This window comes from Malus domestica, chromosome 05 (assembly GCF_042453785.1).
Source record: "Malus domestica chromosome 05, GDT2T_hap1".
In the NCBI taxonomy this organism is placed as follows: domain Eukaryota; kingdom Viridiplantae; phylum Streptophyta; class Magnoliopsida; order Rosales; family Rosaceae; genus Malus; species Malus domestica.
The window spans coordinates 3325057-3396557 of record NC_091665.1 but is presented as its reverse complement, the minus strand read 5'-3'; the positions used below and the strand labels follow the sequence as shown (position 1 = coordinate 3396557).

The 71501-nt window shown below is 39.3% G+C and overlaps 3 protein-coding genes, 1 long non-coding RNA gene and 1 other non-coding gene across 7 annotated transcripts; 3 read left to right on the top strand and 2 right to left on the bottom strand.

Annotated features, from left to right (window-relative positions):
• Positions 1–30714: 30714 nt before the first annotated feature.
• Positions 30715–30814, bottom strand: LOC114825307 (small nucleolar RNA Z221/R21b). The gene has a single exon (XR_003773949.1). It is a non-coding gene; the product is annotated as a small nucleolar RNA Z221/R21b (small nucleolar RNA).
• A 482-nt stretch (positions 30815–31296) lies between these two features.
• Positions 31297–44200, bottom strand: LOC103425320 (protein LAZ1 homolog 1). The gene is made up of 9 exons (XM_029101849.2): positions 43909–44200; positions 42599–42923; positions 42432–42488; positions 35070–35178; positions 34641–34825; positions 34293–34381; positions 33748–34003; positions 32096–32347; positions 31297–32000 (listed from the first exon to the last, which is right to left on the bottom strand). Exons 2-9 carry the CDS (start codon positions 42812–42814, stop codon positions 31704–31706), a joined length of 1461 nt encoding a protein of 486 aa, XP_028957682.1. The 5' UTR covers positions 42815–42923; positions 43909–44200; the 3' UTR covers positions 31297–31703.
• On the top strand, positions 38035–38521 carry LOC139196334 (uncharacterized). Its single transcript, XR_011581155.1, has 2 exons — positions 38035–38163; positions 38339–38521. It is a non-coding gene; the product is annotated as an uncharacterized lncRNA (long non-coding RNA).
• A 7036-nt stretch (positions 44201–51236) lies between the features above and the next one.
• On the top strand, positions 51237–57047 carry LOC114824738 (GDP-mannose transporter GONST1-like). 2 transcript variants are annotated; one of them, XM_029101847.2, is made up of 9 exons: positions 51237–51879; positions 52123–52496; positions 52610–52749; positions 53262–53391; positions 54123–54221; positions 54838–54992; positions 55804–55920; positions 56456–56553; positions 56661–57047. In XM_029101847.2, the coding sequence occupies exons 2-9, from the start codon at positions 52278–52280 to the stop codon at positions 56711–56713; spliced, it is 1011 nt and encodes a 336-aa protein (XP_028957680.1). In that variant the 5' UTR covers positions 51237–51879; positions 52123–52277; the 3' UTR covers positions 56714–57047. The 2 variants fall into 2 exon arrangements, with proteins under 2 accessions (XP_028957680.1, XP_028957681.1); XM_029101848.2 differs by having other exon boundaries at positions 51619–51879; positions 52610–52693.
• Positions 57048–59083: 2036 nt separating this feature from the next.
• On the top strand, positions 59084–60598 carry LOC103437232 (uncharacterized). 2 transcript variants are annotated; one of them, XM_008375706.4, is made up of 3 exons: positions 59084–59358; positions 59550–59742; positions 59957–60598. In XM_008375706.4, exons 1-3 carry the CDS (start codon positions 59218–59220, stop codon positions 60283–60285), a joined length of 663 nt encoding a protein of 220 aa, XP_008373928.1. In that variant the 5' UTR covers positions 59084–59217; the 3' UTR covers positions 60286–60598. The 2 variants fall into 2 exon arrangements, with proteins under 2 accessions (XP_008373928.1, XP_008373927.1); XM_008375705.4 differs by having other exon boundaries at positions 59088–59358; positions 59942–60598.
• The last annotated feature ends 10903 nt before the right edge of the window (positions 60599–71501 follow it).

The following is a 71501-nucleotide window of genomic DNA, read 5'->3' as shown; positions in this document are numbered from 1 at the left end:
GGGGAAGTAAAACACTAATAAATAAAGGTCGTGGGTCATCGGCCACCCCAACATTAATTTCTTCCAAGGGGTCCTTAACTTGGGGCCGATTGTCTTCGAGCTCGGCCGGGGCAGCTTGAATTTTGTCAAGAGATAAGACAGGACCATTATCTCCTTCGGCGAGGAACTCAACGAGGTTAATGCCTGAATTTGGTTGCTTAGATATAGTATACCAATGAGCCAGCAGTCGTTCCATAGTATATGAAACCGCGGCCCGACGTTGTTCCCGATGGGTGTCAAACATCGGGGTCGGGGATGAAGTTAGCTAAACCGAGTCTCGCCGAATCCTGGTAGACAATTTCGGCGCCAACCTCGATAGCTTTTTCAGACAGAAATCCGAGTCGACCGTCCTTCATCATTGAAACCCTGTAGGGTGATGTAGCCGACGTGGTCATCATAATACCGTGCTTGGATCATGTTAGCTTCGAAAGACTGACTATCGGCCGGGTGAACAATGATCGATTTACCGTCCCAAAAAATGAGCACTTGATACAATGATGAAGGAATACAGCTGGTTTGATGAATCCAGTCGCGATCGAGCAGTGCATTATACTCGGTCTTGGAGTCGACGATAAAAAATACGATCATGTGATTATGGCCGGCAATGTTTACCGCTAAAGGAAGCACCCCTTTGGTTTGGGATTTGTCTCCGACAAAACTGCTCATTGTGATCCCGGAGGGAATAAGTTCGTCATTGGAGCGACGTAATGCCTTCATGACGTTTACAGGCATGATATTGACAATGGCTCCACAGTCGACAAAAACTTTAGAGATTGGATACCCTTCGATATGGGCCGTTACGTACAATGGCTTCAAATGATGAAGTTTGGCCGATGAGGAGCGAGGAAACAATTCAGCCAAAGCTGCCTTGAGATTGTCATCTTTTGTTGTCGACTCGACTTCAGCAATGGTTACAAAATCAATGTGATCGACTTCCTCGGCAACTACGTCGCCATCGAGGAAATTCGGTTGAGCTGTGCTCGACTGAAAATCAACGGGCAAAACATGGACCATACTGATTTCCATGTTATCCAGGACTGACGAGCCCATCGGGTTACGATCATCTTCTTCAGCCTCTTCTCTTTCCTGGTCACCGACTATGGCATCCGCTTCCGTTAAAGTTGTACCAAGAGACTCCTCTACTCCTTCTTTAATAGTTTGTTCCCTTGGTGTCTCTTCGGCAGCCTGTTGGTTCTGCGTAGGTGCCTCAGGTGGGTCTGAGATCAGAAGTATACCTGGGATTGGTGCCAAGATACGAGCTTGCTCTTGGTACATTATACGGGCATCCCTGGTGTCAAGATAGGCATCTAACCGTGTGACTCGTGTTATTTCATCGGTCGTAAGGCCGAAAAGGGAAACAGCCGAAAAGACTTCGAAATGGTATCGTAAATACTGAAGGTCCTCCATTGAGAAAGGAAGGTCGGCTGCATCGATATCAGTGTATGGGTCGACTTCAAAACCAAGGACTCGAGCTTCTCGTATGTGCTGGAACCTAGCTTTCAATCCTGGATCTGAGGTCTTCTGAATAATTCGCTCGGTATCCGGGCAAGTTAGGACGAGATCGATTGTATCTTGACATGCTTTCGGCAAACCATATAGATCGTTGGCCGAATGTTTTTTATGAAACTCTCGCATATATTCCAAGGCCTCCCTGAGGAATGGTGGATGTAAATTCCGTCGAATTTTAATCAAATGTGCTTGTATGGTTGGCGGGGGCAGTTTACTTTCAGCTTCTTGCCTGAAATGCTCGAAGCGTGCCTTCATCTCCCCGGGCCGCAGAAGAAGTTTGATCCGTTTATCAACCTCTTCAAACGTGGTTTCGACATCTCGATTGACCAGCCGTTTCCCTGGAACCAACTCTGTCATAATCGTTGGAGATGGTCGTTCATCGTTATTGGCAACTGTTTCCTTCGGCCACCATTTAGGGACCGAAGTTTCTTGGGCTGCCCGTCGGTGAGCCATGCAATCTATTCTTTGGTGCCAACATTTCTGGGATTTGGACAGTGCAGTGTAGACACCTTTCGAATAGTGATATGTATACCAACGCTGGTCTCGAGGTTCGAGAGGTTTGAAAGTTTTTTGGCTTTACGATGATTCCGAGTTGCTAGAATTACGTATGTAATAATCTTCATCATAAAATGGAGCATCAAAATCGAGGCGTCGTCTGACTGAAGGTGTCTCTTCCACCCATACTTTAGGACCGAGCCTATCAAAAACCCCTTAATGTTGGCCTGCGTTGAGCACATTTTGCTGTGTTGCGGCTGTAGGTTGTTCCATTATAGGCGGAGAGGACTTTTCCTTTGGCTCGGTGTTGACATTTGCTTTACATTTGCTGCATAAAACTGTCGACCCACTGTCTTCATCAGTGCTGTAATCTATCATGGGCTTGACAATAGCAGGTCCCGTTAGAGCTGTAAGTGGTTTGTTTGAACGAAAATCAGTATTGAAACGTGGCCAAGAATTCTGATTCAGAGAACGTTGCGGTGTAACGACCTCTGCTTTCCCTTTTCCTTTGTCCCTAGGTAGGCGAGCATCTACCATATTTACTGTTGCCGTGGGGAATGGGTCCGTATCAACACTCATCTTTTTCTCTGAAAATCTGAGTTTGCCGTTATCAATCCAACTTTGGATGTTGTCTCGAAACACGACGTAATTATTTGTCGTATGTTTGCTTGAATTATAGTATTTGCAATATATCTTTCCTTTAAGCTCGTCAGCCTTGGGAATGGTATGCCCAGGCTGAAGTTTGATGATCTTCGCTGATAGCAATTGATCAAAAATTGCATCGGCCTTTGTAATATCAAAAGTATAGACTTTTGACGTTTTCATTGTTTTTTCAGGGGCCGAGCGGGTTTTGACTTCCTTAGAGTCAATTTGAGTCAGTGCCTTGCAAACATATGGCTTATCTATGACTATCTCGGTTGCGTCCACACTAACACATTCACCTTCGGCCGATGCATAACTGACAGTGGGATTTTTGTAAATCGTCCCTCTGGACAGAGCTTTCGAGATCTTCTCTTCACGGAGAAAATAATCATATTGCTCGACATGCTAGGCTAGTTCATACATATCCCAAAAGTTTGCCCCCAAGAATTTCTTTTTGTATTCTACGTCAAGACCATTCAGAGCAAGTCTGACGAATTCGACTTCAGGGAGAGGTACTCGGCACCAATTCCTAGCTGATTTAAATCTGGTAAGATAATCCATTGGTGACTCGTCAGATACTTGAGCCATCCTTGTTAACGAGGATACTGACACTTCCATCCCTGGCCGATAAAACTGCTCATGAAATTTCTCGACCAACTCCTCGCAGCTCTGGACAGAATTCGGTGGGAGGTTGATATACCAAGCAAATGTTGAACCGGTCAGCGAAAAGTTGAACAGTCGCAGCTTGTGAAAGTCATTATTGATATCTCCACATTGCGCGGTGAAACGAGCCACATGTTCCAACGAGGATAAGGATGATTCTCCGGCGAAAAGGCTAAAATTCGAGATTTTGAAACCTCTAGGGTATTCGAACTGTTCCACATAAGCTGGATACGGATGTATAAATTTAGGGAACTTCGGCCCTTTCTTTATGGCCGAATCGATCATCCGTTGGACCTCGGTCATATCGACGGGTGTTGCTTTCACTCTCTGATCGGATCCGTCTGACCTACTATTTGATCCTCCTCATTTTTCCAAGTTAATTGGTTTGAGCCGAACAGGGGTTGACTCAGCCGGTGCAATTGGTAATAGATTATTTTTTTGTGGCAAGTGTTGGGCAAGATCGAAAGACCTACCGTCGCTAACCTTACTAACCAGTATTTCGAGTAATCTGGTTTGTGCCTCACTGGTATTGTGTATCACGTCATGAAGTTTATCGATTCCTCTACTAAACGTCTGTTCAACCGTCCGAGATTGCTCGTCAAGTCATTTTCGAAGAAACGATCTTGTTGGTGGATCAGTTCCCTCGCCACCATCCTCGTCACAATCCTCCATTATCCCTTCATTGAGAACGCATGTGTTCCTGTTAGGGACTTCAAGACTGCGAAACTGACCACCGAGATTAACTTCCCTTTCTCGACGAGTCGCGCTTGTGGACTCAGGTGTCACGGCACTAAAGGATTCTGCGCCTGCGGCACACTTTGTCCTATGTTCTGAATTGGCAAATCGGCTATTGACTTTCCCATAACTGTTTTCTTTTTTACCGATCGCATTTCAATTGGCATGAACTTCGTAGTTTAGCACTGGGTCCCACTGGGCGTGCCAAAATGTTGACCCTAAAAACTACCAAGCCTACGTGGCGCGCAGGTCGAGTAATTAGTAAGTTAACTACGTTCTTCGGTTGTATGCGGGGCGTGCCAACTCGTCGGCCGAGCTCGGCTGAGGAGTAAAATTTGTTGATATTGCGTTGGGTGCGCTGCTGACTTCTGAATCTCACGACTGCGGCCGAGGAATGAACTTGTCTCGGCCTTCGGGTTTTAGAGCCTGAAGACAAGGCTGCTAACTTAGCGAAGTTCAATATCAAATTCAGTTTTCAATGTGCCGAATATAGTAACTTGTAACACCTCGCTTTGCCGAAAAGGCTAATGAGATGACCTCGACCAATAAGGATTCAGAAATCCTTTTCGACCGAGACTTGGATAGGTAACCAACCGACCTCGTCGCAGTGCTGTTGATGCCAACGGAAGATGCTACGAGATCGGTTGATTCTACAGTGACAGAGTTATCTATGCCGACTGAAGATATCACCGGTTGCTTTCACAATGCTGTTGATGCCAACGGAAGATGTGTCAGCGAAAAGAGAAAATAAAAAATCTCAAAGTTGTTGAGAGAGTTTGCGCAGGGCAGTTGTGTGTTGAATTAGAGGTCCTTTTCTGTTGTAGAATGCCTTGTATTTATAGAAAACTTGTGGTCTTGTCGTACTATCGTAAAATCTGACTTGTGGACTCAGAATACTGACCTTCTTCCACACGCTGCTATTCTGCATGTATTTGAAATTATCCTTGAGATAATTCTCCAAAATGTCAGTAAGCTTTCACGTGGAGACCATAAAAAGCTCACTTTTTCATGCTTTTCTTATCCATTTGCAAATCAATTGCAAACCCTTCTTTGCTATTATCACAAACTGACCCTGATTCTGATCACCATCAAATCACCTTTATCCAATCCATGATCATGATCCTTCTTTGCTATTTGCAAATCGTTGGTCTCTGCTGCACCATTTCACTTTTATCCAACACATACATTAATTTCAAATGAAATGTAATCCAATTGTAGTTGTATTGCCGCATGAGTCGTACCAACCATTCCAAACTTGTTTGAACTGTACTTCTTTGCTTTGCCATTTATCTTTAAGCAACCCGTTGGATATAGCCAATATTAGGCTTAGATAATCTATTATATATTAAGAGATAATATTTTGCTTAAAATCACAATATTATTCCTTAATAATAATTGAAAATTATCTCAGCCACTTTATCATCCAACGGTCTAGAACTTTACTCATCTAACGGCCTTGATTGCACAGGCTGATAGTGTAAATTTAGGTCCAAAAAGAAAGATACAAGGAAACATGTGGAGACAAACGTAACAGAACATGTGCCGATACATCCACTACTTTGTCCATAGCAAAAGTATCACATATCATCAGGGTCGAACGTACTCTAGATTTGATGGACTTGTTTTGACCATCAAATTCTTGAGTCAGCCTTATACTCTGGAGGAAACCGGAAAACCCTCCAGCCCAGTTCAAGAATAAGCCTGTGGAAAGTTACTTCTTCAAAAGCAAAAATATCTCATATCATCTCTTCTCCTTTTTCTTCTCTTTATCCTTCATGCTGCCTGCAAGATAGGGAGAATGAGAACAATCAGCCGGAACTCAAAATCAAACTTCTGATCTGGGACTGATTGCTTAGAGGACTGATTGCTTAGAGCTCTGATTGCTTACCTTGTCCGTCACCTCTTTCGGCAGATCTCCTAGCTCGGCGACATAGGGGACTTCTACTACTTGGTTTGTATCGCGCTTAACCAAGCCTGAAACTACAAGTAAGCTTTAAGTGAAATTGATATTACCTTGTGCATCTCCACCGGTTAAAGATACTACCCCTAGATGGAAGAAGAGTACTTCCAGAGAAGATGCCACGTCTACCTATGCGACAGATAAGGCAAGTGAAGACGATACCACACTTCGGTACTTAGAAGTTTCGTGATTACTCAGCAGCTTGGATCTTGCAAGTCCCCAACCGAGGAGCTTCCCTCACTCGGGAACTTAGGGGAGCACTGTTTGTACCATATTTGGCCAATCCCGAAACTATTGAACACCGGTCAACGTTATACTGTCAAGGACCCAGAAGAGTTTCCCTCCAACCAGGAGGCCAATCACAATACGACACGTGTCGACATCAGAAGCCAATCACAGCGCAACATGTGTCAATGTCAGAACAAAGCTAAAAACTCTTCTATAAAAGGAGATTATTCTCCCACAATATTTACTAATGTCATTTGTACTAAATCATTTACTAGTACTCACTAAAGGAGAGCTTGAACCTATGTACTTGTGTTAACCCTTCATAATTAATGAGAACTCCTCTACTCCATAGACGTAGCCAATCTGGGTGAACCATGTACATCTTGTGTTTGCTTCCCTGTCCCTATCCATTTACATACTTATCCACACTAGTGACTGGAGCAACCTAGCGAAGGTCACAAACTTAACACTTTCTGTTGTACCAAAATCCTCACTGATTTTGTGCATCAACAAAATGTGTTTCTATTAGGGGTGGGCACAGTTTGGTTTGGTGCGGTTTTGAGTGAAACCGAAACCGAAACCGAAAATTTTTGCGGTTTGGTTCAGTGCGGTTTTGAAGCCAAAATCGAAATAAAACCAAACCGTTTGGTTCGGTGAGGTGAGGTTTCAAACGGTTTTTGTTTGGTTTTTAAGAAAAAAGTTTACAATTTGCAATTTAGTATATTAATAAGCATTTCCCAGTAGCAATAGGAAAAAGACATTTGTTATGCAAACAATTAGCATGTTGAATGCAGTTGTGATGTTAAAACATGTTTATGCAACAAAAGGGTATCCCATACAAGGTGTAACATAAAACAAGTTGAATAACTTTGAATTCATTTAACGTGAGTGAAACTTTCATACTAGAATATATGATATCATGCTTCAAATGAGTGGACTTCATTAGATCATTGTTCGACTCTTGATAACAAGATTAGTCCACCCTTGTACATATATGTGTGTGTGTGTGATGGTATAAAATAACAGAGGTTCTTCAAGTTAATGAACGAAAAAAAGTGATGAATGATGATATTCTTGTGTGGTTGAGTCCGTACTGAGTGTATGGATTCTAACAAACAACAATTAAAATATGAAATCTAATATGAACATTTAATTAAATGTTTATTAATATTTGCGGTGCGGTTCGATTTCGATGCGGTTTTCAAAAGCCAAAACTGAAACCAAACCGTTTTCTATGTTGCGGTTCGGTTTCAAAACTGAAACCATTTCAAAATCGCAAAACCAAACAGTTCGGTGCGGTTCGATTTGGTTTGTGTTTCGGTTTCGATTTTCGGTTTTCGGTTCTAAGTGCCCACCCCTAGTTTCTATATTTTAATTCAAATGATGAATTTCGTACAATATATATAAATTCAGCCAAGCTGTAATGGATACAATATACGTTAATCACATAGTTGACCTATTCTAAATCTTGAGCAACCTGGAATCCGAGCATGATTAAGGATCAGTATTGATGGGGATTTGTGGTAGACTTGTCACCTTCCCTAACAATTAACGTGAATATATATATGTCGCTGTTATTGGTTAATATGAATAGCAAGTAGGTTTGACACTTTTGGCAGGATAAACATAAAATTAAGCAATATTACATCCATTGTTCTAAAAATCCTCGTGTAGCGCCGTCTAGGCCCCACTTAGGCTCTAGGCGGGTAGTGACTAATTAATGTCTAGGCGTTTGACAATTAAGAAAAGGCACCTAGATCTGTTGATGCGTCCACCTAGCCCGCCCAGACCCGTCTAGGTTGCAACTCACTTAGATAGAAAAATAGATAACTTTCATTTTGCATTTTATTTTTTTAATAAATTGTAAGAGACTTGTTGAATATTTAAATGAATACACGTTATATGCATGTTCCCTATATTTTCATTATGTTCCAATACTTCCTAATATATATATATATATATATATATATATATATATATATATATATATGTTGACCCTAAAAACTACCAAGCCTACGTGGCGCGCAGGCCGAGTAATCTATAAGCTAACTACGTCCTTCGGTGAATGTGGGCGTGCCAACTCGTCGGCCGAGCTCGGCCGAGGAGTTAATTTTGTTGATGTTGCGTTGGGTGCGCGGCTGACTTCTACGTCTTGCGATTGCGGCCGAGAAAGGAACACGTCTCGGCCTCTTGGGCTCTCGAACCTGAAGACAAGGTTACTATTCTTACGAAGTTCAATATCAAATTCGGCTTTCAATGTGCCGAATGTAATAACTGTAACACCTCACTTTGCCGAGAAGGCTGATGAGATGACCTCGACCAATAAGGATTCAGAAATCCTTCTCGACCGAGTCTTGGATAGGTAATCAACCGTCCTCGCCGCAGTGCTGTTGATGCCAACAGAAGATGCTGCGAGACCGGCTGATTCTACGGTGACAGAGCTATCTATGCCGACTTAAGATATCACCGGTTGCTTTCACAGTGCTGTTGATGCCAACGAAAGATGTGTCAGCGAAAAGAGAAAATAAAAATCTCAGTTGTTGAGAGAGTTTGCGCAGGGCAGTTGTGTGTTGAATTGGAGATCCCCTCAACGTTGCACATCCTCATGTATTTATAGCGTTGGATATCTGCTTGACACGGCCTGATGGTGCTTGCAGAGTCCAACTATAACTCAAACTGATCTGCGGCATTGGCTTCACGCCTATCTTCAAAAGGTTGACTTTTCAAATCTTTAAAAAACCAAAGCCATCACCCATCCAAAAAAGCCTATCCGTCTGACAACTCATCAAACAACCTAACCTACTTAGGTTTTTTTATTCTTTATTCACCAATATCCAAAAACTCTTATTTTTCTTTTAGGTGATTATCAAATCCCACGTTGATGCAATTAGATTCTTGGCAGGATTCATGCATGCAAAACAACCCTCTGCCATTCCTTATCTCATCCATAAGATGACGCCCATCATCACCATTTACCAGCCATGCCACGCGATAAGTCCCAACTCGTACCGTGATGTTCTACTCCAAGATAAATATAAAAATATAATTATGATAAAAATCATAATGCTATCTTTTAACCAAATTATCTTCACTCTTCCATCTGACGGTTAGAAGTTATGCTCACTCAACGGCCTTGATTGCACAGACTGATGGTGTAAATTTGGGCCCAAACAATATGTCATTCTATTTTGTAGTTTATAATGAAATTATATATATATATATATATATATATTAAGTACAAACAGACACTTATTTACACGAAATATAATATATTTACTTAAATCCGCCTAGTCCGCTTAGGCGCCCGCTTAGGCCTTGCCTAGCCGCCTAGACATTAAGCCACAGCTCGTCATCCAACTAACGCCTAGCATCTTTTAGAATCTTGATTACATTCGTGTTTATTTTTTGCATTTAAATCAAATAAAGCAAGGAGAAAGAAAAAAATGTATATACAGTATGCATGTTTCAATATTTGCACCATATAAAAATCCCAGAGTGAATTTGTCGCTCGTCTAGATTTTATATTTTACCTTCAGGATAATGTTTGGCTTATATTTGCTGTGGTCAGCACCCATCAATCACGCACACCTAGTCAAAGACGTAAAACCACAAGCATTCATATTAAATGTTTGTATGTTAATTATATTTTAAGTGCGTCATTGCTCATGCTTTTATCTTTAGAGAATGACATATATAAATATAAATATATATATATTTTAGAACTGGGAGATACGAACATATCATTTCAACATATATATATATATCATAAAAATTTAGCTTTAGGTCATAGTTTTATACCTCATCTTTAAAAAAAATTCAATGTCATACCTCATTTACGAATTTTTTACAATTTCATACATTCCGTTAAATTTTTATCAATTCTTCCGTTAAATAGTGACGTGACATGAGACGGGACTCATTATCTATTAAAAAATTAATTAGATATTAAAAAAATAAAATCATTTTTATTTTTATTTTTTGGCATGGGGACCCACCCATTCCCTCTCCCTTTCTGCCCCCGCCCTCCTTATCCCACCAAAACCCAAATCCCACCATCCCGTCTTCTCCTAACAGCAAAACCCACCTATCCCATCTTTCCTAAACCCAGATCCCACCTATCGCTTGACTCCCTCCCTTCATCCACACCACAATCGACTGACTCCCTCTCTGATTCCGACTTTGCCTTCACCAAATCGGGTCAACCGACCCTCTCTCTACTCCAGTACCACTTCTGCCATTTTCCCATGCCCCTCCAAACCCTCAAATCTCTTAAGACTTCTCTCCCAAAAGGTGAGAGTTTTTTTCTCTCTACGTGAGAGGTCTTCTCACTGGGTTGTGAGTGGTAAACTTTCCGATGACTCTTTTGGTCGTCGGCCCTCGCAGTGGTCAGGGTCGGCGGTAACCCCCTTTTTTTTTTCTTCTTCTTTTCTCTTTTTATTTGTGTTTCCCCTGTTTTCTGTTAGTTTTCACTACGATCTCATACACTTACGCATTCGATCAGTAAGCCCCAAATTCCACCATTCCCATCCATCTTTTTCCTGCTGTTTGTTCTCCTGCATGGTTCTAATCAATCCATCTTCTCTCTATCCCATTTGGCTCTATCTTCCTTCACTCCTACAAATTTCCAGATCTGTAATTGCTTCCCTTTTCCGCTTTTTACGAGTTAATCGGATGGTGCGTAGAGCTTCGGTTCGGGTGTTTACACCACCACCATCCACTTGTCTGCCGGTCTTGGCGTTGTTGCTTGTGGGATTTTCCACTGGCTTCCTTTCCTTGGTGGTTGCGATTTGGATATCTGTGGTTCTTGTTGCAAGTAGATGGAGTCCTCTTCTTTTAGTTTATGGGGCTTTGCCTTGTTGGATCTTCGACATTTGCAAGGGAAGCTGGTTTGTTGTTGATGGTTGGTGCTCCGGCGGTGACAAAGGAAACCGGCTGCTTGGTTTTTCTGTTTTGGGCCTCACAGTTTGTGTTGGGCTCTTTTTTGGGCTACTATGGAGGCTTATCTATATGTTTTGTGCTTTTATTGTAAGTGGGCCACCATCTGTGTATATGTGTGTGCTTGGTAATAATAATTACCTTTGTCCAAAAAAAAAAACCCTCAAATCTCTCTGCTCCAGTACAACGCGGAGGACTCCACGGCGGTGATTGCGCAGGTGGCTGTTGGAAATATGCCCTGAAAGTTAATCTTTGGAAGAAACCTTTCAGGACAAATGAATCGATGTATGGATGATTCTTATACATCAAATGGCAAAGACACGAATTAGGACTATCTCAATTAACGATATATGTCCTAAATAGTGTATCCATGGACAATGGATCGATTGAAGAAGTAATCTAATGATGTTAGACTACAGAGACCTTCTTCACATAACCATTGTGTCCAAAAGGTTCCTGGTCGTTGGATTGTCGGAGGGATATTGACAATGCGTAGACCGGTACATACTATGTCTGCTTCAATTGGAAGGATGGAAAGTCTCATCCCATTCGTGTTGTGACACTAAGACAAGTATGTAGGTGCTCATTAGGGGAATGAGTTCACTGAACACAATCGAACGAGAGTACTTGCATGGAGGTCTACTCACATGTCAAGCAAGTAACTCTAATGGTTGGAAAGATGTAAGTAATCCTTAGACCTGAGGCATCGTCATTGTCTTGTGGTTAAGTACTTAATCTTTGATTATGTCAAAGTCTCCCCATTCGAGCGTGTCCACGGCATAATTGGGGTTAAGCCACTTAGTCATGAAGGCAAGTGTATGCGCAACAAGGAATCTCTAATCCTCGATAAGAGAGGAAGAATACTCTAAGATATGATTCGGGAATCTTCGGCCGAAGTATCGAGCATATTGAATGGAAAGCGTTCCCATACGACTCAAATGAATCATATATGAAGGAATAATCACATTAGGGGTTTGACATGATATATCCATACCCTAATGATGTGATTGAGAGTATTGTATTAGAGAAGGATTGAATTACATTGTAATTCCAACTGACTAGGTTCTTCGAATAAACTTCTACATTAGCTTGGGTAGCTATGACATATGGTTAGATGTCACTCATAGCTTGTGAGTTCTTCTAGATGATTAAATGTAGTCGTCAAAGAAGAAAGGTGAATTAAAATGAAGTTTTAATTCACTAAGTGATTGAATTAAATATAAGCAATTGGATTGATGCCAATCACCTCACTGCCTTGCTAATTAGAACCTAAAAGATTGTTCACCAAAACACTATTGTGGTGAGTAACTAATGGATGATGGAAACAATTACAACAACAACAACAACAACAAAGCCTTTTCCCACTAAGTGGGGTCGGCTATATGAATCCTAGAACGCCATTGCGCTCGGTTTTGTGTCATGTCCTCCGTTAGATCCAAGTACTCTAAGCCTTTTCTTAGAGTCTCTTCCAAAGTTTTCCTAGGTCTTCCTCTACCCCTTCGGCCCTGAACCTCTGTCCCGTAGTCACATCTTCGAACCGGAGCGTCAGTCGGCCTTCTTTGCACATGTCCAAATCACCGGAACCGATTTTCTCTCATCTTTCCTTCAATTTCGGCTACTCCTACTTTCCCTCGGATATCCTCATTCTCAATCTTATCCTTTCTCGTGTGCCCACACATCCCACGAAGCATCCTCATCTCTGCTACACCCATTTTGTGTACGTGTTGATGTTTCACCGCCCAACATTCTGTGCCATACAACATCGCTGGCCTTATTGCCGTCTTATAAAATTTTCCCTTGAGCTTCAGTGGCCTACGACGGTCACACAACATGCTGGATGCACTCTTACACTTCATCCATCCAGCTCGTATTCTATGGTTGAGATCTCCATCTAATTCTCCGTTCTCTTGTAAGATAGATCCTAGGTAGCGAAAACGGTCGCTTTTTGTGATCTTCGCTAAATTGCTCCGGTCATTAGTGTGGATAAGTATATAAATGGATAGAGATAGGAAAGCAAACACAAGATGTACGTGGTTCACCCAGATTGGCTACGTCCACGGAATAGAAGAGTTCTCATTAATTGTGAAGGGTTTACACAAGTACATAGGTTCAAGCTCTCCTTTAGTGAGTACAAGTGAATGATTTAGTACAAATGACATTAGAGTACAAATGACATTAGGAAATATTGTGGGAGAATGATCTCGTAATCACGAAACTTCTAAGTATCGGAGTGTGGTATCATCTTGACTTGCCTTATCTGTCTCATAGGTAGATGTGGCAGCTTCTCTGGAAGTACTCTTCCTCCATCCAGGGGTGGTATCTTTAACTGGTGGAGATGCACAAGGTAATGTATCAATTTCACTTGAAGCTTACTTGTAGTTTCAGGCTTGGTCAAGCGCGATACAAACCATGTAGTAGGAGTCCCCCAAGTCGCCGAGCTAGGGGATTTGCTGAAAGAGGTGACAGACAAGGTAAGCAATCAGAGCTCCGGCTGATTGTTCACCTTCTCCTTATCTTGCAGCAGCATGAAGGATAAAGAGAAGAAAAATGAGAAGAGATGATATGGGATACTTTTGCTTTTGAAGAAGTAACTTTCCACAGGCTTATTCTTGAACTGAGCTGGAGGGTTTTCTGGTTTCCTCCAGAGTATAAGGCCGACTGAAGAATTTGAGGGTCAAAACAAGTCCATCAAATTTAGAGTACGTTCGACCCTGCTGATATGGGATACTTTTGCTTTTGACAGAGTAATGGATGGATCGGCACGTGTGCTGTTACGCTTGTCTCCACATGCTTCCTTGTATCCTTCGCACTTGCCCTATCTGTTCCTCAAGCAGATGCGGTATCTTCCCTGGCAATATAAGATGTTGAAGATGAGTACTCGAGAGCAATGCCAGGTAAGTAATCAGGTAAGGGGTTCCAGGCTGTCAGTTCCTGGCTGGGAGCTTGATTTCAAGTGCTGACTGATTGCTCTCTTTCTCCTTGTCTTGCAGGTAAAAACAAGGCCAAAGGAAAAGACAGGGAAAAAGCATGATATGGGATACTCTTGCTTTTAACCCTGATGATATGAGATATTCTTGCTCTAGTATAGCTTGTTTGCAGAGGTATTATCGGGGGGAAAGAAAGCTGAATATTTCGAAAGGCTTCGTTGGGAGTGCCCTCTCAGATGTGAGGAAGGGTTGAGCATTTTTGCAGGTCTACCTGTCCGTTGGGGATGGAGGTCGACATATATAGGAGTCTCCCTAACAACAAGTAGTAATGCTATTCCTTTACCCTGCTTGGTCATAGCACGGTAGTGGGAGCTGCCAGCTTCACATGTTTTAACTCTGTCAGAGCACTTTGAAAAAGTGGTATGTGGTATCTGGCTCTCGAGATTCGGAGAACAATGCTTCTTCGATTTTTGAGAAAGCAATCATGGTGGGGGTCTGGCTCTCGAGATTCGGGGAGCAGTGTCTCTTCGATTTTTGAGAAAGTAATCATGTTGGGAGTCTGGCTCTCGAGATTCGGAAGGCGGTGCCTCTTCGATTTTGGAGTAAGCAATCTTGTTGGGAGTGTTTTCTCGGATGTGAGTAAAGGTTGGGCATGTTTGCTAGTCTACCTTGCCACGAAGCACGGAGGTTGACACACAGGGACTTTCCAATTATCCAGCAGTGGTACTGTTCCTTTACCCTTGTGGGTAATAATATGGTAGCTAGACCTTCAAAATTTATGTGTCTAAACTTTGTTAGTGCTTTCTTTGCTATTCTTTTACCTTTCTTGGTCAGAGCGATGTAGTGGGAGCTGCAAGCTTCACGTGCTCAACTTTGGCAGAGACTTTGACAAAGTTATCTGTGGTACCCATGAGCTATTGTTGCGTGTGGGAAGTGGGTGATTGAACAGTAAGATTCATGTGCTTTCTACTTCACCAGAAGTCTTCGACAGAATGCCCATAATTTCCGCAAAGCTGAGTGTGCGTGTGACAGGTGCTGACAAGGCTAGAAAAGAAGGTGCCTCTTCGATTTCTGAGATCGGCCCTCGTGGTCTCTGAGCAGCCCAGCTTTTGAGAAAGCGAGCGCCTCTTCGATTGATTCGGAGAACGATGCCTCTTCGATTTTTGAGAAAGCAATCATGCTGGGGGTCTGGCTCTCGAGATTCGGGGAGCAGTGTCTCTTCGATTTTTGAGAAAGTAATCATGTTGGGAGTCTGGCTCTCGAGATTCGGAGGGCGGTGCCTCTTCGATTTTGGAGCAAGCAATCTTGTTGGGAGTGTTTTCTCGAATGTGAGTAAAGGTTGGGCATGTTTGCTAGTCTACCTTGCCACGAAGCACAGAGGTTGACACACAGGGACTTTCCAATTATCCAGCAATGGTACTGTTCCTTTACCCTCTTTTCGATTTTTGAGAAAGTAGTCATGTTGGGAGTCTGGCTCTCGAGATTCGGAGGACGGTGCCTCTTCGATTTTGGAGCAAGCAATCTTATTGGGAGTGTTTTCTCGAATGTGAGTAAAGGTTGGGCATGTTTGCTAGTCTACCTTGCCACGAGGCACAGAGGTTGGCACACAGGGACTTTCCAATTATCCAACAGTGGTACTGTTCCTTTACCCTTGTGGGTAATAATATGGTAGCTAGACCTTCAAAATTTATGGGTCTAAACTTTGTTAGTGCAGTTTCTTTGCTATTCTTTTACCCTTCTTGGTCAGAGCGATGTAGTGGGAGCTGCAAGCTTCACGTGCTCAACTTTGGCAGAGAACTTTGGCAAAGTTATCTGTGGTACCCATGAGCTATTGCTGCGTGTGGGAAGTGGGTGATTGGACAGTAAGATTCATGTGTTTTCTACTTCCCCAGAAGTCTTCGACAGAATACCCATAATTTCCGCAAAGCTGAGTGTGCGTGTGACAGGTGCTGACAAGGCTGGAAAAGTAGGTGCCTCTTCGATTTCTGAGATCGGCCCTCGTGGTCTCTGAGGAGCCCAGCTTTTGAGGAAGCGAGCGCCTCTTCGATTTCTGAGATCGGCTTTCGTGGTCTTTGAGCAGCCCAACTTTTGAGAAAGCAAACACCTCTTCGATTTATGAGATCAACCCTCGTGGTCTCTAAGCAGCCCAGCTTTTGAGAAAGCAAACGCCTCTTCGATTTCTGAGCAGGCGCCTCTTCGATGTCTGAAGCTCCGTCGAGTGCAGCTTTTTATAGGGGCTGGCATTAAGTTCCAAAGCACACTTGAATCTCCACCAGTAGAAGCTCCATTCTTGCACTTCTAAGATCTTGATTTGTCCGACCTCTTCTCTCTTCAATACCTTTGAAAATGTCTGGCCCCTCCGACCGTCGTTTTGACTTGAACCTTGTTGAAGAGGCAGCCCCGCCTTCTCCAGACAACATATGGCGCCCATCCTTCGTCTCCCCTACTGGTCCTCTTACCGTTGGGGATTCCGTGATGAAGAATGATATGACCGCTGCGGTGGTGGCCAGGAACCTTCTCACTCCCAAAGATAACAGACTACTTTCCAAACGGTCTGATGAGTTAGCTGTTAAGGATTCACTGGCTCTCAGTGTTCAGTGTGCAGGTTCTGTGTCTAATATGGCCCAACGCCTATTTGCTCGAACCCGCCAAGTTGAATCATTGGCGGCCGAAGTGATGAGTCTCAAACAGGAGATTAGAGGGCTCAAGCATGAGAATAAACAGTTGCACCGGCTCGCACATGACTATGCTACAAACATGAAGAGGAAGCTTGACCAGATGAAGGAAACTGATGGTCAGGTTTTACTTGATCATCAGAGATTTGTGGGTTTGTTCCAAAGGCATTTATTGCCTTCGTCTTCTGGGGCTGTACCGCGTAATGAAGCTCCAAATGATCAACCTCTGATGCCTCCTCCTTCTAGGGTTCTGTCCAGTACTGAGGCTCCGAATGATCCCCCTCCGATGCCTTCTCTTTCTGGGGCTCTACCGACTGCTGAGACTTCTCCTAAGCAACCTTTGTGAAGGCTCCATCTTGTTTGTTTATTTTGACTCATGTATATGTACATATTTGTAGCTTATCGGGGATATCAATAAATAAGTTTTCCTTCATTTCAACGTATTGTGTTAAATACACCAAAGCCTTCTTCGCTAAGTTCTTTGAATTTTCTTTTGTTGAAGCTTGTATGTTGAAGCTTTCTGAGTGGAGCATGTAGGTTGGGGTAGTGTTCCCTTAATTTTTCGAGTGAGGAAAACTTCTCGGTTGGAGACTTGGAAAATCCAAGTCACTGAGTGGGATCGGCTATATGAATCTTAGAACGCCATTGTGCTCGGTCCTGTGTCATGTCCTTCGTTAGATCCAAGTACTCTAAGTCTTTTCTTAGAGTCTCTTCCAAAGTTTTCCTAGGTCTTCCTCTACCCCTTCGGCCCTGAACCTCTGTCCCATAGTCGCATCTTCTAATCGGAGCGTCAGTAGGCCTTCTTTGCACATGTCCAAACCACCGTAACCGATTTTCTCTCATCTTTCCTTCAATTTCGGCTACTCCTACTTTACCCCGGATATCCTCATTCCTAATCTTATCCTTTCTCGTGTGCCCACACATCCAACGAAGCATCCTCATCTCCGCTACACCCATTTTGTGTACGTGTTGATGCTTCACCGCCCAACATTCTGTGCCATACAGCATCGCCGGCCTTATTGCCGTCCTATAAAATTTTCCCTTGAGCTTCAGTGGCATACGGCGGTCACACAACACGCCAGATGCACTCTTCCACTTCATCCATCCAGCTTGTATTCTATGGTTGAGATCTCCATCTAATTCTCCGTTCTTTTGCAAGATAGATCCTAGGTAACGAAAACGGTCGCTCTTTGGTATTTCTTGATCTCCGATCCTCACCCCTAACTCGTTTTGGCCTCCATCTGCACTGAACTTGCACTCCATATATTCTGTCTTTGATCGGCTTAGGCGAAGACCTTTAGATTCCAACACTTCTCTCCAAAGGTTAAGCTTTGCATTTACCCCTTCCTGAGTTTCATCTATCAACACTATATCGTCTGCGAAAAGCATACACCAAGGAATATCATCTTGAATATGTCCTGTTAACTCATCCATTACCAACGCAAAAAGGTAAGGACTTAAGGATGAGCCTTGATGTAATCCTACAGTTATGGGAAAGCTTTCGGTTTGTCCTTCATGAGTTCTTACGGCAGTCTTTGCTCCTTCATACATATCCTTTATAGCTTGGATATATGCTACTCGTACTCCTTTCTTCTCTAAGATCCTCCAAAGAATGTCTCTTGGGACCCTATCATACGCTTTTTCCAAATCTATAAAGACCATGTGTAAATCCTTTTTCCCATCTCTATATCTTTCCATCAATCTTCGTAAGAGATAGATTGCCTCCATGGTTGAGCGCCCTGGCATGAACCCGAATTGGTTGTCCGAAACCCGTGTCTCTTGCCTCAATCTATGCTCAATGACTCTCTCCCAGAGCTTCATTGTATGACTCATTAACTTACTACCCCTATAGTTCATGCAATTTTGTACGTCGCCCTTATTCTTGTAGATAGGCACCAAAGTGCTCGTTCGCCACTCATTTGGCATCTTCTTCGTTTTCAAAATCCTATTGAAAAGGTCAGTGAGCCATGTTATACCTGTCTCTCCCAAAACTTTCCACACTTCGATTGGTATATCATCTGGGCCTATTGCTTTTCTATGCTTCATCTTCTTCAAAGCTACAACCACTTCTTCCTTCCGGATTCGACGATAAAAAGAGTAGTTTCTACACTCTTCTGAGTTACTCAACTCCCCTAAAGAAGCACTCCTTTCATGTCCTTCATTGAAAAGATTATGAAAATAACCTCTCCATCTGTCTTTAACCGCGTTCTCTGTAGCAAGAACCTTTCCATCCTCATCCTTGATGCACCTCACTTGGTTTAGGTCCCTTGTCTTCTTTTCCCTTGCTCTAGCTAGTTTATAGATATCCAACTCTCCTTCTTTGGTATCTAGTCGTTTATACATATCGTCGTAAGCCGCTAACTTAGCTTCTCTGACCGCTTTCTTCGCCTCTTGCTTCGCTTTTCTATACCTTTCACCATTTTCATCGGTCCTCTCCTTGTATAAGGCTTTACAACATTCCTTCTTAGCCTTCACCTTTGTTTGTACCTCCTCATTCCACCACCAAGATTCCTTTTGGTGTGGGGCAAAGCCCTTGGACTCTCCTAATACCTCTTTTGCTACTTTTCGGATACAACTAGCCATGGAATCCCACATTTGGCTAGCTTCCCCCTCTCTATCCCACACACATTGGGTGATTACCTTCTCTTTGAAAATGGCTTGTTTTTCTTCTTTTAGATTCCACCATCTAGTCCTTGGGCACTTCCAAGTCTTGTTCTTTTGTCTCCCTCTTTTGATATGTACATCCATCACCAACAAGCGATGTTGATTAGCCACGCTCTCTCCTGGTATAACTTTGCAATCCTTACAAGTTATACGATCCCCTTTCCTCATTAGAAGAAAATCTATTTGTGTTTTTGACGACCCACTCTTGTAGGTGATCACATGTTCTTCTCTCTTCTTAAAGAAGGTGTTGGCTAAGAAGAGATCATATGCCATTGCAAAATCCAAGATAGCTTCCCCATCCTCGTTTCTCTCCCCAAAACCATGGCCACCATGAAAACCTCCATAGTTGCCTGTCTCCCTGCCCACGTGTCCATTTAGATCTCCTCCTATAAATAACTTCTCCGTCTGAGCAATTCCTTGCACCAAGTCTCCAAGGTCTTCCCAAAATTTCTCCTTCGAACTCGTATCCAACCCTACTTGAGGTGCGTACGCACTAATCACATTGATAAGTTCTTGTCCTATTACAATCTTGATTGCCATGATTCTATCTCCTACCCTCTTGACATCTACAACATCTTGTGTCAAGGTCTTGTCCACGATGATGCCAACACCGTTTCTCGTTCTATTTGTGCCCGAATACCAAAGTTTAAACCCTGAGTTTTCTAGATCCTTTGCCTTACTACCAACCCACTTAGTTTCTTGTAGGCACATAATATTTATCCTTCTCCTCACCATAACTTCCACTACTTCCATAGATTTTCCCGTTAAGGTTCCTATATTCCACGTTCCTAAACGCATTTTGCTCTCTTGAACTCTACCCTTCTGTCCTAGCTTCTTCACCCTCCCCCGTCTAATAGGATCAAAGTACTTCTTTTGTGTGTCCCGTGTAAAGTTGATAGGAGCATATGCTCCCAAACAACTTTGAGTGGAGTCGTTCGAAAAGAAGTTTCTACGGCCCCCTTGCTCATTTAACACTGCATCCGGGTGCCGATGGAGATACAGCGACCCTTGCTCACTTATCACTGTGCTCGGACCACACAGCGCGCCACTTACGGGTGACGCCCTAGCTTTAGCGCGATTTTGTTCTGGATTCATTTTCATAAGGATTCGACGTGATCATGGAGTGCCGGCTGTCGACTACCTGACGCCCTCCCCCTCCTCCTTTATCCGGGCTTGGGACCGGCAATGTAAAATTACATAGGCGGAGTTGGATGATGGAAACAATTAATTAGATTAATTATGTGTTGTGATTAATTTAGAAAAGTCTAAAGAAATCATAAAAGCGATAAAGATCGTTTTAGGCTTAAAGAAACGTTCGGGTTTAATTGGGCCCATTGGGCCTAAACCCATTGGGCTTTTATTCAAGCATTGGATGACTTGAAATAAATGAAAGCCCAAAGCCCAACCAACACAAAGAGGGCCGGCCATATTATGTGGGGAAGGAGAGATATTTAGTCAAGTGTTGACTAGGTTTTCTTTTGTCTATATAAGGAACTTTATAGTGATAAAGTTCATTAGGGTTTTTTGAAGTGTTTAAACAACAAAGAGGCAAAAGAAAAAAGCTCTCTAACACATCAAAGGGCCGGCCACCATTGGGGTGTTTTAGCTAACAATTTTTCACCCTTTTGGTTATTCCTTCATCCTTCTCACTACACTAGTGGGTGAGGATCTTTAGAGGTTTCCTACTTTGGAAACTTGAAGACAACCTAGGAGCACTCATTCTTTCAAAGTGGAGGAGGCAAGGAGGGAAGCTAGGCTCAAGGATTTCAAGGAGCAAAGGGCTTGGATGTGGTCCATCCTTGGTCTCAAGTCTAGATCAAGAGGTATAAGACTAACCTTCACTTTGTTCTTGATTCAATAATTTGTTTTGATGCATTATATATAAACCTATGAACCTTGAAGGGGATTTGCATGACTATAGCTTTAATAATATGTTATAAATGCTTCCGCTGCTTTCGTATATCATAATTGTTTTGGATATGCATGATAGTCATTTAGAAATCTCATACATGAATCTCATAGATTTCCCTTCAGTGGCCAGGTACGAGGAGAGTGAGGAAGCGTTTCAGAGGGTTTCCGAGGTAAGGGTTTTGACGGATTTGTTGTATGTGGCGGAGAGTGGCAGCGGGGAAGAAGGGGTGGGGTGGTATCTTGTTGGTTTTGGATTTGGGTGGGATAAGGGGGTTGGGGAACAAAGGGTGAGGGAAGGGGTGGGTCCCCATGCCAAAAAATAATAATAAAAATGATTTTTTTTAATATTTTTTTTAATAGATAATAGGTCCTGTCTCATGTCACCTCACTATTTAACGAAAGAATTGACAGAAATTTAACGGAAGGTATGGAATTGTAAAAAATTCGTAAATGAGGTATGATATTAAAAAATTTTAAAGACAAGTATGAAACTATGACTGATCCAGTAATTGAGGTAGTTTTATGTAATTTACTCTTATAAAAATTAAAATTACCTACTCGTCATTGCCACTCAGGTTTGCTACTTTTGCAGTCTTGATACGAGTCCATGACACATGGGTGTTGCGGATTGCTGCTTTTGCAGTCTTAATACAAAATTAAAATTGATTTATAAAAAGCAAAATTAAGGTGAAAAAAAATGAGAAAATTGAACTACAAGAATTGAGCAAAGTTAGGGTGAACCCAGAACTGGGTCTGGGCTGCCTGGCCCGCCCGGGACTTTAGGTGCTTGGTGGACGACTAGACGAACGTGAGAGTCTGTGAGACGAAGACGAAGCAGAGAACTGAGAGAAGGTTTCGGGCTTGGACCTTGGAACTGGGTCCTTGGAAGACGTTTAAAGACCAATTAGAAAGTCATTGGTTGAGAATAATTTACCAAGTGTCAAAGATGAATAGAAGGCTTGGAACTTGGAAGACATATTAAACACCGACCAAAGGTGAAGAGTTGAATACGCGGGGCAGTGTGAGTAAATTTGTTTTTTATAACCATACATGTGCAAAAACAAATTTGTGCCCCTTTTAATTTTGAGTCGTGGATAGAGTCCTTAATTGTATTGGGTTAAAACCGGCCCTGGTTCATATATGCCAACTATGTTACAATAGTTTTGAATCTATTAAGCACTTTTTATTTTTGGTGAATTTGTATAACGTGCTTAGTTTTGGTTTGCTACTCAATTTGGCACTATTCTTTTGTTTACGGGTTTCTTCTCGAATTTATGGCTTGCCTTTGAGTCAAAGCAGTTTCTCCACAACTTTGCATTGTTTGGCTACCATCAAGGTTTTTCTTATTATTGGCTATTTGAAAGATGCGTAATAAAGTGAAGTTTGAAAGTAAGTCTCATTCTTTTTTATGCCTTTGTCCTTCTACTTTAGACTGGGCAGGTTGGATTTTTCACTCCTGGTCATGTACATGGTATTTTGGATAAGCAACTTTTACTCTCTCTTGGAATCTCACCTCCTTCTATAGTTCATGTTCTTTGGCATCCCCCTCTTTTTCCTTGGGTCAAAGTGCTAAAGGTAACCTAGGACCTGCGGCTTGTGGTGAGGTTTTTCCGTGATTCTACGAGTTATTTTCTTGGTGGTTTATCCTTGAGATTAGGCCATCATACTTCTTTCTATGCGAAGCTTCATGTTGTCATCCTTGCAATGGCGTTGGCTCTTGAAAGTGATTGTTCTAGTGTGATATCTTGTTTTGCTTCTGGTTCTTTTTGTCCTCCTTAGTTGTTCCAAATTCATAGGAGAAACTGTATTTCCCTGTTACTGGTTAATATGAATAGCAAGTAGGTTTGACACTTTGACAGGATAAACATAAAATTAAGCAATATTACATCCATTGTTCTAAAAATCCTCGTTTAGCGCCGCCTAAGCGCTAGACGGTTGATCACCGCCCCAATTAATGCCTAGGCGTTTGAAAATTAAGAAAAGTGCCTAGACCTGTTGAGGCGTCCGCCTAACCCGCCCAGACCTGCCTAGGTTGCGACTCACTTAGATAGAAAATAGATAACTTTCATTTTACATTTTATTTTTTTCAATAAATTGTAAGAGACTTGTTGAATACTTAAATGAATACATATTATATGCATGTTCCCTATGTTTTCATTATGTTCCAATACTTCCTAATATATATATGTCATTTTATTTTGTAGTTCATAATGAAATTATATATATTTTAAGTATAAATAGACACTTATTTACACGAAATATAATAGATTTACTTAAATCCGCCTAGTCCGCTTAGGCGCCTGCCTAACCGCTAGATGCTAAACCTCAGCTCGTCGTCCGACTAACGCCTAACGTCTTTTAAAATCTTGATTACATTCGTGTTTATTTTTTGCATTTAAATCAAATAAAGCAAGGAGAAAAAAATGTATATACAGTATGCATGTTTCAATATTTCCACCATATAAAAATCCCAAAGTGAATTTGTCGCTCGTCTAGATATTATATTTTACATTCAGGATAATGTATGACTTGTATTTGCTGTGTTCAGCACGCATCAACCACGTACACCTAGTCAAAGATGTAAAACCACAAGCATTCATATTAAATGTTTGTATGTTAATTATATTTTAAGTGCGTCTTTGCTCACACTTTATCTTTATAGAATGACATATATTATATATTATCAAAAATACGAACATTTCATTTTAACATATATATATATATGGGTAAACTGCCATTTTAGTCCATGAATTATCACCTTAGTGAAAATTAGGTCCCTAAACTATTTTTTCAGAAAAATTAGTCCCTGAATTATAAAAATCTGCCAATTACATCCCTAATGTTATATTCGAAGCTACTATATTCAATTTTTCATCAATTTAAGTCACGTTACTTGCATATGATACACATTGGAAGGTAGATTGGTAGTTTTTCATAAAGAAATAGTGTATGGAGTTAACTTTGGAGGAGAAGTTGGTAGTTTTTCATAAAGAAATAGTGTAAGTTAACTTTTGAGGGTAAATTAGACATTAAATTTGCAACCTATATGAAATGTTAGGCACTTACAGACGAGAAAATGATGATATTACACTCTAAAGTGTGTCAAGTGACTTAATTTGACAAAAAATTGGATAAAATAGCTTTAAATATAATAGTATGGATGAAATTAGCAATTTCTAATGAATTTAGGGACTTATTTTACTGAAAAAATAATTCAGGGACCTAATTTTCACTAAGGTGATAATTCAAGGACTAAATCGGCACTTCACCCTATATATATATATATATCATAAAAATTTGGAAGTTTTAACGAAAAGCTCACGATACTGTTCATTTTAACGAAAAACCATACTTTTACACTAAAAAGTCAAATCTGGTACTATTCACTTTACCCTTTATTTTATCCTTATCGTTAAAACTCAAAGTTTTCAAGCACTTTTCATTAGTTTTCCTTAAAAATTTAGCAATATGCAACATATCAATCAAAAGTTCAACATATAATATCTCTACTAATTAATAAAACACTCATTGTTAATCAAAATTCTATGAAATTACTAGTTTAATCCTCTAATTAAAACAAAATATGAATAAGAAATATGAGGAATAAATGTAATTTCACACAACCAAATTTTGCTGTTTTTTTTTTCAAAATCTCACATACATGTAATCCTAACACATTTTTAATTAAAAAAATTAAAATAAAATACAATAAAACTTCTCATTCTCACATTCTCTATCACTCTCTTCCTCTCTCCTTCTATTTCAAAAACAAAAATAAAAATAAATTTCTCACAGACTTTGTGTGTGCCCATATGCTAGTGAAAATTAAAATTACCTACTCGTCATCGCCACTCAGGTTTGCTACTTTTGCAGTCTTGATACGAGTCCATGACACATGGGTGTTGCAGATTGCTACTTTTGCAATCTCGATACAAAATTAAAATTGATTTATAAAAAAGCAAAATTAAGGTGAAAAAAAAAGAGAAAATTGAACGACAAGAATTGAGCAAAGTTAGGGTGAACTCAGAACTGGGTCTGGCTGCCTAGCCCGCCTTGGACTTTAGGCCATCTCCAACCAATGGTTGGCCAGAGGGCTCGTTTTAGCCCTCTGACCCTCCAAGATCCTCCAAAATATTAATATTTTAATGAACAGTACATGACTATATTTGTCTCTGTCTCTAACCGAGGGCCAAAGGGCCAGAGGACTTGTTTTAGCCCTGTCATAAAAAACCATCTCCAACCGAGGGCCAAAGGGCCATAGGGCCAAACATAATTTATTATTTCAAAACTACAACTTAAATGTTGTTTAACTTTCATGTTGTTAAATGTTTTTTTTATGTTGTATAATTTTTATATTGGTTAATGTTATTTAATGTTGTTTCATATTGTTTAATGTTGTTTCATGTTATTTAATTTAATTTAATGTTGTATAATGGCTTAGGAAGTTATAGGAAAAAAAATAGAATTAAAAAAAAATACGAAACAAATTTTGTGTAATAGAAGCTATAGGAAAACAATAGAATTTAAAATAAAATGAAACAAATTTTGTCACAGCCCGTCCCGAGATTTTTTTTTATTATTAAGGATGTGAAAGGACGAGAGTGCCCTCGACGTTTGCTAAGGTACGTATGTGTGACATATATTTTTGGGACTAAATATACATTTTCCATAAGCTTTTGGAAAATTATATAAGTTGATTTAAAATTGGGTTGTATGTTTTGTGTGGTTAGGGATTAAAAGACTTTGGTTTATGGATGGTGATGGTTTGAGTTGGACCACACAACACACATACAGTCAACCCTCTCTCTCTCTCCTTCCCCCATGCTCTCTCTCTCTCTCTCCTTCCCCCGTGCTCTCTCTCTCTCCTCCCTCACGACTTTCTCAGTCTCTCTCTCACCCTCGAACGTACGGACGAAGCCCAAAACCCTCGAACTTTCACGGATCGACGCCAAAAAGGTATGAATCTTCATCCTTTCAACCTCCTGAGTCGATTGGTGTTGGTTTTAGAAAGTGAAACCTTCGAAATCACGTGAAACCCGAACCTCCATTTTATGTCACTATTCATGCAATCGTAATATGTCGATTTTCAGGGAATTCTAAGCTTGTAGTGAGCTTAGTAAGGTCCCAAGGAAGCTCGGAGTGCTTCGTTTGAAGGTTTTGGACGTCGGGATCACTGGGTTCGACTTTGGCCAGTTTTCTTGGGATTTCTCCGCTGAGATTTCGTAATTTTTAGAGCCTTAAAGTAGTATAGCGTGAAACTACATGTTTAGGGCTTCAAATTGATATAAAATTCAAAGAAAATGGTTGAGAAACGAGGGAGAACAAGGCAATTGAAAATTGCCCAGTTTTCCGGCCACCGGAAAGTTCAGTCCTACGAGCTCGCGAGGAAGAAGACGCGCGTGGGCGCGCATGTGTCCGTGTCACCCACGGCACGTGGGGGCGCGTGCCACATCAGAAATTTTTTCTAAAAATTCCTCGACGTCCATGACGTCGAGTAGGTCACTGTGGTATATTCATATACCCAAATTGAGCACCGTATGAGAAGTTATTACGAATTGTTGGTTATATGCTTTAAAATAATGTTTTTATAGTTATTTCGCATATAGGTGATACCTATCCCGAGGACGAGCGCATCCAGGGACGTCACGGGGGCTACGACCCTTCGACTTACCAGTGAGTGGGCAGTATTTTCTGTTATTACCTATATACTATTGATATGTTTCCTAGAAATTTAGTTTGAATGAAAATACGTTTTCAAATGCCATGCATGCATAATATGAATGATATGAATTATATGAATTGATAATTGATGCATATATATATGTGAATTGGTGTTGTGGACGCACAGGTAAGTATCAGGTGAGTTTCATGTTATTCATGTGCATTGTTGATGTGTATATTATGTTGATAGCTCATAACCTACAATCATGATGTTAGTGCTTATATTATTCACCTCGCACCGCACGCTCACCTTGGATCCAAGTAGGTGCATGTCGTACAGACCATGAGAGGGTTCCGACTGATAGGTGACCTTAGATTGTGTACACAGATGATTGATGAGAGAAGCACTAGAGCGTATTATTACACCATTCATGTCGTACAGACTACTTCAGGTAGTTCCGACCTATCTGCAGTGTAGTGCCGTACAGGTCACCGAGGTGACTCCGGTTGGATTGGATGTTGAGCTATAGAATTAACCGTACAGGACCAACTGCAGGGTCTCCAGTTAATTCATCATTTCACATGTTACATTGATGCATCATTCATTCTGTTTTTGAAAGTTTTAACATGGCATAATTTCTGGTTTTAAGAAAGATTGATGATTTGAGATTTATGAAAAGTATTATGCTATTATGCTATTTTCTGGGAAAGTATACAGGTTTTACAGCGAGGGGTTAGAAATGTTTTAAATGAAAGGTTTTCGAAAAGCTTTGTTTTACTGACCCACTCAATTTTGTTTTGCGCCCCTCCAGGTTCTAGTTAGCAGTTGGTGGCTCACGAGGTTTCGCTTCGGCGTTCTGACTGACTTTCTACATGTAGGACTCACCTGCGGGTGTTGTAACTTAATTATAGTCATACTTGACTGCAACTATTGCTTAAGCTCTGTTTATGTGTGCACTCACACTTTCACTCACTCTAGCATGCTATTTGGTTATTCTTGCTAGTAGTTGGTTTGTATTCTTTCGTAATTCTCTTATCTTTGCTTCCGCACCGCACTTATGGTTACATCACGCTCACGTGACGGCCAGCATGCCTTGATTCTAGGATCGAGATGTGTCAAATTTTGTGAAATAAAAGTTATAGGAAAAAATGGAATTTAAAAAATTTATGAAAGAAATTTTGTAAAATAAAAGTTATAGGAAAAAAATAGAATTTAAAAAAATATGAAAAATAGAAGTTATAAGAAAAATTTTGTAAATAAAAAATAATAATAAAACTGTAAAAAAAAAATTCAAAGCATTTCTGTCGATTGTAACCGACAGGAATACATTCATATTATTTAGTATAAATGTATTACTGTCGGTTATAACCGACAGGAAATCCAACACATTTAATAAACATCTGGCCAGCCCAGGGCTGTCTGACTGGCTGGAAGTGGCCAACCCTCTCCGATTTTGTGGGGCCCTCTCAGATTCCACAGCCGTCTGGCTTGGCCCTCAATTTGAGACAATTTTCGAGCTATTTTCGACCCTCTGGCCCTCTAGACCTTTCGGTTGAAGATGGCCTTGGTGCTTGGTGGACGACTAGACGAACATGAGAGTCTATGAGACGAAGACGAAGCAGAGAACTAAGAAAAGGTTTCGGGCTTGGACCTTGGAACTTGGTCCTTGGAAGACGTTTAAAGACCAATTAGAAGGTCTTTGGTTGAGAATAATTTACCAAGTGTCAAAGATGAACAGAAGGCTTGGAACTTGGAAGACACATTAAATACCTGCCAAAGGTGAAGAGTTGAATACGCGGGGCAATGTGAGTAAATTTGTTTTATATAACCATACATGTGCAAAAAAAAATTTGTGCCCTTTTTAATTTTGAGTCGTGGATAGAGTCCCAATTAGTATTGGGTTAAAACCGGCCCTAGTTCCAATATGCCAACTATGTTACAATAGTTTTGAATTTATTAAGCATATATTTTTTTTTTTTGTGAATTTGTATAACGTGCTTAGTTTTGGTTTGCTACTCAATTTGGCATTATTCTTCCGTTTACGGGTTTCTTCTCGAATTTATGGCTTGCCTTTGAGTCAAAGCAGTTTCTCCACAACTTTGCATTGTTTGGCTATCATCAAGGTTTTTCTTATTATTGGCTATTTGAAAGATGCGTAATAAAGTGAAGTTTGAAAGTAAGTTGGATTTTTCACTCCTGATCATGTACATGGTATTTTGGATAAGCAACTTTTACTCTCTCTTGGAATCTCGCCTCCTTCTATAGTTCATGTTCTTTGGCATCCCCCTTTTTTTCCTTGGGTCAAAGTGAATATGGATGACCTTGCTAAAGGTAACCTGGGACCTGCGGCTTGTGGTGAGGTTTTTCTGTTATTCTACAAGTTATTTTCTTGGTGGTTTATCCCTGAGCTTAGGCCATCATACTTATTTCTATGCGAAGCTTCATGCTATCATCCTTGCAATGGCATTGGTTCTTGAATGAATATTCTAGTGTGATATCTTGTTTTGCTTCTGGTTCTTTTGTCCTCCTTAGTTGTTCCAAATTCATTGGAGAAACTGTATTTCCCTGTTGCAACACATGATTTTTCGTTGCTCTCATACATTTCGAGAAAATAATGCGGTTGCTAAAAATTAGCCAATTTAAGGCTACTTTCGTCTTCACTTATTTGGCATGCCCCTCCTATTAAGTTTTTTCTTTTTATGCATTTAGATTTCTTGGGCATGGCGACCTACATGTTTATATCCTCTTCATGCTGTGTATTTTCTTTTTTACCTAATCCTTTTTCAGTTTTGTTTTGGCAGGTTTTGGTCGTATGCCTCAATTTTTTCTTGTATTTTTTTATTTCAAGAAGGGTAAAGGATTATGTTTCCTTGACTAGACTAGGTTAGGTGTAACTTTTTTTTTTCATATCAATAAAATTCCTTTGTATCGCCGCCGTTATTTTGACACCCTCGTTTGATTCAAGTTCTTCACCTAAAGTTGTACAACAATCTTCAGCTCTGCACATTTCATCAGCTTGTCACTACCGCAGACTCAAGCTAGGCAACTTGGAGTGCCTATATACACCAAGTTCAAAAACAAATTGCTGAACAACTTAACAACATATTGTTAACCAATAGCTACTAGAAAGAGGACACATGAGACAATCAGAATTTGTCGTTTAACAAATGACATGGATAGACAACCCATCATCCTAGCATTGCCCTCACTAGTTAACCACCTTCTGGTCTCGTTTAGGTCTTGTTTGGTATAAAGGTTTAAATGGGAATGGATAAAGAAATATTTTCCGGGTATTGTCGAAAGAAATGCAAATTTGTGGCCAATTTTGAGTGAATTGATTAAGTTTTGGTATGAAATTAAAGAGTTGAAATTAAAAAATCAGCAGGAATCAAGTACAAAATGCACAACAAAACAGAAAATATATTAGCAGGAAAAAGATATGGATTAAAGAAAGGAACCATCAGACACCAAAATTGTATCCCCAAAAGCAAAAGAGCTGTACGGTCCGCATCATGGTTGGATCAAAAGATCCCATCACTTGGTCCCTCTCTTCAAATTCATATCATTTTTTTCAAAACAATGCCCTTGAATTTCAAATCTGGATGCAGAGAATGCACAAAGCACGCAAATTTGAAAAATAAAAACAAAATAATAAAGTAAAAAGGGAAGGGGCTCAGCAGAATTGGGTATGAGAAATTTATCAGCACAGATTGATTGAAATCAAATCATCAGAGTGGTGCATGACTTCCTCAGGTGATCATCACTGCCCCCCGCACACACAAATATACTAAACAAACACAAAAGACTCACTCGCAATCGCGCAGAGAAAGAGAGACCGACGGACGAAGGCGATGGGTTTTGAGGGGTTTTTGCAATGTTATTTATAGAGGTGTGCTCAAAACCCTAGCTCCCTGATTCTGTATGGTGCAAAGACAAATCTACCCTACCATTTCTTTCCTATTTCTTTCCCAAGCAAGGCCCATAGGGTTTTCTTTTCCCCTCTCAGAAAAGACAAGGCCCATTATTTTTCTTTTTTCAGCTTTTTTAATTTTTTTTTCCGACAATGCTCCAAGAAACTCGATTTTAGTCTCATTTTATCTCTGGAACTCTCTATTGCCATCGACTTTGAATACGTTGCATCATTATTGGCAGTAAGGGATCTATTTCATCACTGAGTTCACAATGTGGGATGTAAATCGAGTTTCAAAACTGCTCAACTAAGAGTACGACCAAAAATATGTAAGATAGTGCTACTGGCCTAATCAAATTTCATTTTCAAAACACAGTTTGTCTGAAAAGGTCCCATACCACAACGGCTTCTGCCAAAATTAAAATTATATTTTCGTAGGTTGTATTCAAATTGTTTCGAGACTTAGAGATATGTTCAATACAGTGAATGTGCCATTAGCTCTGTCAGTACGTCGATCGAGTGCTCCACCATTCTCTACTTTCCACGGCTCATCAACGGATTGATCAACACGATCCTTCTTGATGCCCAAATTCATGAATGTTTTTCGTCCTCTTCGACGAGTTAGCTCCATAAACCACCAACTCTTCTGGCCAGCCCAACTATATCGACGTCTTCTAAAAATCACGCCGAAATCACGACAGCATTTACAATTTTACTCTAGCGTTTGTCTTACATACAGCTGTTAGCATCATCTCCACGCTCTAGTCCGAGATGTTGAAGCTTTAGACTGGGACTGCTGCCTCCTACCACTGGTTATGCCACTGTCACTGGCACTGCCTCCAACAAGATTGTCGTGAGCATCGGAAAACTCTCTATTCCATGAATTCAAGGGGATCAGATAACTATCGTCCTTGATGCTCTTCCTCTGCTCCTCGTGGCGTTTCACATTCTCGGATATCTGATGCAAGGTTTTGTTTATCTTTGCAATCCCTCTTTCAACTGGTTCTACCACATGAGAAACTGTATACTTCATGTCATCCACCATCTGAAACAACAAACAGCAGAGTGACCATTGATTCGAAGAAATGAGTTTTAAATGAAACAGAGAAAAGGCATAAGATATTAGGATTAACTACTCACAATTTCTCCACTTCCGAAAATCACATCACGAACACTCTGGGGGAAATTCAGGCGCTTTTCTCTCTCATCGTGCCGTGCCACTGCCAAATGCACTCTGGTTGTTCTTTCACAATCACGTACCTCTTCTGGATCGGGAGGTGCTCCCAGAGATGCATAGTCAGTCATTACAGCAACATTACGAACACATCTTTCTCCACGTTTGTAAGGTACAGCTGGAAACACATAAAGGTGGACTACAGCAGCAACACCCATCTGTTTAACAAGTTCGAAATCAAACCCCACTGAACTTCAGGATCTTATTTGGAAAAAAGCTTCTATGCATTGAACATCAATCAGAACTTACATCATACATGTACACAAAGGAGACCTACTCAGAATGCTCAGCTCATGTATCATAAACTATCATACGCATAGAATTCTGACCAGTTGTAGAGTAATTTTTCGAAATAACCTTGATAATTTACTGAATTCCTAAAGTATCTTCGAATTTAACAAGAGGTTCCTGAAATAGATACTTCCGTACATAATATAGTTTTTTACCCAATGAAATTGAAATTTTGCTCTTCCCCTTTTAAGGTTGACCCCCGCACCTTTGATCAAATAACATAAAGAAAAAAAGTATAAAGAGAAAAACCTAAGAAAAGAGCAACACTGATAAGAGAAATATAACAACCACTAACATAAAATCAATCACTTAATATGTCTATTGCTCTACTGAGTTACTAATGTCCCTAACTATATAGACCATTAACAGAAACAACGAATCAATCTCAAGATGTATTCAAATTCTACAGTCATCCTTTCACAATACCATTTTCCATGTATCCGCAAATAAATTAAGTAAGATGTGCTCTCCAAGCTAAACACCATGATTTGTCATACTTCAAGCTAAATTTGGCCACAAATGGGATAGGCCTAGTATGCTCAAGTCACCATAGTATTTTATTTCAACTGAGTAAAACTGTTTAAAACTGACTCAAAATTCTTATAAGAAAATGATGATCCAGACAATGAAAATTTGTACCCAAAAAAAATTGCTAAATTAATGTACACAATTATCCGGTCTTGTGAAACACACTCAGCTTGTAGCTGCTTCTTTAATAGCATAATGTTTTTTTTGTGTTCTTACTTGGTTATCATGGACTGGTGAGATTAAATTTATAATGAAGGATAGAAACTAATGAATTAGGGTTTAAGGTGTTCTATCCACAGATATATGGGGTTTAAATATAACTACAATAGACTCTTTTATACCTTACTATGAAAGATAACCTTTATTTCTCTAGTTCTTTTAAGAACTTTTGTGGCTTACGCTACTGTTAACAAGAAGAGGATTTTCCTTTGTTTTGCTTTAAAAAACATGGTATGATTACAATTTAAGTCGAGTCTGATTTATAATAGAACAACTTAGAACAAGCCAACTAGAATAAACTTGATCTCCAATGAGATCCTGGGTTTCTTCTAATCATCCACAACATTAGTCCAACTCATTAATATGTCTCTTCCTTTCGGAACTCAATTTAAGCTTTCAATTTAATTCAAGCATTAATATGTCAAATGTTAAAGATATGTCAGGTCTTCAAGCTCTGCAACACCGAACATAATACAATTCAACAGCACATTTAAATGATTAGTTATTAGTCATAACCCACCTCTATGCATATGATGTAGTCTTGTATCCGAGTTTTCAGCTCCTGAGCCAATGACCCTTTGAAGGCACCCATAGAGAAAAGAAATGCAACAGCGATTCCTTGCCACCATGTCAAGAACACAATGGACTTAAAAGTCAGAAACTTTGCCAAGGGTTTAATGGGTTGTAATTTGTCTTTAATAACAGAGTAAAACTGCACAAGGCAGTATAGGGCCCATGTCTGACTAAAATTTAGAACAACTGCCAAGTAAGGATAGCTGCAAGCAAACAAAATTAATTCAGAACAATATATATGGAAAGTACAGCAGAAACAAGTGCAACACTACAAAAAACTTGTAATAAAAACTACAGATGCGAGTAAGTCATCCTATGCAAGCACAAACATTTGTCCTCAAGAAAGTGATTATGTGGAAGTGTGTGCATGTGTGGATCAAGCATCAATACATAAGGCCTCAACCTATCACCTAAGAAGACATGAATAATTGGCTACTAGCGGTCAGACAAAAAAGCTTTCAGACCTAAATGATACAGAAGCAAATATCTTACCCATATCTCCCATCAAATTTCCCCTCTCCATAAACACCAAAAGACTCAAGAATCATTGCTAGCAAAGCGCAGATCAATTTCAGTATCATCTGAAAAATAATGAGAAGACCAAATAAGGCTGAAAACTTTCAAGGAGATAGAATAAAGGTCGTACCCAGTGCACAAGGCTCCCGCTTTACGCAGGGTCTGGGAGAGGTGAATGTCGGCTAGCCTTACCCCCATTTATGGAGAGGCTGCTCCCAAGTCTCGAACCCGAGACCTACCGCTCATGGGCGAAGGCACTTGCCATCGCACCAAGTGCGAGATGGAATGATAAAAAAAAAATTCAGCAGGAAAATCAGTACATACATACTGAACGATGCCAATTTTAACAGCATAGTAGAATGCGGAGCCAAGAGGCCAGTCTCCTATGAGGCAATTCAGTGGGAAAGGATGCTCTACAACTCCGTAAGCATAAGATTCTTTCAAAAGAGGTGTGCTCGAGTCGACTACGCTTTGACTCTCCATAAATTCAATTGTCCTCTCCTCGCCACCTTTACATAGAAAAATGTATGTCCACAAAAAGGAGGCAAATTGTTTCAGGTTTACATTATTAAACATGTTCAACAAACTTGGTTATTTTCTTAGGAACAACTTATCAACATATAAATTTTCATTAATGTGTGCATTGCACACACAAGAATAGTACTAAGGAAAAAAGATACTGATTAATGTCACTATGTGTGGTAAGTACTTGATAATCACAGAGGATTCAACATTCACATTTCGGCTACATACCTAAGCACGCTATCAGGTATCTCTCAAAACAATATAGTGCAAAAGCCTCATAGCAGTCCCGAATTGCTTCGCAATTGAAGGCCGCATTGGAGTCCAACAGTGACAAAAACTGCAGCCAAAAGCATTATTACCCACAACAACTAATTAATCCACAAAATGTTAAATACTAATAATTAAGAGCAGCAGTACAAACTGGATACCTCAAAAGACTAAAAGCAGACATATGCCAAGAAAAACGAAAGGACCAACTATATGTAGATATATTACTTTTGTGATACAGTTTCCAACAATAAGAGCAGACTTCAAATATTGAATATCTTTACAACTGTAGACAAAGGACCAATTATGAATAAATATTATGCCTGTCATAACTCTAGGATTTGCTGTCAAAAAGCAATTCCTGTGTCTAAGATACATTGCCAAATTATCTCCAGTTTTAACAAGTAACAGAAATAGAACTCACTTTTTACAGAGTGAGGTAACAACATAATCTTGCAAAAGAAATGAAATACATCTGACTTCACAGTCTGTCTTTGTAATAAGTTGGTATTACGTAACTAATATATTGCAATTGGATCCCTATACTTATCAACATATCTGGCATACTACCATTTTTCTTTCATAACACACAAGCAAACATAACTTCTTCCTATACATCCATTTGAAGTTGTAGCCTTCCAAAGAGGACCCCGCCAATACTCAATCTGGTGCACATTCCGGAGGTCATTTGAGCTCCATATCTATACTAATAACATGTCATAACTCAAATGGCAAACTTATTTACTTGAAAAGAATTCCATTAACTGTTATTCTCATACTAAATTTGTAACTGTTGATGCACAAAATCAGCGAAGACTTTGGTACAACAGAAAGTGTCAGGTTTTGTGACCTTCGCTTGGTTGCTTCGGTCACTAGTGAGGATAAGTACGTAAATGAATAGAGACAGAGAAGCAAACACAGGATGTACGTGGTTCACCCAGATTGGCTACGTCCACGGAGTAGAGGAGTTCTTATTAGTAGTGAAGGGCTTACACAAATACAAAGGATCAAGCTCTCAATTTAGTGAGTTCTTGTGAATGATTTAACACAAATGGCATTAGGCAATATTGTGGGGGAATGACCCCTATTTATAGAAAAACTTGTAGCTTTGTCACATTGACATGTGTCATGTTATGATTGGTTCTTGATGTCGACACGTGCTGCGCTCTGATTGGCTTCTAATCTTGACACGTGTCGAGTAGTGATTGGCCTCCTGGTCGGAGGGGAACTCTTCTGGGTCCTTGACAGTATAGCGTTGGCCGGTGCTCGGTAGTTTCGGGATTGGTCAAGTATGGTACAAACAGTGCTCCCCTAAGTTCCCGAGTGAGGGAAACTCCTCGGTTGGGGACTTGCAACAGGGGAAGAGACAGCCACGCCTTCTCCAGACAACATATGGCGCCCATCCTTCATATCCCCTACTGGTCCTCTTACCGTTGGGGATTCTGTGATGAAGAATGATATGACCGCTGCAGTGGTGGCCAGGAACCTTCTCACTCCCAAAGATAACAGACTACTTTCCAAACGGTCTGATGAGTTGGCTGTTAAGGACTCTCTGGCTCTTAGTGTTCAGTGTGCAGGTTCTGTGTCTAATATGGCCCAACGCCTATTTGCTAGAACCCGCCAAGTTGAATCATTGGCTGCTGAAGTGATGAGTCTCAAACAGGAGATTAGAGGGCTCAAGCATGAGAATAAGCAGTTGCACCGGCTCGCCCATGACTATGCTACAAACATGAAGAGGAAGCTTGACCAGATGAAGGAATCTGATGGTAAGGTTTTACTTGATCATCAGCGGTTTGTGGGTTTGTTCCAAAGGCATTTATTGCCTTCGTCCTCTGGGGCTGTACCTGGTAATGAAGCTTCAAATGATGAACCTCCAATGCCTCCTCCTTCTGGGGTTTTGTCAAGTACTGAGGCTCCGGATAACCACCCTCCGGTGCTTTCTCTTTCTGGGGCTCTACCGACTGCTGAGACTTCCCCTAAGCAACCTTTGTGAAGGCTCCCTTTTGTTTGTTTATTTTGACTCATGTATATGTACATATTTGTGGCTTATCGAAAATATTAATAAATAAGCTTTGCTTCATTTCAACATATTGTGTTAAATACACCAAAGCCTTCTTCATAAAGTTCTTTGAATTTTTGCTTTTGTTGAAACCTGTATTGTTGAAGCTTTGTGAGTGAAGCATGTAGTTTGAGGTAGTGTTCCCTTAATTTCCCGAGTGAGGAAAACTTCTCGGTTGGAGACTTGAAAAATCCAAGTCACTGAGTGGTTGTGAGACTGCCGAGTATCAAGGTGCAGTAGCATATGGTGGGAGTCCCCCAAGTCTTCAGGCGAAGAGAGTTGCCGAATGAGGTGTCTCGCTTGTTACTAATTTGTCAAAGTAACGAATCCTTGTTTCGATGTCACACATTCGCATATGCCTTGTCTAAAAATATTTCCAACTTTTGTGTGTTTGATGCTGCATGCTATTGACTAGACAAGATCAAGTGCAATTAGTAGCTTTTCTCTCTTTTTCATCTTTTCTTTGGTGGAATTGCTTTTCGTTTCCACTAATCAGCCTGAGTGGATGCAAGATAACACCATTCTCTATAGCTCTGATCGCAAAGTCGTCTTCATGAAAGTTGTTCCTTATCTTGTGAACTACAACATCTCCAAATTTGAGATCCATCGGAGTAGTACAACTCCAGAAATTCAGGTATGATGAGTAACTGTTCATCAATTTTCTGTTAACCCGTCAGACTTGTTGTGAGCTTCTAAACTCCATTTTTTCTTGTTCATCTCAACATACTTTCTTCATCGAAGTTGTTCCTTAACTTGTGAACTACAACATATCCAAATTTGAGGTCCCTCGGAGCAGTATAACTCCAGAAATCCAGGTATGATGAGTGACTGTTCATCATTTTTCTGTCAACCTGTCAGACTTGTTGTGAGCTTCGAAACTCCATTTTCTCTTGTTCAGATCAACATACTTTCTTCATTGAAGTTGTTCCTCAGCTTGTGAACTACAACATATCCAAATTTGAGATCCCTCGGAGCTGTATAACTCAAGAAATTTAGGTATGATGAATGACTGGTTATTATTTTTCTGTCAACCCGTCAGATTTGTTGTGAGCTTCGAAACTCCATTTTCTATTGTTCAGATCAGCATGCTTTCTTCATTGAAGTTGTGCCTCATCGTCTCTTTCATAACATATCAAAAATTCAGAATGAACTAATGGTTAAATATTTCCAGATCTTCGAAACATCATAGCAGCTTCGAAATCTGCAAGAATCCGACTGTCATGTTTGGAGCTTCAACACTTTAATTTCCGTCGCTCAAACAGAAATGGTTCCTTCTTGAAAGTTGTTCATATGCTCAAAAACTATAGGGTGTCCAAAATTCAGCTCCATTGGAGAAGAGCAGAGGTTGCAGAAATTTGATAGATGAAAGGAGGCGGAAGAGGGAGAGAGAGAAAAAGTCTCTTGGGTTGGATTTCTATTTTGGGGCAGATTCCAAGTTTTGTAGCACCTTCATTATTGATGAATTGCTTGTACTTTTGTCCATTATGAAACTTGGGACTTTGGCTTGTTGTTGGATCTATTATAATATGTTTGGGAACATATATAAGTGAATAAATAAGAAGGAAAATTTTGGGCCCTTGTGGGTGTAAAACAAAAAATGTTTATGTTTACCCAAGTGTTTTTGTACAAGTTCAAGGGCATCTTGGGTTTTGTGAACAAAATTTGTTTATTTGGAGCAAGGTTTTGTGTTGAAGCTTTGTAGGTGAAGCTTTGGAGGTGAAGCTTTGATGGTGAAGCTTTGTAGATGAAGCTTTCTGGGTGAAGCTATGTAGGTGAAGCTTTCTAGGTGAAGCTTTTTTAGGTGAAGCTTTGTAGGTGAAGCTTTTTTAAGTGAAGCTTTTCGGGTGAAGTTTTTTGGGTGAAGCTTTGTGGGTGAAGCTTTTTAGGTGAAGCTTTGTGGGTGAAGCTTTTTTAGGTGAAGCTGTTTGGGTGAAGCTTTTTGGAGGTGAAGTTTTTTTTGGGTGAAGCTTTTTTAGGTGAAGCTTTTTGGGTGAAGCTTTGATGGTGAAGCTTTGTAGATAAAGCTTTGTAGATGAAGCTTTCGAGGTGAAGCTTTGATGGTGAAGCTTTGTAGGTGAAAGTATGTAGAGGGAGCTTTCTAGGTGAAGCTTTTTTAGGTGAAGCTGTGTAGGTGAAGCTTTTTTAAGTGAAGCTTTTCGGGTGAAGTTTTTTGGGTGAAGCTTTGTGGGTGAAGCTTTTTAGGTGAAGCTTTGTGGGTGAAGCTTTTTTAGGTGAAGCTGTTTGGGTGAAGCTTTTTGGAGGTGAAGTTTTTTTTTTTTTTTTTTTTTTTTGGGTGAAGCTTTTTTAGGTGAAGCTTTTTGGGTGAAACTTTTTGGATGAAGCTTTTTGGGTGAAGTTTTGGAGGTGAAGCTTTTTGGGTGAAGCTTTGTGGGTGAAGCTTTTTAGGTGAAGCTTTGTGGGTGAAGCTTTTTTAGGTGAAGCTGTTTGGGTGAAGCTTTTTGGAGGTGAAGTTTTTTTTTTTGGGTGAAGCTTTTTTAGGTGAAGCTTTTTGGGTGAAACTTTTTGGATGAAGCTTTTTGGGTGAAGTTTTGGAGGTGAAGCTTTTCGGGTGAAGCTTTTTGGATGAAGCTGTTTTTTTTTTTTTTTTTTTTTTTTTTTTTTTTTTGGCGCTTGACACGGTCTTCATTTGCTTGTTTTGTAGTGACTGTGGAAGACGGATTGCTTTCTGATTGAGAAGGGTTCCGGCATCGCTTTGCACCATCTTCATGTGGGTAATATAGGAACTTCCTTATGTTTTGATCATGCATGTAGTGATAGAATTTGTTTCTTCTTATTGTAGATGTCAGAGCCTGGAAGTTCTAGTGATGAGGGCTCTTCTAGCTTTAGCTCTAAGTCTGAGTCTGCAATGTCGGAGTCTTCAGGGTCTTTGTTAGAGTCCTGTACTAGAGAAACATTGGATGATCTTCCCAACGGTCAAACTTTAGCTATTGCTAGTTCTTCCTCCATGGCGTTGGGTGAGGGGGTTTCTCCTGATATGTCTTTGCCTCGGCGGAGGCATGGTTATAAGCCTGCGCCATCACCTCAGAGTAAGTCTTCCAAGTATTGGCATTGATCATGTATTTAAAGAAACAATCACGTAGGCTTGCCGTGAAGGCTTTGAGGGCAGTCTTGTCGTCTGCCTCGGCACACCGGGAGTATTCATGGCTGAAGCGGCCAGCATACATACGTAATGACTCGTCTGGCCTCTGGCGGATAGTGTACAGGTCATCTGCAGAGTGCAAGCGATCGGTTTGGAAAATGTGTTGGGAAACAAATAGTTTCCTCAATTCCTCAAATGAGTCTACCGTCTCAGGTGTAAGACGACAATACCAATTTAGAGCTCCGCCAGAGAAGGTGGAGGGGAAGAGAAGACATCGCTCTTCGTCGGTGTGCATCCGGTATGCCATGGTGGACTCAAAGAGGTTAAGGTGCTCAATCGGGTCCTCTTTTCCAGTATAAAGTTGCAAGCCAAGCTTCTGCTTTGTCTTTGCTTGAAGGGGGGTGTTGAGGTTCCTCCTTGTAAGAGGGCCAGGCCTGGGTTGGTTCCAGTCAGGTATTTCAGCCTGACGTTCAGCCTTCAACTTGTTTACTTCCTCAAGAAGTTGTAGGACAAGGGGGTCCTGAGCGGAGTTATGTGCCACTGGAGCTTTCTTTCGTAAATCTCCATCTCCTCTTGGAATTAGAAAGGTTTGATCAAGGGCATGTGATTTTTCCCTGGACTCGCTGTACTGGCTTCCAGGGTATGTCTGTCGGAACACCTCTGAGTCCCCTGTACCCTCATGTCTCTCTAGGACTTGTTGCACCTTCCCCAAGTTGGTGGCCGGCTCGGGCCGTGGCAGGGGACCGAGTCTCTCAGAAATCCTTGGGTCATTGATCTTTGAGCTTATATGGATGGAATTCTGTCGACGTTGCTTCAGGAAATCCCGACAATCGCGAAAGACGGCTTTCGATCCTTCTGCCCCTTCAGCAAAGAGGTGTCTCCCTCCGCTTCTCATGGTTCGGGTCGAAGCAACTGGGTTAAGAGAAGCCTCATGTTGATTATCAAATCGAGGGGTAATTTGTTCCCTATCAGGGATATCTATGTCGAATGCATGTGACCCTCCATGTTGGAGGGCACCTAGTTGATGGTTGACTTCCACGGGGGCAACAAGCTCGCGTGTCTGAGCTTGCCTAGCTTCGTGAAGTGTCTCGAAGAGCTTCTCATATTGCTCCTGGAGGACCTCATTCCTCATTGCTATCTTGTTGTTCTGAGCTTCCAACTCATCGACTTTAGCTTGAAGAAGAACTCGTTTTCCTTCCTTCTTTCGTTGTTTCGCACTATGTGCAAGGGGGGTGTCATTCTGTGTGCTGTGGCTTCCTTCGTTTCCCATGCTGGAGAGGGATGCCTGATCAAAAGAAAGTGTACGAATGATAGAAACCAGCTTGACACAGCTGAAGAGAGTAGGAATAAGTGTCGTTTCCCACAGACGGCGCCAAATGTTGATGCACAAAATCAGCGAAGACTTTGGTACAACAGAAAGTGTCAGGTTTTGTGACCTTCGCTTGGTTGCTTCGGTCACTAGTGAGGATAAGTACGTAAATGAATAGAGACAGAGAAGCAAACACAGGATGTACGTGGTTCACCCAGATTGGCTACGTCCACGGAGTAGAGGAGTTCTTATTAGTAGTGAAGGGCTTACACAAATACAAAGGATCAAGCTCTCAATTTAGTGAGTTCTTGTGAATGATTTAACACAAATGGCATTAGGCAATATTGTGGGGGAATGACCCCTATTTATAGAAAAACTTGTAGCTTTGTCACATTGACATGTGTCATGTTATGATTGGTTCTTGATGTCGACACGTGCTATGCTCTGATTGGCTTCTAATCTTGACACGTGTCAAGTAGTGATTGGCCTCCTGGTCGGAGGGGAACTCTTCTGGGTCCTTGACAGTATAGCGTTGGCCGGTGCTCGGTAGTTTCGGGATTGGTCAAGTATGGTACAAACAGTAACTATTTGCTAACTAATTGAGGAGGGTAAAGTAATAAAATGTCTTCTATTTAAACTACCCTTGAACTGTATGTGTATTCTCAGTAATCTAAAAGCACTTCACCACCACCCCCCCCCCCCACCCCCCAAAAAAAAATAACAAAACTCAAGCTGTTCTCAATATATTAAAATGAAAGGTTGATTTATAAAAATACAAATAATTATACTTCTACAGAATTTTGCAAAAAACTAGCATACAACTGAAGAAAGTGACAGCAGAATGTACAGTCATACCGATTCCAGTGCATAGACAGGAACCATCAAAATGAGACCAATCAGAAACTTCTGCTCCTGAAAATAGATAAAAGGAAAAGAACAAAAAATGTCAGAAAAGATGAATCAAAGTTATCTTTAGACATAGAAGCAATCTAAATTTCTCAGGAGGAATACAAAGATCAGACCTCTGGCTGATTATAAGCAGCTAAATGCTCAAAGATAAGGTACATGGAGAGAAGAAGAGCAACAAGTACGAAAATGCTAGCACTGAGGACTGGCCAGCTGAAAGCTGCTGATGATTCAGCACCAAGGTTTAGTGACCACATTTCTCCTAATCTGCTAGAGGACTCGACTAGGGATATAAAGAAAAAGGAAGAACATAAAATGCCCCTCCATCCCATTGAGTTAGAGTCTCAAAATATATGGTTAAACTTGAGCCAATTGGGCGTGCTTTATAATTTTGTTAGCCTTTGAGGATGTAAGGAAGAAGCATCCAGGGAAAACGAGAATCTGCAAGAAATGGAGCATTTTAATTCACGTGAAAAGTACAAGCATTACTATTTAACAGTGAGGAAACAAATATCATAACGAATACTAATCTATTAACTCGTGATATTTCGGGCGAAATATTCAGAGATGTATAATACATGAACTAATTCCAACATTATACCATGATTAAAGCGAAAGGTGCACTTAAATGTCTTGCATCAACATAACTCTTCATTACAAGCATCATGCAAACCCAAACAAGATAAAAGTCAGGAAGCGATAAGTTCAAATCAGTACATGCAAAAGTCTATAGATTGCTTCACAAGGCATGATATGCTCGGGTTGGAGTTTCTCAACCCATGTCTATCTGCGAACATTTAGTTTGGGTTAAAAACAAATATAACCCTTTTGCTCAAGTCACTTATCCTTTACCAAAATTTCCCAAAGTGCGGGTTGGATTCGGGTTGGTCAGGCTGATCCAACCAACCGAATGCTCGTTCCTAGTTGTCATCAAGGCTTACACAAAAATTACAGAGCCTAAAGTAAAAACCTTGCACCTTATCAGCACTATAGAAGTCATAATTTCTGTCATTGCAACCTCTAATACACATAAAATCAACACAAAACACGGTGATTGGTACACTAATCAGTATCGAATAACAACCATTGAATATTATTTCCCCTCAAGTGTAACACATTTTACTAATAAAAATTAATTTTCTTAATTTTCTTAGCAGCCAGACAAATTCAGCAACAAATTTAATTCCATCACCAAAACCTCTAACTTCGCGAAGCAGAATAAAAAAATTTAAAAAAAAAACAGCAATTAATTCACATTCGTCACTAAAAATCAAAGGATAAACCCTAAAACTTCCATCACAGAGAAAATTATTAACCTGTGCGAAAGAATTGAAAAGGGACAAGAAATAGTCATAATTCTTGAAGACGAAAAAAGTAAAAGAAAATATTTCTTAAAAGGATATGAGAACAAGGGTTAGATACGAACCTGTGCTTGGGATTTTCCCGGGAAAATTTGACAGTGAAATTATTTTCCGCGAAAATCGAAAGGAATATTATAATTCGTCCCCGGAAATAAGACGTTTTCCCTTTTGCTTCCCTTTTGCTTCGGCAGTTGGGGAAGGCCATCGTAGAGTTGTATTTTTATTTTTTTTAATTTAATATTAAATAAAGAAACACGAGCAAGATTCACACGGCAGTGACCTAAGTTTTGTGACAGCTTTACATCTGACCGTGACAGCATTACATCTGGTGGTGGCGTATGATCGTGCGGCTTTCCTATGGAAAAGCTGATGGTCTGTGGTTTAAAGATGATAACGTTCAATTGGGACAGGGTAACTTTATTTCCACGCAAGCAATTGCACGTGGCAAGATCTCACTCCGGTTACCACGTCAGTTCCGCGCGTGGCAAAGAAATGTAGAAAAATTAAATAGCCGGGGGAATTTACAGATAAATAAAAATTGAGGGGAATTATTGGCTGAATTTAAAATTTAGGAGTCAATTGACAGTGGATTATAAATTTAGGAAATTTTTTGACAAAGGGGTCTATGTTTTTTTTCCAGTTATCTCTTTTCTATAGATGTATTTAGTCTTTTATTTTGTGGAAAGAATATGGGTTCATTTGGATGTGCTTTTAAAATGACTGAAAGCGTTTTTGGTGAAATTGATTTTGAGTTGTAAAAGCACTTTAAGTGCTTTTTGAAAGAAGCACTAGATATGTGCTTCTTGCAAGAAGCACTTAAAGTGCTTTTTCAGAATCCACTTGGATTTTTACTAAGGATTGGTTTAAAAAATATTTTTACCAAACACTTTCAATCATTTTAAAAAGACATCCAAACAAGCGTTATATAATTTCAAATCTCACGAATAATGAATAAAATTTATCTCGCACAATATAACATTCTATTTTATAATCTAACAAATGTAAATGAAAGTTATATTTTAATAGCGGAATGAATTTTCTCACTGATTAAAGGGACCTCATCATTAAAAGATGTAAAAAAAAATGTAAATCTAGGTTTTTGTTTATATCTTCAAGCAATGATGTATAACTTATATATTGTCGCTAGACAATTTTCATACAAATATAGACACATATATAATGCACATTTAAAGATTCACACTCTCTTTTGTAATCCCACACATTCTTTTAAGAGTAATGCTATTCATATAATGTTTTTGCACCATATTTTCATACCACCTTAAATGACATTTAATGTGGATACCACTTAAGATAGTATAGAAATGTGGTATAAAAACATGATATGAATAACATTACTCTTCTTTTAATTGTTGCCTATTGATTTTCTGCAATCCATTCGAATCAATGGCCAAAAATTAGTAGGAGTGAGTTAAAATTGGATGTGTGAATAACATCACTCTTTTGCTATTAGACATGTACAAATGTGTTATGAAATATATTATAAGAGTAATATTTTTGTCTAATGAATGTGGGGCATGTCCAACTAGAGGTGCGAAATTACTTAATAAAATTACGAAAAATACGCCTTACGGTCAAAAACTTGAGTCTTTGATGTTTTCACGTCAGCAGCATCGATGCATCCCTCCTTGGCCTCCAGTCTTTGATGCTTGTTGGTCTCTTGAATCCATGAATTGGAATTGTGCACGTGAAGAAGCCTAGGAGTTTCGTTTTCCAAAGCCCTGAAAACAAGTCCACCCCTAAGGACTTTGTGCCAGCACCCAGCCCATTTATCCACTCCAGTGAATAGTAATAGACTCCAATGAATAGTAATAGGCCAATGCATCTCCACCCCTAAAAAAATACGCTGGCACCCAGTGAAAAAATGCGCTAGCACAAAAGATCTTCACCCTTACAAAATGCGCTGGCACCCAGCCCATTTTAAATATTTTTAATTTTTTTATAAAAGAATAAAAAAAAAATAGTTTTAATTTCAAATAGGATTTTTAACCAATCTCGTCACGCCACGTGTTATTATCCGAACGTACTATTTTGTGAATAGATTTCCGCTAAGATTTTCAACCAATCCCGACGCGCCACGTGTCACTTCCGTTTTACAATAATTTAGCCAAGATTTCGATAAGATTTTCAACCAATCACGTCATGCCATGTGTCATTATCCGAACGTACTATTTTTTTGATAGATTTCCGGTAAGATTTTCCACCAATCCCGACACGCCACGTGTCACGTCCGGTTTACAATAATTTAGCCAAGATTTCAATAAGATTTTCAACCAATCATGTAGTGCCACGTGGCATTGTCCAAAACCTCACCCTTTCTTTTTTTGTCCATATAAACCCTACATCCCTACATCCATCCTCACACCAAGCTCAATCATTCTTTTTAGCTTAGAATCCTTGTTCATCGTTTTCAAATCTTGAGTTCTTATTACAATGTCTTCTTCAAGGAGAGTGTATAAACAGTTGCAAGAGCAACAGAAAAGGTTATTGGCATAACAAGCAGAATTGGCCAATCTCGAGAAAGGTGGAGGTGGAGATGAGGCTTTCTTCATGAAGGAGGATAAGGATGATCACCATAAAAGGCAGAGTGTCTCACATTCCTGTCGTGTCATGGAAGTCGTGGGTCAGATAGCCAAACCCAGACATGCTGCAAACCTCGATAGAAAAAGGGAAAGACGAGGTAAAGATCTCTTGGAAGATTATTTTATTCCCAACAGCATATTCCCTGATCATGTTTTTAGACGTCGTTTTAGAATGCAACGAAGTTTGTTCGACAAAATCATGAGTGCTATTTGCAACCATGATCCATACTTTGTGCAAAAAGATGATGTTTTTTATGTTATAGGTCTTCTTCCCGAGCAAAAAATTACGGCTGCCTTGCGAATGCTTGCATATGGAGCATCTGCAGATCAAGTGGATGAGATCGCGAGGATGGGAAAAACAATTGTTCTGGAGTCCCTGATGCGGTTTTGCTATGCAATTGAAGCCATCTACACCAATTAGTACCTCCAGACACCCATGCCAAGGGACATGTGAATGCTTCTGAGGAAGGGTGAGATGCAAGGCTTCCCTGGCATGATTGGAAGCATCAACTGCATGCATTGGACTTGGAAAAATTGTCCAAATGAGTGGCAAAAAGCTTATGGCGACAGAAAATGAGCCAAAAACATCATTTTGGAAGCGGTGGCTTCATTTGATACATGAATTTGGCATGCTTTTTTTGGTGTTACAAGAGCTTAGAATGACCTAAATGTCCTTGCCCAATCCCCAGTGTTCGATGAACTGTTGTAAGGAAAATCGCCGAGATACACATATTGGGTTAATGGTACCCAATACGAGGGATCATACTACCTTGCAGATGACATTTACCCAAGATAGTCAACGTTTGTCAAAACAGTGCCGCATCCACAAAAGGATGTAGAAAGGATGTCGAGCGTTGTTTTGGTATCCTGCAAGCTCGTTGGGCGATTGTCAGGGCTACAGCTAGAATGTTTGATGTCAAGGCTCTTCGACCCATCATGATGACATGTATTATTCTCCACAACATGATTGTTGAAGATGAGTATGATTATGATGACGTTGATGAATACGAGCCGGATCCGATCAACAACTCACGAACACGTATCTACTGTGCTCATGACAATACCGAAGATCCCGTGCAATATGACCCGTTGGAACGGGATGGACGTTACAATGAATTGATCGTTCAGCGGTACACGAACTTGCAAGAGCCATATTGGCACATAACCCGCCAGAATGACTTGATTGAGCACCAGTGGAGATTGCAAGAAGGTGAAGATAATTAAAATGAGGCTTGTGGTTGAAGAATAAAGTGTATTTTTTTTAAGTTTATGTAATTCTATGTAATGTGTTTTGTTTTTAAGTTTATTTGATGAGTTTATGTAATCTTATTTCATGTGTTTAAATAAAGTACAAAAATAAATAAATAATTACATTAAAATTGCATAATAAATTAACTAAAAATAAATAAAGCACCAGTGGAGATTGCAAGAAGGTGAAGATAATTAAAATGAGGCTTGTGGTTGAAGAATAAAGTGTATTTTTTTTAAGTTTATGTAATTCTATGTAATGTGTTTTGTTTTTAAGTTTATTTGATGAGTTTATGTAATCTTATTTCATGTGTTTAAATAAAGTACAAAAATAAATAAATAATTACATTAAAATTGCATAATAAATTAACTAAAAATAAATAAAGTTCTAAAAATAAATAAGAAATAACATAAAAATTACATAAGAAATTAAATAAAGTTCAAAAGAAAAATTATAGAAATTACATAAGAAATTAAATAAAGAGAAAAAGAGAAAAAGAAAAAACATAAAAATTACATAAGAAATTAAATAAAGTTCAAAAGAGAAAAAGAAAAAACATAAAAATTACATAAGAAATTAAATAAAATTCTAAAAAAAAGAAGAAATTACATAAAAATTATACAAAGTCTCTGGAGCTAGGATATGTGGTGCTAGGATCTTGGTTGCTATGATTTGTGTAGCTAGAACCCCCTTGACTTGTTTCGGCATCTCTTGCACGCCTCCTTCGCACGACATCTATTTTTTCCGATATCCAAAAATATTTTGAATTCGGAGACAGTCCTACTAAAGACTTGCTTATAGTGTCACGATCTGCTTGAGCTATTCTTTCTTTTCTAAGCATTTCATTTTCTCGATGAAGTGCTTGTCTAACCAACTCGTTCTCTCGATTAACTATTTCTCTTTGTCTCTCAGCTGCTGCATCACGGGCCTCAGTAGTTGTTATTATTATTGCTGCTGGCGAGCAAGTTCTTCCATATATTTAGTGTAGTCATTTTTGGAAGAACTACCTTTTTTCTTTGATGCCTTTTTACCTTGAGGTCTGAGGGACTGACGAGTCGGTTGGGTCTCGGGCACTTGTTCAGGCGTCCCTTCCGTGTCTTCAAATGTGTCGGCTTCTTGTTCGGTCGTGTCTGGTTCTGGCAAACTATGTAGACCCATGATGTGCATGACAACTTCTAGACCGGTTGCCACAATTTTGTATTTAGGGCAATCTTTGACAATTTCCCAACATTCCCATTTGTTGAATGATTTGTTCTAGTTCTTTGAATTGTAGAATGCTTGAGCTTGTAGAGTCAACAAAAATGTGGGATAAGATAGTGTTAAAAAATGCAGCTGTAACACAAATAAATAAATTAAAATATTGATGCGGGTGGAATGCATATAAATTACATAAGAAATTAAATAAAAATTACATAAGAAATTAAATAAATTAAAATTTTGATGCGAGTGGAATGCATATAAAAATTACATAAGAAATAACATAAAAATTACATACGAAATTAAATAAATTAAAATTTTGATGTGGGTGGAATGCATATAAATAAATAAATAAAAATATTTTCACCTGATCCGCGAAACTTGTCCCACTACGCAGGTTACCGGAAGCATGAGAGATGGCGTTTTTCCAACAAGTAAATGATGCAGTTGAGTTTTTTCCAACGACCTTGAAGACCTTGACTAGTTCTGGTGTTTTTTCCCGGTACATTGCAAAACGCTTTCATAATTTTACTCCACATTTCTTGCTTATTCATCTCATTACCCGTAATCAGGTCATGAGTAGTGTGAACCCAACATTCACACAACATAACATCTTCAATGAGCTTCCACGAAGACATTTTTTTCTCTTAAAGTGTAGAAAATATTGAAATGTAGATAGTATAGAAAGTGTAGAAAATATTGAAATTTATGTATTTTTTATAATTTTTAATTAATTTTAATGTAGTTAATTAATCTAGACCGTTGGATTTGAAAAATATTCAAATCCAAGAGCCAAGGATCTGCCACGTGGCCAACGGTCATAAATCTGACCGTTGGGCTTTTTTTTTTGTTTTTTGGGGGAAAACGTGGACCGTTGATCTGTGATCGGACGATCCAGTTTAAAAGTAAAATTTTAATTTTTGTTACCGTTGGAAATCCAACGGTCTAGAAAAACTAGCCGTTGGAAATCCAACGGCAAATAGAGGGCCACGTTGCCATGCTCCGGGTGATAGGTATCTTGTCTCATACTCGCGCCCACTCGCAAATGAAAGCCACGCGCCCACTTGCAAGTGAAAGCCATGCGCCAACCAAATAGGGCGGCTCTTGGGTCTGTCAAAATTGGGCTTGTCTGTTGCCTGGCTTGGGCTGGGTGCCAGGCAACTGAACGAGCTGGGGTGAATTCCCTGACCCTCAGCTTGATATTTGGACTGGGTGCTGGGCAAATATCACTCTGGTGGACTTGCTCTGAGCATCGCTGCGTCAGGTTGCGGGTAGTGATGCCTAGAGCAGAAGTAGATGTAGCATTCGGCCTTGCGGGGATCAAAGGAGCTCGGAATTCTTCGAAAAGTTCTGGAGATGTTATTACCTTATGGGTCACTCATCGTCTTGAGGAACTTGAGTTGACTCAATGGAAATATCGTGTGCTAAATTAATAGGGTAATATATTTTAGAGAATTTTAATGAAAAACTCCTGGTACTATTTACTTTAACAAAAAATCTCATTTTTACACTAAAAAGTCAATCTTGGTACTATTCACTTTACCCTTTATTTTGTCCTTATCATTAAAACTCAAAGTTTTTAAACTCTTTTCATTAGTTTTCTTTATATTTTAGGCGGATTGGTGATTAAACGCCATTTCTTTATGTCAACCCAGCCTGTAGCTAGATAATTTTTGTTTCTCTTCTTTTCTTCCGAGGAGAGGATCAATGTCATAGAGACCATACGAAAAGATGTGGAGTATTTGGAGCTAACGGAAGAATTGACGCAAAACCAAGTATAGTATTATTCTAGGATTCATACAGCATACCCCACTTAGTGAAATAAAGTGTGATTATTGTTATTGTTGTTGTTTTCCGCTTTAGCTGCACCAAATTTTACATATTGATGGTCAGTGTGTGGAATCAAGTGACTAATCTCGACTCACGGCACGAATGGGTAATTGCATTCGCAGTGTTGAATCACAACATTACTGGTGCGATCACATCCATGGATGAGTGCGGGATTTGTTGGGGACCTATGAACATCAATGGATGGGCTAGCGTCACGCACACACGTGATTGTCATGCACACACGTGATTGTCATGTCCACACATAACTGACGCTAGCATATTCCGCAGAATTTGTTTGGAAATGAAGCAATATTACTTCAAAGTGGACTTTCGTGAGTTGTTATTTTCAATCTCCAAATTTGTATTCCAATATCCACTTTTATTAGACCAAAATGGACTGAAGAAGAGCGTTCCAATATTTTAGTTGAAGGCTGCCAAATTTGGTTCGCTTGGATCATTGCCCAATTTGGTCGGCTTGGATCATTGTCCAATATTTAAATGCTACAATGATCTGTGACTGGGGCATCTTTTGTTTATTCATAATCTCCCCTAACTAGTTTAATTATCTAGCTACAGCTATCGTATTAATCTAGCACACATAATGATTAAACGACTGAAAGTATTTTAGATAAAATTGTTTTTTAAAATCAAACTTTAGTAAAAATACTTAAAATGTTTTTTGCTAAAAATACATGTTATGTGCTTCTTGGTAGAAGTATTGGAGTCTAACGCGTGTTAGAACTAAAAAATTGTCTGAGATTTTCTCTATCAGCGTACTCTTTTTTATTTCCAAACGTAACCATTTTCTTAGAAAAAGAATAATAAGGTGGTGAGGGAAAACATAAATAAAAATATCAAATGCATCCAATTAAAACAACAAAAAAGCCGTAACAGTCACTAAGTTAATTAACAGATAAAATCAAGAAATTAATGGAATATAGCATCTCCAGTCAAAAACTTGAGTCTTTGAATTTTCATGTCAGCATTGACGCCTCCCTCCAACGACCACCTTCATCTTCATCTGTCACTGTTTGGCAATTCGCACTCTTCCATCTCTTATTTAAGCTGAAGAAGAAGAAGGAGAAGAAGTTCGAGCTGCCTCTGTGTCGCACTCGCATCAATTGTGGTCGCGTAGAGATGCGTCATGGTGGCGGAAAGAGGTGACTTTTCTTTAGCTCTCACCCGTTTTTTGTCTCCTACCCAGTACTGAGAGCTCTGTTATGTTTGATTTCTATTGGTTTGTTGGTGTTAATTTTTTTGCTGGGTTGGTGGATTATTAGCCTAATTTGGGCAGTTGGGGTTTAGGTTTGGCTTAATTACGTTCTTACAACTCTATTTAATACTGGGTTTCTGGGATTTCTCCTCTTTGCGCTTCTTCATATCCGATTTCAATGATGTTTCAGGTGATTTTTCTTCAAAATTTGGGAATTTTCCATCTGTTCATCCGATCGGCAAAGTATATAGTTATCTGAAGTTGGGAAAGTGGCCTCTTTCGTCACTCGAATTCGGTGTTGGATTGAGAAGTAGTTATCAACTTTGATATAGGTTTGTATTTGCAATGAGTTCTTTTGACAAGAATGAAACCGATTTGGAAGGTGGAAAATTGCAAAAAGATGGAGATAAATCAACAAGGGGTAATAAGGTGGTTAAGATACAGAATAAGGCATTGTTGTCTGGCCTTGCATATTGCCTGTCGTCCTGCAGCATGATATTAGTTAACAAATTCGTCCTTTCGAGCTACAACTTTGATGCTGGAATTTCTCTGATGCTGTACCAGGTAACAATTGTTATCGATTTTGTTTGCATAAAAAGAGTGTTTTACTCAACTCTATTTGATCGAATAGTTATTTGTTGAGATCTAACTATCTCATGTTGCTAATGTGGATGCAGAACCTAGTCTCGGTTATAATCGTTTCTGTGTTGACTTTTACCGGCATCATATCAACGGAGCCACTAACATGGAGATTGGTTAAGGTCTGGTTGCCTGTGAATGTTATATTCGTTGGGATGCTCATTACAAGCATGTTTAGGTATGAAGTAGGTAGAGCATTTCCTATTTTAGTTCATCTTGGTGCATAATGGCTTTAGGTAAAGTTTAAGTAGTTGGTCTGGTCTACAAGAGCTAATATCAAATATTACATTTGATGCCAGCGTCATCTTGTTTACATGCAAAATTTCATCATGATGTTTTATTAAACACCACTTAACAAGCAATCTACTAGGTTGGTGATACTTGTACTTAAGTTGTTGTTACATAAAAACCTTCTATGAATCTTAAAGTTAAGTTCGACGTAATTACCATTCATGTGAGTATTCTTGGGTCCTTAATTCCTGCAGATCTAAATTAAACTTTTTCTGCACATTATGTCAACCATTCAGTGCATTTTTTGTATTCTACAACTAGACAAGCAAGGATGTGTTTTTGTTCATCTGATTAGGCTCCTTGGGTAGTTGCTGTAGGGTGCACCCATTGTTGGTGTACAACCATTAAAACTCCATGGCCTCTTACTTTTCTCAACTCTAGTTAAATTCATGTTTGCAGCTTGAAGTACATCAATGTAGCGATGGTCACAGTCCTAAAGAATGTTACCAACGTGATAACTGCTGTTGGTGAAATGTATCTATTCCAGAAGCACCATGACAGCAGAGTATGGGCAGCGCTTTTCCTAATGGTATGCTTGATAATTAGGAAAATGTCAATTTGAGATTCAGTTGTTCATAAATGTTTCAATTGGGATTTAAAACAATAATTCAACATACTCTTTCGTCTTGTGATTGCTGGCTTGTTTCTTTTACCTGAGAGGTCTTGTCTATCTTTCCTTTCTATGTTGTTATTTGTATCATCTTTTTTTTACTTTTTTCATTTTTGAAGTTTTTATTCATATCTTAATTCCTAGGATTTATGTTAAAAACAACATGATGTGTGGGAAAAGAAATAAGTTTAAAAAAAAAATATATCATATATAATTCCTTTTTCTTTTTCTTTGGTTTGGAGCTTGTGCTTGGCAATGAATATACGAATTGAAAAGGCCAATCAGAGTGCCTACATGAGTGTAGTTAATTGTTTAAATTTTGGTTTTGATGAAACCAAGCCAAATCCATTAGGACAAATGCTTTGCTGAGTTGATGAAAATATTAACTTCTAGGAGTCTGCACTTCTATCTTTGATGCATCATAGTAGTTCTCTAAATTTGGGGGTTGATGTCTCGTGGGGTAAGTGGATTTTGTGTGAGTGCTCTTGCACACATGCATGCATGCTTGCATGTTCATAGAGATATTGTCCTTTATTTCCAAGATCATTTGTCACCAACCTTATGCTATTCTTGGATATCTATAAGATTATATTTTTTGAGTTCTCATTTGATGATATGGTTTGACATGGTTTTGAATCTAACATTTGCAGATAATTTCAGCAATTTCTGGAGGAGTCACTGATTTATCTTTCCATGCCGTTGGCTATGCATGGCAATTTCTGAACTGTATCTTGACTGCATCATATTCTGTGAGTTCAATATGTTCAATACATTTTAGAGTGTCATTCTGTGTGTAGTCTTTATTCCACCTCCCTCATCTGTGAGGACGTTTTTAGCAATAAGAATGATTAACCTAGTTTCTTTTATTTGAGAATATGAATTAGGAAGCTACATGATAATTTGGTTTTGGACCTACCTTGATGAGGATTATTTTCAGATCTAAGAAAAATTGAAGTCTTTAATTGTTAATTGTGGCCAGTACTAATTATGCACTTCCTTAGTGAAAGAAAAGGCAGTACTTACCAAATCTAATTGTACACAATACAAATCATGCTTATCAGGTGGAAAAACAGTATCCTTTTCTGGATTTCTGGTTTGGTCCAAGACCATCTATATCAACTCAGTTTCTCATCTATATCAACTCAGTTTCTTTCTTGTATATCAGAGGTCTTGTAGCCCTTCAAATATTGAGTTGATAAAATTTATACTTTATGGTGCAAAATCAACAAAGATTTCAGAAATGGACCTTAGGTTTCTGTCTGAAATCTGAGTGCTTTATTGTAGTTTTTTGGTCTGTGACTCTGTGTCCCATTCGGTTAACTTGTTTTATGTTTTTATTGTTGAATAACTATTTTATTTTGACAGCTTACTCTACGTAGAGTCATGGATACAGCTAAGCTGGTCACGAAATCTGGAAAGCTGAATGAGTTTTCAATGGTCTTGCTAAATAACACACTTTCTCTACCTTTGGGGATTCTGCTTATTTTTGTTTTCAATGAAGTGGATTATCTCTTTACAACGTGAGTATTCATTTGTGATACTATTTCCCTACTTCTACAACTACACTCTTTCTATTGTGCTATAATGCCGTAACTATAGTTTTGACAATAAAGACAGATGGTTGGAGTCTAAATGACTTGTTTACGTGTTATAAGTTTAGGCACTTTGATAGCTTAATGTGTGGGAGGATTATCAAAGCACTTCTCTTATACGAGGTCATTCTGGTCAATGTAGTTTAAACTCTGGATGTTTCTGGAGAATTATAGAAGTACGGAAACTACTGCAATAGATAGATAAGTGTGAATCATATAGTGGAAAGGAATGACTTTCACACTCACGTCGTCTTTAGAATCTGTCATATTGATGATTAAATTAAAATCTAGATGAGAGGTGTGGAGTGAAAGCTTGCAACTGCTATTTTATGATGTCGTTAGGCAAGAAGGCCCGTTCCCTTTCCTCTTTCCCTTGTGAAATATTTGTCCAAGTTTGAAAGCTTCCAGATGGATACCACTTCCTCTTAACATATGATATAATCATGGAAAAGTATGCACGAAGTACTCCATAGTTTGTTATTTCATTGTTGGTTTTACTATGTTGTTTGTTTTCTAACTTAAACTGCAACTACTAACTAATAACATGTATGACAATCCATTTAGCTATGACCGAGGTCTAGAATCACTTTGTGGGATGTCTTGGAAATTAGGACCACGTTTACTTGTCAAAAGAAAAACAGGAAGGAGAAAATGTTAGGGTTGCGTTTCACATTGTTTTTCTTACAAATTTTCTTTCTTTTATCCTATTGAATCTAATGAAGGTTGAATCAAAATGCAGACCACTTTTGAGGTCTCCAACCTTCTGGTTGGTGATGACTTTAAGTGGATTTTTGGGCCTTGCAATCAGCTTCACATCTATGTGGTTTCTTCATCAAACAGGTGCCACCACATACAGGTAAGATATAATGTAGCTGATACGTAATATGATATCTATGGTTGTGACCTGGTTTAAGTGAGACTTTGATTACTCAACTTAAAGCTGGATACCTTATTCTTAGCTTTCAAATTTCCTATTTATTTTTTTTAAATAAACTTTAAATAAATTTTATATCCCCTTTTCCAGGCTGCATACTTTTTTGACATCTAGCCTGATGGCTTATATTTGTGATTTATGTAGTTTAGATAATCATAGGATTCTTGTGTTTCACTTTGTCAGTTTCTCTGGCTTGCTTCTCGACTTTCCACTCCAGTTGTGTATTAAGAACTTGGAATTTGGAACTTGATTTTTTGAAAAAAATAAGAGAAGAACCTAGGACTTGGAAGTCAATTGAAGACAATCCCAGATTTATGTTTGTATGTGAAACCCTTCTCTTGTTAGCTTCTTGTTATTTGTTGGTTTAACGTGATTACATTGCTATGCCTATTTCGAATCATAAGGTGTTAGTGATCCATTTAACTGGACATCTCTAATCGCTGCTCAATCTCTGCAGCCTTGTTGGGTCGCTGAATAAGATCCCTCTATCTGTTGCCGGTATTCTACTTTTCAAAGCGCCGACCAGTTTAGAGAACTCTGCTAGCATTTTCTTTGGTAAGTTCTCTCCATCAAACGGGAAGAAGAATATGATATACTATACAACTTTGCAAAAGCAAGCTTTAGTTTTGTAGCATAACCGACGATTTTTTTTAAATTTGTAGGTCTCGTGGCTGGAGTATTTTTCGCTAGAGCCAAAATGCGGGAGAGATCTTAATCCTGAACATTGTAACTTGTGTGGATTATCTTAATGACGTCCGAGTTTTTACTGGGTGAAAGCTGCATCTGGCTGCTTTAATATCTCAATCTTCAACTGTGGGAAACCGTTTATAGATTCTCATGAAGTCTCGTGAAGTGACGGAGAAAGGAGTGAAGAAGATTTTGCCCGTCGGAAAACTTCCATTCAACTTCATCAGGCCATCTGGATATGTTGTATTGTACCAAAAGGAATACCTTACCCACTAATTCTTTTACCAGTCTGTAATTTGTACTGTAACTCATTCTTCTGTATCATCATTGCTAATCTTTTTATAGAAACATCTTTTGCTAAATCGGGAGAAAAATTGGCTCCCCAAGATGATATTGAAATTATTTCGGTATCGGTTCGCTAATTTTTCGGATGTGACATGACTAATGTTAAATTAAAGCACAACTTATCTACATGAAAAGGCATAACCTTACTTCTGTTTTGGTGGAAGGGAACGTATTCAGAATGGGGACCTTTGTACACAGAAAATGATACCATTGGATTAGTGTTTTTCTTTTTACAAGCTATATAACTGTTCCGAGGGGAGGACGAGAGTTCGAACTCGAACACAATGGGTTGAAGATGAATACTCTATTTACCGGGACAAATGCTATGCTTTCACCAATAGATTGAAAGTTAGATTTTTAAATAATGATATATTTATATTAAGACGTGCAAGAATCAAACCTAAGTTCTCACAAAGAGAAGTAAATGGGTATAGCTAAAGTCACTCACATCTTGTTTTTCTTTCTATAATGTTTTTCTTATAGAAAGGATATTTCAGACTAAATTCATCTAAATTACAAGGAGCGACCAAAACATAACTTTGCTGTAAAAAAAAAAACATATTAAAACTTATCAACACTATGCCAAATGAATCTGATCAAAATTTTCTGATTAAATGTTTTTCTTATTAGTAATTGTTCCAAGTTATACTAAGGGGAGGACGAGAGTTCAAATTCAAACAACTATTGGTTAAAAATGAATGTTCTATCCAAAGGGACAAATTCAATGTTTACACCATTAGATTAAAAATTAATTTTTTAACATAACGATATATTTATAGTAACGGTGTGAGAGTCGAACCGAAGACCTCACACATAGAAGTACATTGTTGATAGGCATCACTGAAGTCATCACGTCTTGTTTTTCTTTCCATTACATTTTTCTTATAGAACGGATATTTCAGACTAAATGCATCTAAATTACAGGGAGCAATCAAACTTGAATTCAAATGGGGGAGCACGACAACTTTTCTAACAGGTTGGCTAAGTCTAGTTAAAAGCTTCAACATGACTTCGCTGCCAAAAAATTATATTCAAACTTATCAACACTATGCCAAATGAATCCGATCAAATTTATTTATAACGAGGAAAAAAATGAGATGTCCATGTAACTTGAAGACTTAAACCAGCTAAGTAAATTCATATGGTCTTCTTTTTTAATAAACTAATTTGCATGATTAGATGATTATATAAAGTTCAATAATTATGCTGCAGCAACGAAAACAAAGTCAAGTGCACTTATCTGTTAATATTGTACTCATTAATAGTTATAATCATAATATAATTGTGTTTGTGTACACGGATTATACATAGCAAATACTCGGCAACCTACGTCGATTACTTTTCTCTGAAATACATCATCAGATAAGCCGATTCAAAGTATTTTCATAATATACATTTTTTAGTATAAGCGACAGAAAAACTTAAATCCATGACTTAGTAAATTAAAGAAAAATGAACTAACTCTTTGGGCAATTCACCATGTGCCCTTCAAATACATTTTTAAAGAGGCTAATTTTATAATTGATGCAGTTACATCTAAAATCGCTAGTTTGACTCATACTTCGTGCACACAAAAAATATTTACCTGTATCAATGGTACACAACGTTATGAAAAACATATAAGAATTCATATGCATACCACCGTTACACGGCTCACCTCACTACCACTTTTGGAGCTTTGAAAACGTACTTTGCATGGTCCAGTTGACTTTTGCTGGATCCAGTTGCTTTTGAGGTTTTATTTCTTCATTTTAGCTTTAATTATAAAAAAAAAGTTTAAAAAACATAAAAAAAAAACAATTAATCTCCAACAAACAGATTTATATATATATTTTTTTCGAGGGGATTAATTAATTAAATACATAGGCTCATAGCTTTATCAATGCCATGCTATTAACAAAGGATTAATCCCTGCATTACAGTAATTAGGGACATAAATTTATGCAGTAATGATTACAATGGCACTGCTACTTTCACTTCTTGTTATTTGTTTCTGTCCTTTCTTGTCGATGACGTCACTATAAATGTCTAAAAAGTCAAGAAAAACAAAACTGAATAGAGAGGAAACTTCCTGATTAGAAATGATTTATATGGATGCAAACCTTCTTCTCCATACCTAGGAAGGAAGGAAGGAAGGAAGGAAGGAAGAAGAGTGACTAAAATTGCAGAGGAAAGAAGAAAAGAATAATGGGGAGCCTAACAGAAGAACAACTGATGCAAATGGTGGGAGACTTTAATGAATCTTACTCATCAGACTCCTCCTCCTCAGCAGCTCCCAATTCAAACCCCCTCAATCCCAATCGTCAACCCAAGTTTCTCACTCTACAGGTCTCTTCTCTTTCTCAGTCTTCCTCCTGCTCCTGTACATATATCTGCGTGTGTCTATATATATATACCTTTCTCCTTTAGTTTTCCTTGTGCTACTAAATTTTATAATTTTTGGAGTGGCACTTCAAAACATTCTCAACTTGAAATTCATAAAAATACTCTGCAGTATTCAATGTTGGTTTTTTAATTAGGACTTAATATGGAAGGCAACAGACTGTGAGATTGAGATTCTTGAGAAAATCTTGAAGTATTTGAGCGACATGGGGACCCTGGTGGAACCCAACAATCTGAAAAATAAATGGGTTGTGAGGAAACTAAATGAGGATGGTTATGAAGCTTCCCTTTGCAAAACTTCATGGGTTTCTTCTTTTAGGCTCCCTAAAGGTAACCCTCTCCCTCTCTCTCAAATTTCATTATCATGGAAGAGCCTGTATCTGAGTTGGTTAAAAGTACTCACTTCGGACTTGTCCCTAGTACGCTTTTCTCCTCTCTCCCTCAGTATCGATTGTATCGAATAAATTTCTTCTTTTTTTCTTGAGTATCCAAATGTTGTGATTTTGATGAGTTAATTTTGGTTTTTAAGCTGTTGAATATACAGGTGGATATGAATACGTTGATGTAATGGTGAGGGAGAAGAAGAACAACAATGTTAAAGATGGTGGAAAAGTGACAAGGCTGATAGTAGACATGGATTTCAGGTCACAATTCGAAGTGGCAAGACCTACACAGAACTACAAGCAGCTCAAAGACGCTCTGCCCACCATTTTTGTTGGAACTGAGGCAAAACTCGACAAGATTATATCTCTGCTTTGCTCAGCTGCAAAACGGTCTCTCAGGGAGAATGGCCTCGATGTTCCTCCTTGGAGAAAAGCCAGCTACATGCAGTCCAAGTGGCTCTCCAAAGACTGCAAAAAAATCTCCATCTAACCCAACAAATGTGGAATTTGGGTAATTTTGTTCATCAAGTTTTGGAACTGTCCTGGAAGCAGACGGAATCAATGGGAGAAACGCGTGTCAACATTTTGTATTGGCTTTTTGTCTGATGTAGGTTTTTTCAATGAGAGAGAAACTAGGTACCTCCTCTTCCGCTAGGAAAAAACAAAATTCCGTTGGGCCATTGGTTTAGCGGTTTGTCTCTTGTGCTGACAGAGAAAGAGTAAATGATAGGGAGACTAAATTTGTACACTAAATTAGCAAATCAAATGAGATGTCATCAATAAAAAATGAGTATGTTTATCAACTATTAAATAATAATTCAATTACCAACTTTCATATCATTTAGTTTATAAAATTTAATTTATAAATTTAATCTCCCAAACATTACTATGATAGAGAAAGAGACTTGGGATCCAAAAGTCTAAGGGCTGGTTTGGTATTACTGTGCTTTGAAAAAAAATGTTTCTGCTGTGCTGTGAGAATAAGCAGCTGTGAAATAAAGCAGCAGAGTGTTTGCTAAACTTTTTTTGTAAAAGTGCTTTTGAAAAAAAAAACAGTATTATAGTGTTTGATAAACTTTTATGTAAAACAGATGTGAAAAAAGCTGGTTTTTCAAAGTTGGGTTTTGCAGCTTTGTGTTTTTGGTTTTTTTTTTTCACCCAAAACTGTGAAAAAAAGCTAAAGCTAAATGTTTACCAAACATAAAAAAGCTCCCAACTTTTTTTGATAACCACTTTTTTTTTAGAATCACCTTAGTACCAAACTAAGGCAGTCGCTGAGAGACTTGGGATCCAAGTCACCGAGCTAGAGCATCAGGAAGGTGCTGATATTTTTGGATGAGGGAAAATGTCCATTTTTTTACATACAACCTGAAATTTTATGAATTAAAATTAAGAATTTACGCCTAACTTATTATTATTATTATTATTATTATTATTGAAGAATATGCCTAACTTTTAATTTAGAGGAACATAAATCTTACTCCTCGTAATAATGTAAAGAAAATTGAAGGATACTGTTTATACCATACTTAGGGCTTCCGTATTTAGATCTCGTACAAATACTTGGAGGACTTAAATGTAATTATGTAATAAAGGAAGGGGCAAATATGTAATAAGTGAGGATCCCTTATTCTATAAAAGGACTCTTCACCCTCACAAATAGGGGAAGCCAATTCCTAGGCCCTCTCACCCTCAAAAGCTCTCTCTCACAATCTTATCAGAAATACAATAATCAGTGTAAACGTAGCCTAAACATTGGGGCGAACCACGATTCATCTTGTGTTATTTACTTTCTTGCAGATTCACGATCGGATTTACGTTGTTCCAAGACTTCCGGTTTTGTGCATCAACAGATACTAATTGGAAAATGATTGGCAGCTGGCCTGGGTCGTGGGAGGGGACTGAGTCTTTCAAAAACCCTTGGGTCATTGATCTTCAGAAACCCTTGGGTCATTGATCTTCGAGCATACTAATTGGAAAAAGATTTGTATCATACTTAACCAATCCCGAAACTACTAAGCACTGGTCAACGTTATACCGTTAAGGACCCAGAAGAGTTTCCCTACAACCAGGAGGCCAATCACAGCTCGACACGTGTCGACATCAGAAGCCAATCATAGCGTGACACGTGTCAACATCAGAAGCCAATCACAACACGACACGTGTCAATGTCAGAATGAAACTAGAAATTCTCTTCTATAAATAGAGATCATTCTCTCACAATATTTCCGAATGTCATTTGTACTAAATCATTCACTAGTACTCACTAAAAGAGAGCTTGAACCTATATAGTTGTGTAAACCCTTCACAATTAATGAGAACTCTACTCCGTGAACGTAGCCAATATGGGTGAACCACGTACATCTTGTGTTTGCTTCCTTGTCCCTATCCATTTACATACTTATCCACAGTAGTGATCGGAGCAATCTAGCAAAGGTCACAATCTTAACATTTTCTGTTGTACCAAAGTCCTCGCTGATTTTGTGCATCAACATTTGGCGCCATCTGTGGGAAAGACACTTATTCCCACTCTCTTCAGCTTTGTCAAGCTGGTTTCCACCATTCGTACACTATCTTTTGACCAGACATCCCTCTCCAACATGGGGAACGAAGGAAGCCACAGCACACAGAATGACACCCATCTTGCACCTAGTGCGAAGCAACGAAAGAAGGAAGGAAAGAGGGTTGCTCTTCAAGCTAAAGTCGATGAGCTAAAAGCTCAAAACAACAAGATAGCAATGAAGAATGAGGTCCTCCAGGAGCAGTATGAGATTCTGAAAGACTTGGTCCCCTCCCACGACCCAAGCCAACAAGAGCTTCATCAATGGAGGGTAACCACAATTCTCAAAAGCTTCACACACTCTTGATCAAGACAGTATGAAGCAAAACCAATTTATGGTGCCAACAAGAGCTTCATCAATATAGGGTAACCACAATTCTCAAAAGCTTCACACACTTTTGATCAAGATAGTGTGAAGCAAAACCAATTTATGGTGCCAACAAAAGTTTCATCAAATGAGTTCAACTACAATTTTCAAAAGCTTCACACACTCTCGATCAAGACAGTGTGAAGCAAAACCAATTTATGGTGTCAACAAAAGCTTCATCAATGGAGGGCAACTACAATTCTCAAACCTTCGAAGCAAATTTAAGACTGTTCGAAGCAAATTCAATTTATATGGTTCATCCAAACCTTTGACTATTACAAGGTGTGGCTTGCATCACAATCTCTTACTCAACAGTGTAGAAACAAAATTTGTATATGTTGTCTCTCCCAGATTTTCAAATTTCTAGTTTCCCAAAAAAAAAAAAAAAAAGGGAAATTCAACAAAGCTTCATTAATGGAGGACAACTACAAATTCTCAAAAGCTTCACACTATCTTGATCAAAATAGTGTGAAGCAAAATCAATTCATGGTACCCAAAAAAAGCTTCAACTCCAAAACTTCACCTACAAAGCTTCAACACAAAAGCTTCACCAATAAAAGCTTCATCAATGGAGGACAACTACAAATTCTCAAAAGCTTCACACTATTTTGATCAAGATAGTGTGAAGCAAAATCAATTCATGGTACCCAATAAAAGCTTCAACTCCAAAGCTTCACCTACAAAGCTTCACCTACAAAGCTTCACCCACAAAAGCTTCACCTACAAAAGCTTCACCCACAAAAGCTTGACCCACAAAAGCTTCACCCACAAAAGTTTGACCCACAAAAGCTTCACCCACAAAAGTTTCACCTACAAAAGCTTGATCCACAAAAGTTTAACCCACAAAAGCTTGACCCACAAAACTTCACCCACAAAAACTTCACCCACAAAAGCTTCACACTATTTTGATCAAGATAGTGTGAAGCAAAATCAATTCATGGTGCCCAACAAAGCTTCAACCTCAAAGCTTCACTTACAAAGCTTCACCTACAAAGCTTTAAAATATATATATATATATATATATATATTTTTTTTTTCGGAAATTCGAAAATTCAAAAATTCGGAAATTCAAAAATTCGAAAAATCGAAAAAAAAAATTTCCAAAAAAAAAAAAAAAAAAAAAAAATTGCCTAGGCCTCATCTTCTTTGGGTTTAACAACTTTCATAACAAATATATACGAAGAAGGAGTTTTGGGCTACCACTTAGAAAGGAAATACCTCATTCGTCAACTCCCTCGATCGGAGACTTGGGGGACTCCTACCATATGCTACTGCACCTTGATACTCGAAAGTCTCACGACCACTCAGTGACTTGGATTTTTCAAGTCTCCAAACGAGAAGTTTTCCTCACTCGGGAAATTAAGGGAGCACTACCTCAACTTATATGCTTCACTCACAAATCTTCAACATACAAGCTTCAACAAAAGGAAAAATTCAAAGAACTTAGCGAAGAAGGCCTTGGTGTATTTAACACAATACGTTGAAATGAAGCAAATCTTGTTTATTGATATCTCCGATAAGTTACAAATATGTACATATACATGAATCAAAATAAACAAACAAGAGGGAGCCTTCACAAAGGTTGCTCAGAAGAAGTCTCAGCAGTTGGCAGAGCCCCAGAAAAAGGAGGCACCAGAGGGTGATTATTCGGAGCCTCAGTACTAGGCAGAACCCCAGAAGGAGGAGGCACCGAAGGTTGATCATTTGGAGCTTCATTACGCGGTACAGCCCTAGAAGACGAAGGCAATAAATGCATTTGGAACAAACCCACAAACCTCTGATGATCAAGTAAAATCTGACCATCAGATTCTTGCAGCTGGTCGAGCTTCCTCTTCATGTTTGTAGCATAGTCATGTGCGAGCCTGTGCAACTGTTTATTCTCATGCTTGAGCTCTCTGATCTCTTGTTTGAGACTTATCACTTCAGCCGCCAATGATTCAACTTAGTGGGTTCGAGCAAATAGGCGTTGGGCCATATTAGACACAGAACCTGCACACTGAACATTGAGAGCCAGATAATCCTTAACAGCCAACTCATCGAACCATTTGGAAAGTAGTCTGTTATCTTTGGGAGTGAGAAGGTTCCTGGTCACCACCGCAACGGTCATATCATTCTTCATCACAGAGTCTCCAACGGTAAGAGGACCAGTAGGAGATAAGAAGGATGGGCGCCATATGTTGTCTTAATAAGGCATGGTTGCCTCTTCACCAAAGTTCAAGTCAAAATGACGGTCGGATGGGTTAGACATTCTCAGAAATGATGAAGGAGAAATGAGATGCAATAAATCTCTGAAGTAAGGGGAAAATTCCTACAAGCAATAACTCTCTGAATGTACTCCTTGCACACAATTGGTGCCCTTATAAAAGAAAGGGCAATGGGGCCGTTGATTCAAAAATCGAAGAGGCACCACTCTCCGGATTTCGAAGAGGCACCATTTTCCACACGCAACATCAGCTCCTCGGGTACCACAGATAAGTTTGCCAAAGATCTCTGACAAAGTTTAGACACATAAATTTTAAAGGTCCAGCTACCTTACTATTACCCACAAGGGTAAAGAAACAGTACCACTGCTTGATAACTAGAAAGTCCCAATGTGTGTCAACCTTCGTGCTCCGTGGCAAGGCAGACTGGCAAAAGTGCCCTACCTTTACTCACATTCGAGAAAACACTCCCAATAAGATTGCTTGCTCAAAAATCGAAAAGGCACTGCTCTCCGAATCTCGAGAGCCAGACTCCCAACAGGATTACGTGCTTAAAAATCAAAGAGGCACTGCTCTCCGAATCTCGAGAGCCAGACTCCTAACAGAATTACTTTCTCAAAAATCGAAGAGACACTGCTCTCTGAATCTCAAGAGTCAGACTCCCAACATGATTACTTTCTCAAAAATTGAAGACGCATTGCTCTCCGAATCTCAAGAGCCAAACTCCCAACAAGATTACGTGCTCAAAAATAAAAAAGGCACCACCCTCCGAATCTCAAGAGCCAGACTCCCAACATGATTACTTTCTCACAAATCGAAGAGACACTGCTATCCGAATCTCAAGAGTCAGACTCCCAATATGATTGCTTTCTCAAAAATTGAAGAGGCATCGCTCTCTGAATCTCGAGAGCCAAATCCGCGACAAGAGTGCTTGTTCGAAAACCGAAGAGGCGTCGCTCTCTGAACTTCGAGAGCCAGATTTCCTTGGATAAAGCTTGTCTGCAATCTTCACACGCAACATCAGCTTTCCAGATACCACAGACCACTTTTTCAAAGTGCTCTGACAAAGTTAAAACACGTGAAACTTGTAGCTCCCACTACATGGATATGACCAAGAAGGGTAAAGGAATAACACTACTACTTGTTATTAGGAAGACTCCTATATATGTTGACCTTCATCCTCCACAGCCAGGCAGACCTGCAAATAAAAAAAAATGCTCAACTTTTCTTCACATCCGAGAGGGCACTATCAGTAGAGTCTTTCGAAATACTCAGCTTATTTTTCCACCGATAATACCTCTGCAAATCAGCCACACCAGAGCAAGAGTATCCCATATCATGCTTTTTCCCTGTCTTTTCCTTTGCCCTTGTTCTTACCTGCAAAACAATGAGAAAGAGAGCAATCAGTCAGCACTTGGAATCAAGCTTCCAATCAAGAATTGACTGCTTGGAACCCCTTGCCTGATTACTTAACTAGCATTGCTTTCGAGTACTCATCTTCAACATCTTATGCTTCCAGAAAAGATACAACATCTACCTGAGGAACAGATAGGGCAAGTGAGAAGGATACAAGGAAGTATGTGGAGACAAGCGCAACAGAACACATGCCGATTCATTTATTACTTCGTCAACAGCAAAAGTATCCCATATCATCAAGGTCGAACGCACTCTTGATTTGATGGACTTGTTTTGACCTTCAAATTCTTGAGTCAGCTTTATACTTTGGAGGAAACCAGAAAACCCTCCAGCCCAGTTCAAGAATAAGCATGTGGAAAGTTACTTCTTCAAAAGCAAAAGTATCTCATATCATCTCTTCTCCATTTGCTTCTCCTTATCCTTGTTGCTATTTACGACACAAGGAGAAGGAGAACAATCAACCAGAAGCCAAAGTCGAACCTCCGATCCAGGTTGCTTGCTTGGAAGTCTGATTGCTTAACTTGTCTGTTACCTCTTTCGGCAAATCTCCTAGCTCGGTGACTTGGGGGACTCCTACTATAGGGTTTTGTATCGCACTTGACCAAGCCCGAAATTACAAGTAAGCTTTAAGTGAAATTGATACATTACCTTGTGCATCTTCATCGGTTAAAGATACCACCCCTGGATGGAGGAAAAATACTTCCAGAGAAGATGCCACATCTACGTATGAGACAGATAAGGCAAGTGAAAATGATACCACACTTCAATACATAGAAGTTTCATGATTACTCAATGGCTTGGATCTTGCAAGTCCCCAACCGAGGAGCTTCCCTCACTCGGGAACTTAGGGGAGCACTGTTTGTACCATACTTGACCATTCCCGAAACTACTGAGCACCGGTTAACGTTATACCGTCAAGGACCCAGAAGAGTTTCCCTACAACCAGGAGGCCAATTACAGCTCGACACGTGTCGACATTAGAAGCCAATCATAGCGCGACACGTGTCAACATCAAAAGTCAATCACAACATAACACGTGTCAATGTCAGAATGAAACTAGAAACTCTCTTTTATAAATAGAGATCATTCTCTCACAATATTTCCGAATGTCATTTGTACTAAATCATTCACTAGTACTCACTAAAGGAAAGCTTGAACCTATGTACTTGTGTAAACCCTTCACAATTAATGATAACTCTTATACTCCGTGGACGTAGCCAATCTGGGTGAACCACGTACATCTTGTGTTTGCTTCCCTGTCCCTATCCATTCACATACTTATCCACAGTAGTGACCGGAGCAATCTAGCGAAGGTCACAAACTTAACACTTTCTATTGTACCAAAGTCCTCGCTGATTTTGTGCATCAACAAAGATTATAGGGAGTGTTCAAATATTTCCCTGAAAATGTCAACTATCGATCGAGTACTACAATCATGTAGGTTATAAAAGATTTAGGAGAGAGTTCAAATACTCCTTTTAATCGTAAAATCTGTAGTGGAAAAGTTATTGATCGATCAAGTACTACAGTCATTTACGTTGTAAATTAGAGAGTTCAAATACTTCTTTTAATCATAAAATCTGAAGCAGAAAAGTCGTCGGTCGATCGAGTAAGTCATGTAGATTGTAAAATATTAGGAGGAGAGTTAGAAATACTTCCATTGACTGAGTTATGAGTCGTGTAGGTTGTGCTTCAGTACTACATTATGACTCATAAAATAGTTTTCTTTACAGTTTGAATTTTGGTTACATACTGTCATAATTGCAGCAGTTTGCACTTTGCACTTTGCACTTTACAGTTTGCAGGTTGCAGTGGAAGTGTTAGTAATATAGTTACCAACCAGCCCTTCTGTACGCGCTTATGCGCATGCGAAAGGCTTTTTTTTTTACATCACGGTTCGCTACGCACAGCGTCTAGAGTCATTTTTTCTTTTTACATTTGCTCGGTCATAAAGACATTGTTATAGTTACAATGTGCTAAGCTCAACGTACAATATTTAATTATAAAATTTGGACTTGTCAAGAGACATTATTTCATTTATTTATTTTTGGCTAAAAAATTGTATGAACTTTTGCACCGTTAGATTTAAATTAAGATATTGCAAGCCTCTCAACTTGAAAAGAGAAGCACATAAACGAAATTAAGCTAAACATGATGTTCATGATCAATCTCCCATATCACAAATGCCACAAAATTGAAACGTCCAAATGATAGCAAAAAAGTCACATATAAAAAAAAACTAACCCTCTATGTAAAAAAAAAAAAAATCATAGTAAAATTACAAACTTGAAGTCCGAATTAGTCACCCAACATATACAAACATATCAAATAATAAAATTAATTATATATTTTAAATTATTTCTCACATTCCTCAAAACTAAAGAAAAATCGTATCGGCAGTAAATTAAGCATAACATAATAAAAACGTTAGCTAAAAAGGAGAAACCAATATCCACATACATGCAAACCAAGACATGTTTATCCTCTTCCTTGCATGTGCAAAATATTACTCCATCATATCTTTTCTTCCTTGAAACCATCTCTGTTGATGCACAAAATCAGTGAGGATTGGTACAACAGAAAGTGTTAAGTTTGTGACCTTCGCTAGATTGCTCCAGTCACTAATGTGGATAAGTATGTAAATGGATAGAGACAGGGAAGCAAACATAAGATGTACGTAGTTCACCTAGATTGGCTACGTCCATGGAGTAGAGGAGTTCTCATTAATTGTGAAGGGTTTACACAAGTACATAGGTTCAAACTCTCCTTTTGTGAGTAGTAGTGAATGATTTAGTACAAATGACATTAGGAAATATTGTGGGAGAATGATCTCCTTTTATAGAAGAGAGTTTCTAGCTTTGTTTTGACATTGACACATGTCGTGTTGTGATTGGCTTCTGATGTTGACACGCGTCGCGCTATGATTGGCTTATGATGTCGACACGTGTCGCGTTGTGATTGGCCTCCTGGTTTGAGGGAAACTCTTATGGGTCCTTGGCGGTATAACATTGACCGGTATTCGGTAGTTTCGGGATTGGTCAAGTATGGTACAAACAGTGCTCCCCTAAGTTTCTGAGTGAGGGAAGCTCCTCGGTTGGGGACTTGCAAGATCCAAGCCGCTGAGTAATCACAAAACTTCTAAGTACCGAAGTATGGTATCGTTTTCATTTACCTTATCTGTCTCATAGGTAGATGTGGCATATTCCCTGTAAGTTCTTTTCCTCCATCTAGGGGTGGTATCTTTAACCGGTGGAGATGCGTAAGGTAATGTATCAATTTTACTTAAAGCTTACTTATAGTTTCAGGTTTGGTCAAGCGCGATACAAACCATGTAGTAGGAATCCCCTAAGTCGCCGAGCTAGAAGATTTGCCGAAAGAGGTTATAAACAAGGTAAGCAATCAAAGTTCCAAGCAATCAATCCCATATTAGAAGTTTATTTCGAGTTCCGGCTAATTGTTCTCATTCTCCCTATCTTGCAGGCAGCAAGAAGGATAAAGAGAAGAAAAATGAGAAGAGATGATATGAGATACTTTTGCTTTTGAAGAAGTAACTTTCCACATGCTTATTCTTGAACTGGGCTGGAGGGTTTTCTAGTTTCCTCTAGAGTATAAGGCCGACTCAAGAATTTGAGGGTCAAAACAAGTCCATCAAATCTAGAGTATGTTCGACCCTGATGATATGAGATACCTTTGCTGTTGACAAAGTAGTGGTTGTGGCATAGCGAGGCTTTGCTCTTTGGCGACGGTGTCAACGAAAGGTTGTTAAAGCTTCTCGAGCTATTTGGATAGGGCAATGATGTCGAGCTTGGATTTGACTTAGACTCATCCGTCTGGATTATGCGGTTCTGCAGGGGGCGTCGTGCTATAGTGATCTGTTCCAGCTCATCGTTGAACCTTCTGCTTCAATCTTTTGCATCGCAGAAGTGGTGCGCAACCTTTGCATTTGAATGGTCCTTTAAAGCACTACTTCTCAGCAACTCATCCATGTGTGGAAGCTTCAGTGTAAAGCGTCAATATCGTATCAACTGTTCTAAGGTATTTGCCGAATGACTTCGTGACCTTGACAACATTTGAGGATGAGTACTCGAGAGCAATCATAGGTAAGCAACCATGCAAAGATTCCGGGCAATCAGTTCTAGATCGGAAGTTTGATTCCAAGTGCTGACTGATTGCTCTCTTTCTCATTATCTTACATGTAAGAGCAATGGCAAAGGAAAAGACAGAGAAAAAGTATGATATGAGATACTCTTGCTTTTGGCCCTGATGATATGAGATACTCTTGCTCTGGTGTGGCTAGTTTGCAGAGGTATGTTTGGGGGAAGAAAGCTGAGTATTTCGAGAGACTTTGTTGGGAATGCCCTCTCAGATATAAGGAACGGTTGAGCATTTTAGCAGGTATGCCTGTCCGTGGAGGATGGAGGTCGACATATATAGGAGTTTCCCTAACAACAAGTAGTAATGTTATTCTTTTACCCTTCTTGGTCATAGCAATGTAGTGGGAGCTACAAGCTTCACGTGTTTTAACTTTGTCAAATCATTTTGAAAAAGTGGTCTGTGGTATCCGGAGAGCTGATGTTGCGTGTGAAGATTGCAGACAAGCTTTATCCTCTGGCTCTCGAAGCTCGAAGAGTGGTGCCTCTTCAGTTTTCGGGTAAGAAGATGTTAAAGATCTGGCTCTCAAAATTCAGAGAGTGTTGCCTCTTCGATTTTTGAACAAGCAGTCCTATTGGGAGTCTGACTTTCGAGATTCGAAGAGCGGTGCCTATTCGATGTTTGAGAAAGCAATCTTGTTGAGAGTCTGGCTCTCGAGATTTGGAGAACGGTGCCTCTTCAATTTTTGAGCAAGTAATCCTGTTGGGGGTCTGGCCCTCGAGATTCTGAGAGCGTTGCCTCTTCGATTTTTTGAGCAAGTAATCCTGTTGGGGGATCTGGCTCTAAAGATTCGAAGAGCGGTACCTCTTGGATTTTTTGAGCAAGCAATCCTGGTGAGAGTCTAGCTCTCGAGATTCGGATAGTGATGTCTCTTCAATTTTTTAGAAAGAAATCCTGGTGGGAGTCTAGCTCTCGAGATTCGGATAGTGGTGCCTCTTCGATTTTTGAGCAAGTAATCCTGTTGGGGGTATGTCTCTCGAGATTCTGAGAGCGATGCCTCTTCAATTTTT

Bases quoted from the DNA above. Each gene is read 5' to 3' on its own strand.
- LOC103425320 (XM_029101849.2), bottom strand. From the start codon at position 42,814: ATGGGATGGAGGGGCATTTTATGTTCTTCCTTTTTCTTTATATCCCTA. The intron at 35,179-42,431 runs GTATGACTGTAC...TTTTGGCTGCAG, and splicing joins CTGTCTATGCACTGGAATCG to TTTTTGTCACTGTTGGACTC. The intron at 32,348-33,747 runs GTGGGTTATGAC...CTTGTTAAACAG, and splicing joins ACTACATCATATGCATAGAG to ATGGGTGTTGCTGCTGTAGT.
- LOC114824738 (XM_029101847.2), top strand. From the start codon at position 52,278: ATGAGTTCTTTTGACAAGAATGAAACCGATTTGGAAGGTGGAAAATTG. The intron at 54,222-54,837 runs GTGAGTTCAATA...TTATTTTGACAG, and splicing joins TCTTGACTGCATCATATTCT to CTTACTCTACGTAGAGTCAT. The intron at 56,554-56,660 runs GTAAGTTCTCTC...TTAAATTTGTAG, and splicing joins CTCTGCTAGCATTTTCTTTG to GTCTCGTGGCTGGAGTATTT.
- LOC103437232 (XM_008375705.4), top strand. From the start codon at position 59,218: ATGGGGAGCCTAACAGAAGAACAACTGATGCAAATGGTGGGAGACTTT. The intron at 59,359-59,549 runs GTCTCTTCTCTT...TTTTTTAATTAG, and splicing joins CCAAGTTTCTCACTCTACAG to GACTTAATATGGAAGGCAAC. The intron at 59,743-59,941 runs GTAACCCTCTCC...TTGGTTTTTAAG, and splicing joins TTCTTTTAGGCTCCCTAAAG to CTGTTGAATATACAGGTGGA.